Below are 72,089 nucleotides of genomic sequence, written 5' to 3'. Positions count from 1 at the left end.
GAGGATTGATCATCAGATCTACTATTCAGGAAGTGTTTACATTCTATTTCTTTAGGCAGAGTCTGTAATTGGGCTAGGTAGCCTCTGGATTCATCCTTCCTTTGGAAGGTGGGATATCCGGTGAAATCCCATACAGTCAATCTCTGTACGAGAAATATTGTGTTCTCACGAATCTTAGATAGGAAGTGGTTGAGTTGGTAGCTGTGGAATTCGAATTTGCAGCAGTGTTGTTGAAATGTCTTTCAACGGATTGCGAATGTTATTCCAAAGCAAGAGCGACCTGGCACTGAAGGATAAACTTAGTAACAATAAGTATGAGAATGGATCTTCATCAAAGGTATCTGATGAAGAGAATTACGCTTTGGCTGCCAAAGCAAAGAAGGGGAAGAACAAGAAAGCTTCTCAGTCTGGTGCGAAAGGCAAGAAGCAGGATATGTCCAAGGTGAAGTGTTTTCACTGTCACTAGCACGGACACTATGCCACTAATTGTCCGCAGAAGAAGAAGAACAAGCAGGCTGCTGGATCTTCAGCAGGAGAGGCTCTAGCCTCACAGTTTGAGCTTGATTTTTCATTGATCGCATGCTTGGTTTCAAGTGTGATGGGATCAGTGTGGTTCTTGGACAGTGGTGCGTCTTTTCACATGACGGGAGATAGAGATTTGTTCTCTTATCTGGAGGACAAAGATCTTGGTGTGCACATCGAGATGGGCGATGATGGTAGATACAGTGCGACCGGTATCGGTACCATTTCCTTTGAGAGGGAGTCTGGTAAACCCTTTGTATTGAAGGAAGTCATGCATGTTCCAAGATTGATGAAGAATCTCATCTCAGTGCCGATGTTAGAAGACAAGGGGTATGATGTTGTTTTCAGCGAGGGAAAGGCTTTCCTGTGCAACAAGACAACTGGTGAGACCCGCAAGATAGGGGTTCAAGTGAGGAACCTTTATCAGTTGCATGTAGATGGATGTGCAGCAATGGCGGGCAAGGCAGAAGGATTGGTGAGCCGGGATGATGGCGAGTTGTGGCACAGGAGATTGGGTCACCTTCACCATGGAGCCTTGAAGATACTGCAACAGATCACTACAGGGCTTCCTAAAGGCACACTTGCGCAGTCAGATCAGTGCAAGGGGTGTACTTTGGGGAAGTTTGTGAAAGCCACCTTTCACGAGAAGGATAGCCGCGCCACGACGATCCTTGAGAGAATTCACATAGACATGTGTGGACCTTTCTCAGTTGCTTCGACAACAAAACACAAGTATTATGTGATTTTTGTTGATGATTTCTCTAGTAAGTGCTGGATCTTCTTCATGTAGAAGAAGAGCGAGACATATTCAAAGTTCTATGAATTCAAAGCACTGGTCGAGAAGGAGTCGGGGAAGAAGGTGAAGGCTCTTAGGAGTGACAATGGTGGTGAATACATCTCGGATGAGTTCAAGGATTTCTGCAAGGTAGAAGGGATTCGTAGAGAGCTCATAGCTCCCCATAACCCATAGCAGAACGGGGTAGCTGAGCGGAAGAACAGAACGATTGTGGGTGATTCACGGGCAATGTTCCATGATCAGGGCCTACCCCTTCACTTGTGGGTCGAAGCATGAAATGCAACAGTTCACGTGCAGAACCGTTGTCCTCATAGGATACTTGGCATGAGTACACCTGAGGAGACTTATTCTGGTAAGAAGCCTAATCTTTCTCATTTGAGGATTTTTGGTGCTAACGTTTACATGCATGTGATGAAGGATGCCAGGAAGAAGTTGGAGCCGACCGTAGAGGTTGGGATATTTTTGGAGTACACTAATACGCCCCACAACTATCGTGTGTATTTGCCAGACAGTGGTAAAACTGTTGTGCGACGGGATATAAAATTCTAGGAGGAGAAAGCCATGAAGTGTTCGCTTGAGAGGGAGCTACACTTGCATGCAGATGAGGAGCTATTAGTTCCTAAGGATGAGCTTCAGGACGTGGATCAGCCACAGGACGAGGTTCATTGAGTGGAAGAGACCACTCATGCAGCGCCAACCATCAGAGGGCGAAAGCGCTTGACAGAAGCTGAGCGACTGGCTGAAGATGCAGAGAAAGTTGTAGGACCACCTACAGCCCAACGCAAGTAGAGACAGTCACCTGATCGGTACACTGGATACATGGCACTTATGAGCAAGTGTGTTGTGACTAAGCCATCCTCTTTCGAGGAAGCTGTGGAGGATCCCGTATGGGTAGACGCAATGGTGGAAGAGTATGATTCTATTGTTAGAAACAGTGCATGGGAGATTGTTCCTAGACTGGAAGGGAAATCAGTGGTGGGTTCGAGATGGATCTACAAGGTCAAGCAGGCAGCTGGCGAGAGTGTGGAGAAGTACAAGGCAAGATTTGTTGCCCGAGGCTTTTCACAGATAGAGGGGATCGATTATGAGGAGACCTTTGCACCTGTCGCAAGGTATTCTTCCATACGGACGATTCTTGCTCTCTCAGCACAGATGGGATTTCACATTCATCAGATGGATGTGAAGACTGTATTCCTCAATGGAGTCATTGAGGAGGAGGTGTACATTGAGCAGCCCGAAGGCTTTGAGGTCTTCAACAGCGAGTCGCATGCGTGCAGGCTCAAGAGAGCGCTGTATGGGTTGAAGCAAGTACCACGTGCTTGGTACACATGGATAGACATCTATTTCACAGGACTTGGATTCTCCAAGAGCGAGGCAGATCCTAACCTATACCCGATTGTGGTGGAGGGTAAGTTGCTTATCATTGTACTGTATGTTGATGATTTGATTCTAACAGGTGATGAGCTGTTGATACTGTCATGCAAGAAGGATCTTGCTACAGAGTTTGAGATGAAGCACTTGGGCCTCCTTCACTATTTTCTAGGACTGGAAATATGGCAGCGCAGTGGTGGACTGTTTGTTTCTCAGGGGAAGTATGCTCGGGAGATACTGGAGAAGTTCAACATGCATGGCTGCAAGCCTGTTGATACTCCTCTTCCTGGAGGTTGGAGGAAGGAGGATGCCACTTCGGGAGAAGAAGTAGATGCCACTGTTTATCGACAGTTGGTGGGGTCGCTGATGTATTTGGTCAATACATGACCTGATATATGCTATGCAGTTAACTAGCTTTCACAAGCTATGGTTAAGCCTACCAAGCTCTTCTGGAACGCGGGCAAGCATGTATTGCGTTACTTGAGAGGCACATTGGGATATGGTTTGTGGTACAGACAGGAGGATGAGGTGAAGCTATGTGGCTTCACGGATGCAGATTAGGCAGGGAGCCTAACGGACAGAAAGAACACATCAGGAGATGTCTTCAGTATTGGATTGACAATAGTTTCTTGGTACAGCAGGAAGCAAAGATCCGTGGCACTTAGTTCAGCGGAGGCCGAGTATATGGCAGCAAGTTTGGCTGCATGCGAGGCTATATCGATGAGGAAGATCTTGGTTGGTTTGTTCAGTTCTCATTTGGATCCTACTGTGATTTACTGTGATAACCAGAGTTGCATTAAACTCTCGGCTAATCCTGTATTTCATGATAGATCTAAGCATATTGACATCAGGTACCATCATATCAGAGATTGTGTGCAGCAGAGGATCACATTGCTTTCATACATTCCAACGGAGGATCAAGATGCTGATATTCTGACGAAGCCTCTCACTAGGAGCAAATTCGAGTACCACCGAGGCAGGATAGGGGTTGTTGATAATCCATATCTTGTCGAGAGGGAGTGTTGAGATTGCAACAAGATGATGGAGCTTAGTGAAAAGAGTCACCTTCACTAAGTGGGCCCGCAGGCAAATTATGGCGCAAGTTCTATTTTTGATCACAGTGTGGATGATCACAGTGTGGGTGACCACAGTGTGAGTGATCACAATGTGGGTGACCAAAGTGTGGGTGACCACAGTGTGGGTGATCAAAGTCTATTTTTAGACTGGCTGTCAAAAATAGAAAAGTCAAATATTATTGTCTCATAATAATATTGGGACTATAAACTTGATCTTATTCTCTTGGAGCACTTCAGTTTGAGCTGCAGATGTGGCCCATGCAAGTGTCAGAAGGAAATACGATTTTCTTATGAGTCAGTTGAGTTGTTGCATGCATGACTTCAGTTAGAACTCAATCAGTTGATTTTGGTGGAGTTGATTGTGGAGTTGATGGAGTTGTGTTCAGTTTGACTTGGTTAAACTAGTTGTAGTTAGTCTAACTACAAATAGACTAATGATGAGTTGTTAAAATAATTATTAACTCATAATACAACTATAGAATACATCAGTTAACTCAGTTGCATGTCAGTGCATGTTCAGATCAGCAGGGACAGGTGTTAGAGAATCAGATTGCTATCAGTTGTGACTATAGTGGTGCATCAGATCTTGCACAATCAAGGGATTGAGTATGCCAATGAGTTTTCTCATGTATTTTCCCAGTTTGTAGCTTCTGCTCACGTATTACACATTGTGAGTGATTCTTTGGAGGTGAAATACGAGTTTGGTAGACCATTCTCATTCATTCTTGAGCAGATATTGAGCAGTGGAGGCAGGCAAGCAGTGGAATAGATTTGGAGATCAGATCTTAGCTGTATTGTGTGTAACAGGTGGAGTTGATACTAGATTGCTTGTGATAAGCATTGTACTTTGTAATGTTACATGGTCTCAATCATTAATATACAGATAGTGTGGGGTTTTTAGCGAGATGCTTTCCTCGGGTTACATAATGTGTTAATGTGTGAATGCTCTTGATGTTTTATTGTTATTGATGCTCTATATTGATGATCAACGTAGAGGAGCTTATTTATTGTGTATGTATTCCGCAATAGTACATGATTAGGATAATCTTTGTTGAATATGTGTTAAATTATTCAAAATTTCTACACATTTTCAGTTTTTAAAAATAAAACAATAAATTCAATTGTGTTTTAATTGTAAACAATTACATTATGCTTATGAGTAAAGAACTTTTATGGTTTAAAACTCTATAATTTGTTTGATTCTAAAATTTGGAAAACAAAAATGTTTTATTAATATAATGTCTAGAAACAATTAAAACGAAAAATGCTGAATCATTCAATTGTATTCCATTCCAAAAAAATGAGAACTTAAGATTATTTATCAATGTGTACAATATGAAGAGATATATGAAAAAGCAAGATACCACAAATTATTTCTCTTCAACTATAAAAAGATAATAATCAACTATAAAAAGATAATAATAGTTACAAATTTGTATTAAGTAAAGTTTCTAGAATCATATTTAAAGATGTCTACAAATTATTTCTCTTCAACTATTGAAATATAATTATTTACAAAATCTAATAATATTTACAAATTTTTATTAAATGAAATTTAATAATCTGAAATCATATTTAGTAATATCTACGCAAGTACGAAATCACAAACAATATTTATATTTATACTATTTATTACTTTTCTCATTAACTTTTTTTAATTATTTTGATTTTTTTATTAAATAAAATTTTAATAAAACTTATATAAATAAAAATCACAAATAATATTTTCATCTTTATTATTTTTTTCCTCCAATATAATCTAAACATATTTGCAAGCTTTTATGAATGAAATTTAACAATCTAGGTATAAACCAGAAATCACCTATGGGAATTTTATCATTTATCCTCATCTAATCATATTTACAAATTTTATTCAATGAGATTTAATGAGTAATGAGTCTAATCATATTTACAAATTTTAGTCATTGAGATTTAATGAGTAATGAGTTTATTCAATTAGATAAATTAGTTAGTTATTAACTAAAACATCATCTTATTGGATTTTTGTTTTTTCTTCTTTTTTTTCTTTTAATACTTTAATAATATTATTTTAAATTATTTTAAAAACTGAAAATTTATAAACTATATTATCAACATTTTAAAAATTTGAAATATAAACAATATAAATATAAAATACATACATATAACAGATTATACATAAATAAATTTTAATTTTAATTTAAAATATTTATTTAAAATAACAATTATTTTAAAAATCTAGATACTTTCAACAACAAAAACTCAGCAAGGATGGAGCGCAAGGTTAGAAGGCCCAGCAAGGGTTTAGGGTAAAAACCCTAGTTTTTACTGTAGCACATCTTTCACCAACAGGAGACCCCTGGATGACCGACAGTATTCCGTTTCTCTGTTTCCTTCGCAATTGTCTCCATCTGTCGGCGGTTATCAGCATCCAGCATGGGCGATGTCATGGAGATTGAAGAGCTTGATTACTCCGAGGAACCATTTCCCGACTGGGTAATTTTTGGAAACCCTAACCTAATTTCTCAAATGTCAGGTTCACCTATCTTGTCCGTTTCTACTCTGTCATGCATTGTGCTGGTGGTCTCTTTCCCCGGACACAGTACATCCTTGCTAGTCTTTGGGTCACTATCTATTGATTCTCCCACCCTCGATTGCCCTCCATTATCTCTGGGAACCCTTCACATTCTCATTGCTATTACTTCGCCATTGGCCTCTTTCGAGCCTAACCCACCATAAACCACCTCCATCCATCTAGCTTGACCCTATATTCAACACTGCCTAAGGATAGTTCGACATCTTATGGTCAAAACCCTCCCATCTTTGCAAATTCTTTGTCGGGTTGTTTTGAAACTCCTGCGGTGAAGGTCAAATTAGCGACCCATCTTCCTCAGGAGGGCACTATCACACCAGACCCGTTGTTGGATCATCCATCAGTGCCGCGAATAGGGAAGTGGAAGACCAAGTGCGTGAAAGCAAGCTCAAAGGACATCACCATCCGATTCGTTAAAGGAACTGCTATTGGGGAGGCAGCTTAGATTGCTAGTACAATACTGGTTGGACATGTTCGAGGCAGAAAAAACTCAGCGTATAGACTTACCTTATGGGTACAAGAAATTTGGGGGAGCATGCTCAAAGATCTGCCAGAGGTGCAGGTACTGCCTAGGGGCTGGTTCACTCTTCATTTTGCCAAAGAAAATTATATAGACCTAGTCCTTGCTAGGTATTGGCATATTGAGATGGCTCTAGTCCTCCTCAAGAGATGGAGCCCCCTTTTTGACCTGGAGCGGGAGCAGATTGGGGCGGGACCTCTATGGGTTCACTTGCCAGGGCTTCCACTACAGTACTGGTGCGAGGAGGTCTTCATCAGAATTGGAAATGCCCTTGGCACTTACCTGGACCATGATAGAACATTCGTTCAATCAAAGAATCGAACCCTAGCTCGCATTCTGGTCCACCTGGACACGCGAGAAGGATTGGAAGAAAAAATCACTCTATAATGGGGGAAATACACTCGGGTGCAGATCCTGGACTATGAAGGAGTCCCATTTCGATGTAGAAGATGTCATAAAGTGGGGCACATCTTCAAGGATTTCCCACTTATCAAAAAACCAGAGGATTCTCCTAGGGCACCTCCTTCATCCATGGGACCTGATGCACCTACACAGAATCGCTCTCCTAGTTCGGCTCCACAGGCGCTGGCTAGCAACAGCACCTCGTAGACAGATGCAGGAAAGTACAGAATGCCAACGCCCCCCTTTACAAGAGCTCGTGCAGCTGCTGAGGCTGCAAAAATTTTGGGTATTACTCTGACCTCTTTCCCTTTATCATTTATTTACAGCACTTCACTTGACTCATCTATCATTAACACTTCTGTGGTTCACTGTACACTGGCTCCTTCACTTCCCACCATTGCTACCACTGCTTCATCGTTACCTCCATTTTCATCCACTTCTACCTCCCCATCTTCTGACGGGAGGATTTCATCCCATAACTACAACCTCCGCTCTCATTCACACATTGATGGTCACCCGACTTATCTCTCAGGATTGGGAATTTCCAAACCTGGATTGGTCATCCTTTCAACCCACGGGAGAAAATCTAACCTCACTAAATCTATTCAAAGGGCTGGGGCAGTGGTCGCCTCACACTGAATACCCCGGGTAGGTTTCCCGCATGAAGTGCCTCTCATTTAATTGTAGAGGCATGGCTAGTGCCTCCAAGAAACTAGCCTTGTGCCAACTATTTGAAGTTGAGCCTACTGATATCATCATGCTGCAAGAAGCACTAGGTAAGGCCAAAATTATCGCTAGCACTTTAGCCTCCCTACTTCCTGGATGGAAATTTTTTGCCATAGATGCTACAGGTTGATAGGGGGGTTTAGCCATAGGGCTCAATCCTTGCACCATCAGAGTGTCAGCATCCCGGCGAAGACCTGTATTTATCATTTTTGATTTTTTCTCAGCAGAGTCTAGCCTTAACCTAAGGGTCATCAATATATATGGCACATGCCATTAGAGAGAGAACTTCTGACAACATCTTCTCAATATTTTGATCATATCCCCTAATCACATTATCCTTGGAGGTGATCTCAATTTCTCCATTGGTTTTGGGGAATCATGGGGATCACAAGCTTAAGTGGACTCTATTACAGGCTTCATGACGAACCTTTTGGAACAACACAACCTTGTGGATATTCCCATGAATAAGCCACTCCCTACTTGGCAAAACAGAAGGGTGGGGGAAGCTGCACTAGCCAAAAGGTTAGATCGATTTTTAAGAAAGGTTCCCCTTATGAATCAGTTGCATCATTACAAACAATGGGTGGGTTCTGGGGGTGTCTCGGATCACTCTCCCATCTATCTTGAAGTCTTTGGTCCCCATCCCAAACCCAAAGCTCCCTTCAAATTTAACCATGTCTAGCTACAGGACCCTGGTTTCATCAACCTGGTCTCGGATTTTTGGAAAGCCAACCCTACTGAAAGACATGAATCTTTAGCAAAGGGTTATTGCCACAACCTGTCCCAACTCAAGCATCTTTCCATCAAATGGGCCAAAGAGAAAAATCAGAGGGAGGATCACTCTTTAACTCAAATCGAGTCTGAATTGTGTGCATTATTGGATGACCGGAACCTGGGGTTTATTTATGCTGTTGACAAAGCTCACCTGATCGAGCTTGAAAACCAAAAGGCAAGGATTCTGAAGGAGAGAAAGGAATATTGGCGACTCAGGAGTAGGGCTATATGGTTGCAGGCGGGAGATCACAACACAAGATGTTTCGAGAACTATGCAAAAGGTAGAAAAGTTTCTAACACAATTTTGAACTTACCCCTACCTGATGGAGGAGTAGTAGACACCTTCAACAAACTCTCCCATCTAGGTACCTCTCATTTCAAGAAACTCTTTCAAACCCCACCTGGAAATAATCTTGCTGATATTATCAATGTTGCTGGACATTTCCCTCATTTTGTAAACAAAGATGAGGCAGAAGAGCTAAAATCTGTTGTTACTTCTCGTGAATTGGATGGGACATTGAAATGGTTCAAAAAAGAAAAAAGTCCCGGTCCGGATGATGGACGATTGAATTTTATCTTTGCTTTCTATGAACTCCTGGGGAATGATTTGTTAAAAGTTGTGGAAGAGTGTAGAACCTCTAGTTCCATTTACAATGCTGTCAATGCAACTTTCATTGCCCTTTTTCCGAAATCTGACTCCCCCTGCTCTTTCAATGACTTTAGGCCCATCTCTTTATGCAATTGTTTGTATAAGGTTATTTCAAAAGTCATAGCAAATCGTATTCATCCCATTCTCTCTCGGCACATTTCCCCCGAATAGTTTACTTTCCTTGAGCATCAACAGATCCACGAAGCCATTGGCACAACCCAAGAGGCCATTCATTCCATTTGGACCAAAAATATAAAAGGCATCATCTTAAAGATTGACCTGGCAAAAGCTTTTCATCGAGTCAGTTGGCTCTACATCAAGATGCGCCTTATCCACCTTGTCTTTCCACATGCTTTCGTCACCTAGATTATGGTATGCATCTCCACTCCAAATTTCTATGCACTCATCAATGAATTTGCCTCCCACTTTTTTCATGCTGAGCGAGGCCTCAGACAAGGCTGCCCCCTCTCTCCCTTACTCTTTCTGATTGTCATGGATGGGCTCAGTAGATTACTTGCCAAAGCTAAAAGAGATGACAATTTGTGTGGCCTCAAGATAAATGATTTCTGCTATCTTACAAATCTCTTATTTGTGGATGATGTTCTAATTTTCCTTGATGGGAGCATTCAATACTCTCTTACATTCTCAAAAATCCTTTCCCTATTCTCGAAAGCTATTGGCATGCAGGGTAATCAAGGGAAATCCACTATCACCTTAGCCCTCACTTCCATCCAGGAGTCTCGATTTGCTCAGCACCACTTTCCTTATTGTATCATCCCCTTTGACCGCGGTTTCAAATATCTGGGATTTTAGATTAAGCCCCTCAGTCAAAAAATAGTAGACTGGGCCTGGCTAGTAACCAAGCTGGAAAAAAAGCTTTCAAACTGGTGTCGTAGATACTTATCGAGAGCAGGCATATTGGTTCTCATCAAATCTGTTCTTGAGGCCATCCCTGTTTTCTGGATGGCATTGGTTTGGATTCCCAGGAATATTCTGGCCTGTCTTCAATAACTTTGTAGCAGATATCTCTGGAATGGTCAAGAAGATAAAAATATTTTCACCTGGGTCACCTAGACCAAGATTGTTTTTCCCAAAAAATGGGGAGGATGGGGACTTAAAGACCTAGCTCTATTTGCACAAGCCCTGGTTGCAAAAATGCGCTGGATATTATTGACCAGGAAGAACCTATGGACCACTGTCTCCTATTAAAAGTACATTTGGCCTCACCAAATCATGGATTGGGTTCACATGCGTGGCTATCCAATAACAGGTATATCTTTTGTCTGGAAGGCTCTACTGCATTCCTTGCCTAACATTAGGAACAATCTAGTTTGGAGAATAAATGATGGATCTAAAGCCCGCATAGGACTAGATCCTCGATCTGGGGGAGGAGGAAGATTCTAGCTACCTAGAGATCTCATCCAATACCTTAATTCACATAATATAAAGGTATTTTCACACATAGCAGATCCGATGAATACCACCCTTTTCTGTCAAGGATGGAAATCTGCCCAACAACTTGATATTCCTCCTCATTGGCACTGGGAATGGCAAGATTATTTAAATGCTTTGGGTGAATCACACATTAGGATTAAGGAAGGACCAAATGAACTTGTTTGGTGCCTAGCTGAGAATGGCATTTATACCCCAAATGTTGGCTATCTCAACCTTATATCACACAAACAACCTGAGCAGACATCAGTATGGTGGAATAGCATCTGGAAGCTTTGTTCGCCCCTGAGAACAAGATTGTTCTTTTGGTGTTTCCTTAGGAAAAAAAGTCCCCACAGGGGAATCACTATCACATCGCTCTTTCCATGGCCCTCACTAGTGTGTTTTATGCAAAAAATTAACTGAATCGACTGATCACTTATTCCTACAATGTGAAACTCTGAGCTATCTCTGGTAGATTGTCTCCTTTGCGATTCACTTATCTGGGAAATGGGAGGGTGATAATATCTATTGAGCCTAGGAAAATTGGTGCAGTCTACATTATGGCATAAAACAATTATGCCTTCCCCTTATCATATGCTGGCATCTCTGGCTAGTCCGGAATCAAATAATTTTTTAGGACAGAGCTGCTAGCTAGCCTCATATATCAACCTAGATTATATCCGCTTTTCATGATCTACTTCAGCCCAACAGACCCTGGCCTCGAAGTCCGCATGCCCCTGCTCCTATAGATAAAACTCTCCTCCGACTTTTTTCGATGGTGCTGCACAACACCAAGGATGTGGCAGAGGATTCTTATTATATCTCACTCAGCAACACTATTATAAGGGCAAGATGGGGCTTGGCGATGGAACGAATAATTTTGTAGAACTTATTACACTCCGTCATCTGCTGCATTTTTCACTTGGTCATAATTGCAAGGATCTAAACATTTATGGAGACTCAAAAATCATAGTAAATTGGTTCAATAATATTACTAATTTTCACTCACACACTCTCAGTAATATTCTGGATGAAGTGAACTTGTTCAAAGCACAGTTTGATTCTATTTCATGTCAACATATTTAAAGGGAACATAACTGCAGTGCTAATGGGATTTCCAAGGAGGCCACGGTACTTCCTCGAGGAGAGTGGATGATTGAGGAACAAAGAGGCTCAAATGAGTACCGCTACTATCACAGTCCTTGCAATGATCAGACTTATCACAGGGCAAATAGTCCCTAATTTTTGATTTTTTGGTTTTTTCTGATGGATAAGCACAAACTTATCTATTGTATATATTTTCACTGTTTTTTTCTTGTTTATATATCCAGACCATACAGAAAGGACATCACCCTATGTGGTGTATGTGAATTATTGTAGATCGCAACCATGTTTATAGTTTTATATTAGCCAGTAACCGAGCACCCTGTGTGGTGATGGATGATATATGCATCATATTTTGTACAAACTGAACACCATTTTTTATTATGGCCACATAGATGGCAAAGGGCCAAACACGACATATGCTGAAAAGCATCTACAACATGTAAATTTTCAATCATAATAAAAGATTATGATTTTTCCAGTGAAAAAACAATTATTTTAAATATAAACTACATAAATATAACAAATTATACATAAATAAATTTTAATTTAAAATTCAAATATTTATTAAATATATTATCAATGTTTTAAAAATTTCAAATATAAACAACATTAATATAAATTCAAATATAAAATACATACATCTAACAGATTATACATAAATAAATTTTAATCTTAAATTAAAACATCTATTTAAGATAACAATTATTTTAAATATAAACTACATAAATATAACAATTATTTTAATTTAGGATAACAATTCTTTTAAATATAAAAACATAAATATAAAAAATATACATAAATAAATTTTAATTTAAAATTAAAATATTTTTTTAAGATAACCATTATTTAGTAGTTGTAAAAAATTTCTATTATCAACTTCTATTATAACTTATTTAAAAATAAAATAAAATTAGTTAATAACTTTTTAATTAAAAAAAATGCAATATTATTTCACACTCTAACACTAAACTTTACTTTATTTCATGAAACTTTACATGATTTCGTGGATGACACGAAAATTTTACATGTTATGTAGCACTCAACTCAATATGGTGCATGTTAACACTAATTTAAAATCAACTTTGGTGGTTAAGATTTTTTATCTAATTTAATTTAATAAAATTGAAGATTTTTTTTTTCTTTTAAATAAATTTAAAAAATAAAATTCTTTATCTCGACTATTATGGGAGTGATTTATATTTTTTTGTTTAATTAAAATATTTTATTTTTTCTAAAAGAATTCGTCAGGTTATATCTATATATATATAATTAGTCAACTTAAATATGGTTTATTCAGGTTGTTTCAATTTACTTAGGGTGAAACAAAATATTTTTAACAACATACCAATTAAGTAATTTTTGAAAATGTTAACAATTTTAACAACTTTCTCTGAATTATTGTAAAACAAAAAAACTCCAACTTAACATTTCAAATGATCAAGAGTTTGAGGAGGTGATGATTGTTGGGTCTTTGGAACTGGAGCCTAGAGGAGCGAAAGGATTAGGGTCACATTGGAGATGGAACTCTATATGAGCTAGCCTTGCATCCACTCTTACCAAGCACACCCGCAGGTTTTTTGGGCATGTATGATGTCTTCCAAACCTATAAAGATATTATGTCTTTCTTGATCTTTGTCTTTCAAGACTCTACCCAATAAGGTCTTGACCTACTAGTAAAGGGATATGGTTTTTAAGTATTTTTCCCTTCTTCCCCTAGTATGAATAGAGTTAGGAACCTAGTTGGAGACTTCCTCCTCGATATTTTAGTCATAGAAAGATTATGTATCTTTAGCAGCAAGGGATTCCAATTAGCAGATCTCATTACGAGTTTCAAGAGGGATGGATAGATGATAGGTCTCAACAACTTCTTGTGCTTGTTGTTGGGCATGGTTTCTTCCTTCGGGGTTGCGGCCTCCCCCTCCATGTTGATTTCACATTCTTTGTCTTTGCATGTTAAATAAAACGAGCTAACACTAAGGGTTCACACAGGATTTTCTAATGGCAGGGGTATGGAAACAAAAGTGAGCAAAGGCTAGAGTTAGTTGCAAGATAGGGAACTGAGAGTAGAGAGAAGCCAAAGCCTGACAGAGGAGATGGTACAATAGGTAGTCATCTAAGAACTTACTTCGATTAAGGAGATAAATAGTTAGCTAGATAGACTGTTGACCACACATAAGAAGAAACTACAAACCGGTGATTTTGAGTAACTGATGATGATGTCATAAATGCATTGGACCACCCACATTAAAATACCAAAAAATAGTTGAATTACTAATACAAACATTAAAAGAGCCTACAAAGAAGTTAAGAATTACCAAGACGGGATAACCATTCTAAAGCTTGTTATCGAATATTGAATGATTGGAGTAAATTCCCATGCCAAATATTTGGAGGACCAAACAAATGAAAACATTATTCTACCACTAAAAGCCACCACTTTCTACTACCCCAAAGTTCCTAATTCTCCTTCGCAAGAAAATTAACATTAAAGCTGAGCTAAGAGCAACTTCCATAGAATTTTCACCAAGAATGGAAAAAGAAAAATTCAGCTAGATTATCATCAAACTTACATGATTAGACTCACATATCTCACAATTTCCTTAAGCCATCCCTCCTACAGTAGGGAACTAGGCCTTTTTTCCCCATCTCGTTGTTTCAACTGGATAGCCAAGCCCAAGTTGAAATGTTGAGGGTCATATTCCATGGGCACCTTCATAACTGAGATTCTCATGCTTTTGCATGCAGGGGATTGGCCACACCACCATTTACATTTATTATTCTCTTGTTGGTTGGGTAGTGACCTCGTCCACCAACCCCACCAATGTCCCTAGTATTCACCCCATTAGGGATACTCAATCATAATTTTTATATTCATTTCCCATTTCCTTTTTTTCTCTCCTCTTATTTTTTGTTTTCCTTTTTCTTTTAGATTTCTTCTCTTAAGGTCTCATCATCATGGAGACTAATTTTTCAACTTCTGGAAGGAATGACCATGAAAAGTAACCCATTCCCCTTTCCCTTTTTTTCATTTCTTCCTCTTTTACCTTGTTTTTCATTTATTTAATTTTCAATGTTTTTGTTGTTGTTTTGTTGTGACTGGTTTAGAGTTTCATACATTGGGGATAATGTTTCATAAAGAAATCACCATAATGAAGATAATGGCTTCTCCTTTACCTTCTCCTCTTTCTTTCCTATTCCCTTTACTTTTTTTCTTTGTTATTATTTATTATGTTTTGGTTGTTGCATGTTTAAAGTTTTATGCATGAAGGCTAAGATTATGTAAAGAAGCTCAGATTAAGAACATAATTCTTTCCTGTAATAGTATCCTACTCTGTATACATTATCCACTCTTTTATAGGCCAAGATTAGGTTGATTTGATTTCATATATGTATTTAAATTTTATAGATTCTTTTCAAATGATTTTCTTTAATGTAATTAAATTAGAGCTATTTCCTCTCCGGAAGTAATATGAGTTCAAATCTATCTTTTTTATTTTTAATTATTTTTGGTTTAAGTTTATCTTAACTAGGTTAATCTGATTTTAGTTTAGATAGTACTTCTAATAATATATTTTCAATAAAATCTAAATCAAGTAAATTTCCTACTTTTAAGAAAATCATCTAACACAAATATGAAAAAATCATGAAACTAAAATCTAATATTTTATTGTTATTTTTCATTTTCATATATATATATATGTTAAATCTAAAATTAAACTCAATATTAAACTTTTAACTAAATACAAAAATAATTTCATATCAATGTTGAGGCAAACTCAATACTTCGAAAAAATGTATTGTAAGACGATATATTTTGTCATAGTGATTTATTTAAACTAGTTTTTAATTTATTAAATTAAAAAATATATATAAATAATGTAGTTTATTTTGATATTTTATTTTTATAAACAAAAATAATTAATAATAAATTTATAAATTTTATTTATTTTATAAATATATTTAAATCGAAATTTAATCTATTTTTTGGGTAGCTTAATTAGTAATGGTTGTGGAAATGGAGTTTCACTAAACCAGAAGTTTTGGGTTCAAATCTTGTACTATCCCCAATTGAAATAAAAAATTAAACATGATAAAAATATAGTCGTACCAAACTAAAAAAGAATAAAAAAATTAATATAAATAATATTAAACATTAAATTATAATTTTAAATATTTAAAATACTTATTATATTATAATTTTTGAAATATTTAAAATGATAATATTTTAATACTGGTAATATTTAAATTATTTGCTTTACTGGACCAGTAACAACAGTACTGTGCTCACTGGTTCTGAGTTAAGATGGAAATAGTATGTACACATGGTCTAAAAGAACGATTTAAAAAATAAACTGCAATCGAAAATGATGATGCAATGCAATCACAATATATGAGCTATTTTTCTTTTAATTGTCAATTTACAATTTTTTTTGGAATGGTATGGATGCTAAAACGATAAAAAATTGAACACTTTCTTGCTTCGGGAATTCACAATGAAATATTTAATAATAATAGATAGGATGAGTTTTATATATAAAGGTTATAAGTTTATTAAAATAATAATTAGTTTTAAGATTATGAAATTTTGATATTAAATTCGTGTATTAAATTTGAGGGTTTAGAAAGAGACATATGTTTTATATAATATTTTGATTATTATAATTTACAGAATTGTAAATACTCTATTCTTTTTAAGTTTAAAACATAAATTGCTTATCAATATTAATTTTCATCTTACCCACACTATTTTTATTTGAATATTTAATAATAATAAAATTTAATATTAAACTTATGAAAATTAGATATTAAATGGATGTATGCAAATTGATTAGTGAATAAAATATTTATCTCCTACATTATAATTTGATTGTTATATTATAATTTACAGAAACCATGGAAATTACTTATCAATACTACATGTCATCTTACTTAAACCCACATCACCTCACCCCCCTCCACTACATTTCATCTTACTTAAACCCACACCATCCCGTGACCCTCCCCCCACAAATGCTTTGTATGTTACAAAAGCTATCCACTTATACCACCTCCTAGTAAACCCCATATAAAAATAAATAGGATTAGAATTTTTTTATGGACCCTACATTATAATTTGATTGTTATATTATAATTTACAGAAACCATGGAAATTACTTATCAATACTACATGTCATCTTACTTAAACCCACATCACCTCACCCCCCTCCACTACATTTCATCTTACTTAAACCCACACCATCCCGTGACCCTCCCCCCACAAATGCTTTGTATGTTACAAAAGCTATCCACTTATACCACCTCCTAGTAAACCCCATATAAAAATAAATAGGATTAGAATTTTTTTATGGACTTTACTTAGCAAGTAATATTCCCAATCACTTATTCCATGTTTCCTGATTGACCATTAGATGAAATCATCATCATTACATAAGTAAAAAATGGAATAAAAAGTTACATAATGTAACAACCTTTGATGCAACGTATAAACATAAATATTCCTATTGTACCTTAACATTGTTCATTTAATTTGCTAGTTAATCATGTATTGATAATGTAAGTTCCAATGTCATACAAGGAAGCAACATTATTAAAATGACATAATGCAAAAACATATTAATGGACATCAATATACCTTGGAAATCCCAAAACGAAAAACCAACAGACATTTATTTTATTAAATGTTTTGTAAGGGTGTTTACCCCTCTTTCAATGATTTATAAGGGACTCCATCCCTTGGCCATTGTTAAAAATATTACAAAGAAATATCATCTTTAATTCAACATAACCAACTAGAAGTAACTACATTAATCATGACATCATTTAACCAACAATTCCTCGAACAATTTGTCTTTGTGGCTTGTTTGTTCCTTGTAGTAGATTACCTTGCTTTTGAAAATCCCCCAATATGCATGGACCATTAGTTCATTGCCTTCCATAATGTTAAAAATAATCCATCCTTCATATAAGACACAATCCTTTTCTGCAATTATTGTTCTAGTAAGTCTGACATCATGATTATAATATAGTTATCAAACCCGAATAATAAGTCTTTACTAGTTATATCTCAAACATCCTTTTATGTGCATAATTAAAATATATACAAAGGATTGAGACAAACAACTTTATTAACATAAGACATGCATTAATTAAAAGTAAATAAATACCAAAACATGTCTATTTATCTTTACACATGTATGGTTATGACACATGTGAGTTCATCCATAAGTCACATGCATATGGTAAAATACATAAAGATTACCAAGGCATGTTCAAGTGTCCCTACTACACATGTATCATGAGAAAGAGAAATAACTACATTCTATTTTTATCCACAAGAACACGGTAGTAATTAAAAGAATCTTCATGATTATCACCATTTCTTCGCACAAGAAGAGATATTTTTTTGAAAGATAAACAACACATTAACTATTATTATTTTCTTTGCATAAGAACATATTCTTTTCTAGAAAAAAATTTCCACAACTATCCAAATTATTATAAAGGAAAACTAACATAGTATTTTATTATCTTAGTGCATAAATACATATTCTTTTCCAAGGGAAGCAAACACAATAGTTACTTTTGTGTATACAATATTATTCTCAAGAAAATTAGTACAATAGCTATTACTTCTATGTATATAACATTTGTTCTTTTTCAAGAACACTAACACAATAATTAGTATTTTATATGTTAAACACATATTCTCTTAAAAATAAGTAACACAATACCTATTGTTTTCATACATGCAAATGCACATTTCGATTCCAAGAAGCCAAATTTCGTAGTAATTCTTTCCATGCAAGCAAATATATATTTCCTTTTCAAGAAATCGAAATATTTCTTGAAAGTAAAAGTAAAAATGGAATAACACCTTACATAATGTAATAACCTTTGATACAACATATAAAGTTAAAGCTCCGTATTGTACCTTACATCAATATCATTGTTCATTTAATTAGGCTAGTTAATCATGTATTGATAATGTAAGTGTCAATGTCATACAAGGAAGCAACATCATTAAAATGACATAATACAAAAACATATTAATGGACCTCAATATACCTTGGAAATCCCAAAATGAAAAACCAACAAAAAATTATTTTATTAAATATTTCATGAGGGTGTTCACTCCTCAATGATTTGTAAGGGATCTCATCCGTTGGCCATTATTAAAAATATTACAAAGAAATATCATCTCTAATTCAACATAACCAATTAGAGGTTATTACATTAAACATGATATCATTTAGCTAATAGTTCCTTGAACAATTTGTCTTTGTGGCTTGGTTGTTCCCTCTAGTAGATTACCTTTCTTTTGACAATCCCTCAATTTGCATGGACCATTAGTTCATTGCCTTCCACAATGTTAAAAATAATCCATACTTCACATAAGTCACAATCCTTTCCCGCAATTATTGTCGTAGCAGGCATGACATCATGATTATAAAATATTTATCAAACCCAAATATTAAGTCTTTACTAGTTATTTCTCAAACATCTTTTTATGTGCATAATTGAAATATATAAAAAGTATTGAGAAAAACATATTTATTAACACGACACATGCATTAATTAAAAGTACATAACTACCAAAACATGTCTATTTATCCTTACACAAGTATGGTTATGACACGTGTCAGTCCATCCATAACTCACATGCATACGGTAAAATACATAAATATTACCAAGGCATGTTCACTTGTCCCTACTTCACATGTGTCATGATAAAGGGAGATAGTTATATCCTATTTCTATCTGCAAAAACACAGTGATAATTAAAAGAATGTTCATGATTATCACCATTTCTTCGCACAAGAAGAGGGATTTGTTTCAAAGATAAACACCACATTAACTATTATTATTTTCTTTGCATAAGAACATATTCTTTTCCACAAAAAAAATTCCACAACAACCCAAATTATTATAAAGGAAAGCTAACATAGTAGTTTATTATTTTAGTGCATAAATACATATTCTTTTCCAAGGGAAGCAAACATAATATCTCCTTTTGTGTATAAAAAGACATATTCTTCTCAAGAAAATTAGTACAATAGCTATTACTTCTATGTATATAACACTTGTTCTTTTTCAACAACACTAACACAATAATTAATCTTTTATATATTAAGCACATATTCTCTTAAAAAAAACTAACACAATACCTATTGTTTTTTTACATGCAAATGAACATTTATTTTCCAAGAAACCTAATACCATAGTTATTCTTTCCACGCTTGCAAATATATATTTCCTTTCCAAGAAATCGAAATATTTCTTGAAAGTAAAAGTAAAAATGGAATAACAAGTTACATAATGTAATAACCTTTGATGCAACATATGAACATAAATCTTCCTATTGTACCTTACATCAGTATCACTGTTCATTTAATTAGGATAGTTAATCATGTATTGATAATGTAACTATCAATTTCATATAAGGAAGCAACCTCAATAAAATGACATATTAATGGACATCGATATACCTTGGAAATCCCAAAATGAAAATCTAGCAAACATTTATTTTTTTAAATGTTTCGTGAGGGTGTTCACTCCTCACTCAATGATTTGTAAGGGAGTCTATCCCTTGACCATTATTAAAAATATTACAAATAAATGTCATATTTAATTCAACATAACCAACTAGAAGTTATTACATTAATCATGATATCATTTAACAAATAGTTCCTCGAACAATTTGTCTCTGTGGCTTGGTTGTTCCCTGTAATATATTACCGTGCTTTTGACAATCCCTCAATCTTCATGTACCATTAGTTCATTTCCTTCACATAAGACACAATCCTTTCCTACAATTATTTTCATAGCATGTGTGACATCATTATTATAAAATATTTATCAAACCCAAATAATAAGTCTTTACTAGTTATGCCTCAAAAATATTTTTATGTGCATAATTAAAATACATACAAAGTATTGACACACACATCTATATTAACACTGTACATGCGTTAATTTAAAGTACATAACTACCAAAATATGTCTATTTTTCTCTACACATGTATGGTTATGACATATGTGGGTCCATCCATAACTCACATGCATAAGCTAAAATACATAAAGATTACCAAGACATGCCCACTTATCCCTACTTCACATGTATCATGACAAAGGAAAATTGTTATATTCTATTTCTATCCATAATAACATGGTAGTATTAAATGAATCTTCATGATTATCGCCATTTCTTCGCAAAATAAGAGGGATTTTTTTCAAATATAAACACCACCTTAAGTATTATTATTTTCTTTGCATAAGAACATATTCTTTTCCACAACTACCCAAATTCTTATAAATGACAACTAACATAGTAGTTTATTATCTTAGTGGATAAATACATATTATTTTCCAAGGGAAAAAAACACAAAAGCTACTTTTTTGTATATAAACACATATTCTTCTCAAGAAAATTAGTACAATAGCTATTAATTCTATGTATATAACACTTGTTCTTTTGCAACAACACCAACAAAATAATTAATCTTTTATATATTAAACACATATTCTTTTCAAAAAAAAAAACTAACACAATACCTATTGTTTTTATATATTCAAATGCACATTTCTTTTCCAAGAAACCTAATACCGTAGTTATTCTTTCCATGCATACAAATACATATTTCCTTTTCAAGAAATCAAAATATTTCTTGAATGTATAAGTAAAAATGGAATAACAAGTTACATTGAATGTAATAATCTTTGATGCAATGAATAAACATAAAGCTTCCTATTGTACCTTACATCAATATTATTGTTTGTTTAATTAGGCTAGTTAATCATGTATTGATAATGTAACTATCAATGTCATACAAGGAAGAAACATCATTAAAATGACATAATACAAAAACATATTAATGGACATCGATATACCTTGGAAAGCCCGAAATGAAAAACCAAAAAACATTTATTTTATTAAATTTTTCATGAGGGTGTTCACCCCTCACTCAATTATTTGTAAGGGAGTCCATCCCTTGACCATTATTAAAAATATTACAAAGAATATCATCTTTAATTCAACATAACCAACTAGAAGTTATTAAATTAATCATAATATCATTTAACCAACAGTTCCTCGAACAATCTGTCTTTGTGTCTTGGTTGTTCCATGTAGTAGATTACCATGCTTTTGACAATCCCTCAATCTGCATGGATCATTAGTTCATTTCCTTCCACAATGTTAAACGACAATGTTAAACATAATTCATTATTCACATAAAACACAATCCTTTTCTACAATTATTGTTGTAGAAAGTCTGACATCATGATTATAAAAGATTTATCAAACCCAAATAATAAGTCTTTACTAGTTATGCCTCAAACATCTTTCTATGTGCATAATTAAAATACATACAAAGTATTGAGACAAACATATGTATTAACACTGCACATGCATTAATTAAAAGTACATAACTACCAAAGTCTGTCTATTTATCTTTACACATGTATGATTATGACACATGTCAGTCTATCCATAACTCACATGGATAAGGTAAAATACATAAATATTACCAAGGCATGTTCACTTGGTCCTACTTCACATGTATCATGACAAAGGGAAATAGTTCTACTCTATTTCTATCCAAAAGAACATGGTAATAATTAAAAGAATCTTCATGATTATCACCATTTCTTTGCGCAAGAAGAGAGAATTTTTTCAAAGATAAACACCACATTAGCTATTATTATTTTGTTTACATTAGAACATATTCTTTTCCACAAAAAAATTCCATATCTACCCAAATTCTTATAAAGGAAAACTAACATAGTAGTTTATTATCTTAGTGCATAAATACATATTCTTTTCCAAGGGAAGCAAATACAATAGATAATTTTGTGTATACAAACACATATTCTTCTTAAGAAAATTATTACAATAATTATTACTTCTATGTATATACCATTTTTTCTTTTTCAAGGACACTAACATAATAATTAATCTTTTATATATTAAAAATATATTCCCTTAAAAAAAACTAACATAATACCTATTGTTTTTGTAGATGAAAATGCACATTTACTTTCCAAGAAACCTAATATCGGGGTTATTCTTTCCATGCATGCAAATATTTATTTCCTTTTCAAAAAATCTGATGCATACAATAGTACACAATGACTAATTATTTACTAAAAAACAACTAAAATTTACATATAAACGACCATTTTTTAGTCGTTGACAAATAGTATCTAATTTACAGTATCTTATAACGCGACCAAGTTTTAGTCATTTTTATCTTAGTCATTACTTTGTTTCCTCAATTTTACCATCTAGTAGTATATTAAGTCATAAATTTGGTCGTTAATTTTTCATTGGTTTAGTCATTAATTGTTGTAGTTAATGACCAAATATACAATAAAATATATTACTATACGAATCCCGGAGAAAACCAATTAATGACCAAAATGTTGGTCATGTCATAAGATACTATAAATTAGCTACTAATAGTCATATATATGAAATTTTTAGTCATTATTTGAAACCAATTAATGACCAAAGAAATATGACTAAATTTTAGTCGTGTCATAAGATATTGTAAATTAGCTACTAATTGTTGTATATATGTAAAATTTAGTCATTATTTTATAAATATATAATTTGTAGTAGTCATTTATGTTTTTTTGGTATTGTCATATTCATTATATAAATCACTGATTTAGTAGTTTCTATTCATTTCATTTTATTTCCTTCATAACCATTATAAACGACTAATTTAGTTATATATTCATTTTATTTGTGTTCTTCATTAATTAATATAAAATAATAATTTATTAGTTTTAGATTGATTTTGTGTTCATTATTAAACAACATAAATTAATTAGTATGATTTTATGACTAAATTTTAAAAAATTGTCATACAATGTGCATGCTTATCTAATATGATAATGAAAAGTTGCATATGTTAATTACAAGGCTAAATAATATCAATTGCAAATAAAAATAATTTCAACGATATAAATTTTATTATATAAAATATCAAGTATTACCATATGAGTTTCCAACATAACATTGGTTGGACTACAATTTACACGCGAAATATTGTTTCATCATTTCAAAACATTATCATTGTGTTGCCAAAGCATTGCAAGTGAATTCACCAACTCTAAAGGCTTGACCATCAGTCTCTATGAGTGTGCCTTATGCAAGATATTGGCTCTAACAGTATCAATAGACATACTCTCTTTTCTCTCTCATTTTTGCATTTATTGCTCCATTGCTATTGTTCTTCTCTTTCTTCAATTGTTGCTTCTTACCATCAATATTGAGTTCCTCTTCTGAAAATGAAAGACGATGAATACTTGAATATAAAATGAATTAGACTACAAAATATTTATACGACATATACCTTAACATTCGATAGTGGCCACTCTGCGGCTATATGACTTGTATAAAGAAAGAAAATAAAATGTCACCATAGAAAATAACACCTCTGGAAATTAGTATTCAACCTTAAACAAAACCTTAGGCACAATGATACCAACTAAGTTACATGTTAAAAACATCAGGTAATAGATAACTTGTGAAAAGAAATGGAAAATAAAGGATCAATGTAAAAAATATCCTTATTTCTTGTTATAAAAGAGTCATGTTCCTTAAATTTGGATATTCTTTTGCCCACAGTAAAACTTCCTCGCTATTATGACCTATGCTTTTAGGATCATGAGATTGATCCAACGTCATATTGGATTGTGGAGACAAATTGATTCAATTTTCCAAGATGAGTACCTCACTTGGTTGAATGAAGGTGCTAGCTATGAGTAGTGTCAAAACCTTAGGGAAGCATAACACTAAAGCCTAAGAAAATATATCACCACTTGTCCATTGAAAGAAAAAATTTGAATCCCACAATGGCCTCTGTGGGTAAATTTCGTTGGATGGATATGACACTCTAAGAGATGATTGTCTAATACAATTAGAAGTGTACATACATTGTCACAATGGCTCTCACAGTCAGATCCTATAGTTGTGTCCTATAATATTAATCATATTATACTATTTAATTATAAATTATGGCAATCAAATAATTATCAGTTTGAATAATTAGTTTGAAATTGCGTTTTTAGTATTTCTGTATACATGAAAATATTCAGAAAATAAGGTACTCATTGCGACTAGTTAATTTTGAGTGAATCTAAATACACAAGAAATTATGGTGCCTCAGTGTTTCTCTAGTGGTTATCTGCTCATTGTACCAATTGCTCCAATGTCCTCTATTGCTTTTGGTGAATTTCTCTTTGATGATGCCCAATGCCAATGCAATTGACATTTATCCTTAATGTTTTTTCTGAGCAAAAGGGAAGCTCCACAAGTAACAACCAAAAATTAGCCTCAAATATATTATTGGGGGCTAAAATGTAGTAATTATATGGAATAACAAGAAACACTGCACGTTAATTATCTTTCCTTTAATATTCAATAATAATTTCTTTTCATGATCATGTAATACTAAAATGTCAAGTAGGGACATTTAAAGTTAGTCATCGATCAATACCACTTTTGAGAGTGCTTAGTAGTTAATACTTCTATTACACACACAGTAGATCACTGACTTCAAGGATAGAAATATAAACACAACAAAAATGAAATTAAAAGAAATGCTAGGAAGTCAAATGCGACTAATCTTGAGTCAAGAAAATACCAAGACTTCACATTAGAAAGGGATGCTTAAGCAATAAAATAGAAAATCCTTCCATTGCATCGTTTTCACCTTTTCTTTAATTTCTTTAAAAAATCCATTGCAAAAGGTCTCAAAATCCTAACAAATGCTCAACTTATTATCGTATCAATTAAACAGAAAAGTAATCGTTTGATATGATTTTAACTTGCAGAATATATTGAAGAATATGAAGCTTTCTCATCCCTTGTGCCTAATCAAATTATAATCCATGGGTTCCAATCAAGTAATAAATTTCCCTCCAAGATAGTTAAGAGATCACTTTGGAGGACTTCTAGAAGCATTGGGATAGTAGAAATGGAATTAACTAGGATGAAAATGATGCACTTTAGTGGGTGCTCCAAAATATTCGAATGCAACTGAAAATGATTTTATACTCCCTCCGTACATTTTAAAATAGAAACCATTCAACTGCATCTAATTTATTTTCCACCTTTCTATAATATGTAATTCTTTGAACAAGAATAGGGAATTAATAAATATTTCCATGAAAGAGGACTCTTCATAATCCTAATAAGTTGGGCTCTAACAAATAAACAATTTCATGTAGTGAATAAATATTACATGGTATATTTCAGTGATTAAAATGATAACTTTATTCTTAATCTTATTACAACAAAAGCAAATTCGACCATAACTGGTTAGGATCTAACAAATCAAGAATTTCATGTAGTAAAGTAAAATTACATGGTAGATCCCAATTATTTTCAATGAAAACTTTATTCTTGATATTATTACAACATAGACAAATTCAAGAATACATACATATTTCCAGGGAAAATTTTAAGAACCACCCTAAATTTATATGTATAATAAATGGGCGAATCCCAATAATACATAGGAAAAATGGAAGGTGATATTATCACTAATATAATATATATATATATATATATATATATATATATATATATATATATATATATATGTATATATATATAGCAAATCTCTCACCAGATTATATTATCTTGTAAATTCATGGCGAATCTTTCATTGAATTATAAAATATTGTAAGATATTGGAAAATCTTTCACTAAATAATAAAACATTATGAAGTCTTGGAGAATGTTTTGTTAAAGTATGAAATCATATATGATAATACTAAAGCATATTCATTAAACAATAATATACTAACATACATGTTTGGAAAAAATAAACATAATTTTCACTTCCTACAAACAATGTTGCAAGTTTGAGTGGCCATGTTTGTCATGGTAGGAGAGATTACTGTTTTCTCTACCACTTTTGTCAAGCTACCACTTTGCCAAGCTATCAAATTTCTTTCTTATTCCATAGATACCAACTGCGAGATAAAAAAAAAAAAAAAAAAAAAAACAAAACAAAACACATCAAGTTTGTTTACCTCAACACTCCAACAAGTAGCGAGCCCCAACTATATAATGTAATGAAGTAGCAGGTATCCCAAAGGCCTAAAGGGGATATAATGGGAAGAAGTGACTGTTGTCAAAAGCCTTCCAATCAATATATAAATGTAGATTTATTATTATTTTAACTAGAAATCTTCAATTAAATAATAAAATTTAATTACATCTCTGCCAATCTAAATTTCTTATTAGCATAATTCACTACCTTCATACCATTTTTAACAGTGTTGTAACATGTGGATTAATTTCCTTTTTGGTGCACGATCTCCACTTTTTTGGACAATATGCTGCAGTGACCCAACCCCTACAGATCATTACGACAAACTAAGAATAGTAGAGAAGATGAAAGGTTGTACAAACCAACATATTTTTCAAACAACTAATCCAAGATCAGTACCTTAACATTTTCATGAAGATATCATATTAAGAATGTTTGAAAAATGGTGGAAAATATGAGCAGCAACTATCTCTCTTCTGTGAGAGTGATGCGGAAAGAGTTAAGATTTCATTGTTTTGAATTTTTTTGTTAAATCAAAAAAACAAATATTAAGGGAGATATCGGTATTTTTTACTAAATTTTGTGAAGTGACTAAATGTAGCTTTAACCATTCACCTTAAGATTTTTTATTACAATATCATTTCTTAAGTCTATTTAATATCTTCATTATCATAAAAACCAACCTATATCCATCTTAACTCCACATCTACCACTCCTAGAGGGATGAAATCTATTTATCCCTTCTAGCACTTGGTAGACCTGGAATTAAGATGGATTTAAGCTGATAGAATTTCCCCTTTAAATAGTCTATGCTCACATGAATACCATGGTATTACCATGGGTTATCATAAACCTGGAGCTTAAAAACCACTATTAGTAATTTATAAAAATTAATAAAATTAATAATTGATATATATATATATATATATATATATATATATATATATATATATATATATATATATATATATATATATATATATATATATATATATATATCTATATCTATATATAGATATATATATATATATATATATATATATATATATATATATATATATATATATATATATATATATATATATATATATATTTATTTATTTTTTATTTTAACCAAGTTAAAATGTTTAAGTGACATTGAATTACAAGATCCATTTTTACTCTTGATCTACCAAGCCCTAAGAGGGATCAAATATTTTTTCACTCTATGTTAGTTTGCATATCACGATATTTGATCCAGAGTAAATATTGATCTACGCTAGTTTAATTCCCCCCCTTAAATAGGCTGCATTCCATGTGAATACCATGGGTTAATACCATGTGCCATCTTTATTTTTATTAATACCAATATTAGGTTTAATAATGTTTTTTTGCATGGTATTAATAGTAATTTGGCCCATGGTATTTGGCCCACACACTTCACTTAAATATAACAGATTTTTTGAGTGTTCGTAAATATAAGGTGGTTTATGGAGTAAATATAAAAAATGTTTTATTTATTTACCATTCCTTTCGTTTATTTATATTTTTATTAATTTACCATACCTCTTTTATAAATATGGTATTTGGCCCATAGGATTCAATTAAATAAAACCTCTTTTTTGAGCCTTCTTAAATAGAAAGAGGGTTATGGACTAAATATAGAAAGAGGTTTTATTTATTTACCATACCTTTGAAGTATAAAAAGAGGTTTTATTTATTTACCATACCTCCACTTTATTTATATTTTTATTTATTTATAGGCTTGCGTGTTCATAAATATAAGGTGACATATGGAGTAAATATAAAAAAATGTTTTATCTATTTTTTTTTTCTCAGTAAAAACTAATTCTATTAAGAGGAAGTATGGTACAATAAGAAGATATAGCCAAGAGAGGCAAGAACACAGGCTGCCGGAAAGGATAGGCTATCCACCTCGGCCCCTAAAAAGGAAAACAGAAGAGAGCTATGCTGAGCACTAAGAAACAAGGAGAACAGATGGGCCAGAGCCGAACAGAGGGTTCTACTCAACATGTGTAGAATCATTTATACGACATGTTTTCCCTTTTTTTTACCAACTTTGACCCACTCAAGAGGACTTTGCTGAACCGGTATGATTTGCACACTGAGCTGAGCTGACTGGGAGGGTTCCTTGTCTGAGTCTAAGGTGGAGGACTCATGATTTCTTTTCTGTGAGAATGGAGGGATAGACGAAACCTCAGGACCGGTCAAGGGCGGATCCTATGCCGGTGTAGCTTCCATTCCTTCCTCAACCTCTTCCTCTTCATCTGAGCTGAAATTGAAGTCATCCATGGGGGGAGGATCATGAGGCTTCTAGCTTTTGGATTTATGCTTGGCACTGACTTTCTTCTTTTGGGCAGGCATCGTGGGACAAGAGCCCTTAAGGTGCCCTGTGTGATGGCAGTTACGGCAACGAAACGCTGTGTTCTCATAGTCCACGGTTTGAGTCCAATGAAAGTCTCCAATTTTTAGATTGATCTGGTCAGGAAGACCTTTGCTCATGTCTATCTCTGCACAGATTCTGGCAAAGGTATATATTCCTTTTTCCCCTCTTGATACGTCTGTGTCTAGAAAGAGGCCTAGAGAATTTCCGATCCCTTGGAATACTGCAAAATGCCATAGGTGCGCTGGGAGATTTGGAAGTCTTACCCAGATGGGGAGCTTGGTGATGACTGCTGTGGAGGGATCGAAATCTGGGAACCAAGGGGTGAGGAATAAACCTGCTGAGCCTGAGAACCACGAGCCTACTGTTAAAGCTTTCTGGTAGTCCTCATCTAGAACAAACACTACAATGAAGAAGCCCTTTGAGCATAACAGCACCTTGCAATTGTTGGTCCAGGTAGAATGAATCCATTGGTAGAGGTCTGCTGTGCGCGGCCATAGCCCATTGAACCTGCAAATGATGGCTTGTTCTTCAAACGTTTGGGTTTTCTCATCCAGCGATGGATGCATGATTTCAATGGAGGGGGTTTCCTCCAATTTGTCCACCAGAAAAGGCTTGGGTGCCTGAACTGGTGGAGCAATGTTCTTAGGCATCTGAGCATGGACAACGTCTTTGTATGAAAACTTCTTCGCTGAGGATGATTGTCCAACATCTCCCCCTCTCAAGCGAAGGGAAAGAGTATTGGTTGCATTTCTTTTAATGCTGTAAAAAGACACGGGAGAGGATGCTCAAGTTGTTTACCTTCATGGAGAAGTCGTTGAGCTGTAGAGGGTATCCCCAGCTTGAGATCCAGAGCATGCTTGAGGTCCTGCACCAGGTTCGACGAGCTCACCCAAAGTATCAGAGTTTTTCTAGAGATAAGCCTGATTCGTATCTGGAACTCAACAGAAAGATCAGGGTTCTGCTTTCCTTTGCATATCCCAGGCGAGAGAAGGCTGAAGCTTTGAAGGGTCTTCTCCTCCTGAACTTGCCGTAGGGGGATATGAGGAGAAGTGGAAAGGGCCCAAAGAATATTGAATATGTTAATGCGTTCTGCCCAGAAGGGTTTCCAGAAGATCCGTTCAAGCCGAACCAAGAAATTTGAAAAATTCTGAAGATCTGGAACAGAGTATGGGCTGTTCTGGGGTGACAGAGAAGGCACTGAAATGAGAGAGCAGCCTTCTAGAACATAGTAATACCTCCTGGGAGCCGCCGCTTGAGGAGAAACAAGAGAAAAATCTGCGTCTTCTTCCTCAGCCGCCGCATCTGCATTTTGAAGGAGGCGGCTAGCACGAGATGTGGCAGTAGATGTCCCAGATCTAGCATCTTCAGGGCCGAAGGCGAAGCAGAGGAGGGGAAGGGATTCTTTCGGAATGTAATGGAGACCCAGCGTATCAGTAATGCAATGGAGCAGAGGTCCTTGAATAAATCGCACTTCTCCTGCATCAACAGAGCCGTCCAGAGGCCAGACGACGGCCGAAGGCGAGGAGGCGGCGACTCTGCAGGTAGGGTTCATCTTCGGCGCAATAAAAAATGTTTTATCTATTTACATACCTCTCATTTATTTATATTTTTATTAATTTACCATACCTCTTTTACAAATATGGTATTTGGCCCATAGGATTCACTTAAATGAAACATCGTTTTTGAGCCTTCTTAAATAGAAAGAGGGTTATGGACTAAATATAAAAAGAGGTTTTATTTATTTACCATACCTCTAGTTTATTTGTATTTTTATTTATTTACCATACCTTTGGAGTAAGTATAAAAAGAGCTTTTATCTATTTACCATACCTCCACTGTATTTATATTTATATTTATACCTATCATAAATACATTTTTCTTGAAAATGAGGGAAAATGGAAGATTGTAACTCCTAATTTCAAGGGCTAAATTTACTTTTTCTACCCTCTCCCTTAAAATAAGGTGGGCTAACCTCCATACCTAATTCTTTTATAAAATAAATTTGAGGCAATTTGTAACAATGTACTATGATACAAAATATTAACCCAACAAAAATATAAAACCCCTTAATTTAGCCCAAGGGAGAAAATTCACCCCTAAAATTTTCCATGCATATTTCCTTATCTGAGACAAAATTTGAAGACATTTAGAGATTTCACAGAAATATAATGATACGATTTACTTGTAGCACATGATAAAGCTATCTACATCTAGCACCCGTCACTAGACAATAGCGTTATTGAGACACCATCTCATGGCGTTAGAATCATGTCGATAGGTAGTGTATAGAGATACCTTTCAACGCCTATTCAACACTACCTTCAAAATTCAAATTCATCAATTTATTTACTTTAAGCCCCACTATTTCGCCATGGCCTTAATACTCCATGTATATCTGATGTTTTTGACACCCGACATCTGAATTATGATCATGATCGTATAGGCACCATATTAGGAAATATGTCTTCAGGATGCCAATATGGTACTATTTATCCAGACTATTCTATTAGTCTCTTAGATATTCATTTAAAAGACTGTTGGAAATTATTAGTCAGGGTCCAAGGCCTTGAAATGGTAGAAGATAGTGAATATCTTTCTATGCTAGTCCAAGCATCTTTCCAGCTTACAAATATTGTCCATCCTAAGCTAAAGCAACCCATTCTCAAAGATTGTGTCACAGTTGGAATTAGTAATGCTTAGGTAGAAGGAGTTCCATATGATACCGAATCTCTTCCTAATGACTGGTATATTCAATACAAATCTCTGGCATCAAAAAACACTCCAAGAAACAAAATGAGAAGAATGTCTATAAGTGATGGTCATGTCTAAATCTTGCGTGATAGATCATTAGTACCTAGACCTATTTTTATGCCTAAAAAACATGTTTTACCAGCCATCTCTAAAACTGAGCAACCAATAACCAACGGTTGTAAATCTATTTCAAAAAATGTATATAGCCATCCATTTATAGAGTCCATTCTACCTACTTCATCAGACTAGTTGTACATTCTAGAAGAAAAGCCATTCCTTGCCATTAATAAGATGTTTAGAACATATGTATCTAATTTCTCTCCTGTTGAAGAAGTTCAATATGAAAATCATAGATATGTCAAAGGTGGAAAGTGGCCACCAAAGGAAAAATTTTGTACTTCTTCCTCTCAGTCTAGACAACCACCAACTTGAGCTAAATGTGCACCATTACTTGAACGTAACTCTCAAATCCCCACTGATCTTGATGAAGTCCACCAAATAGGAAACTATCTTACAACCTATTGTGCACACGCAGAAGATGTCCTTGATGATTTGGGTAGGCAATTAGAACTGATTAATGCAAATATTAAACTACTCTATGAAGAACAACATTCTGAGAAATCTACAAAAAAGGAAAGAAGAAGAAGAAGACAAAATAAAAAGGCACAAGAAATTCCAAAGTTTACTTTTGATATGATAACTCCAAATTATTGGGATAGAGAAGAAGAGGATGAAGATACCGAAGGAGTCTTTATAGCCACTAGTGCAGAGGGGTCAACTTCAAAACCTTCAAGTAAGTTGGCTAGTGTAAAAGGGGAAGCCTATAAAGTTGATATGCAATTTTCCTCAAAGAAAGAAATCATGACTCTAGATCAGGTAGCCTCTAAGTTTCCTTCTTTTATTCTCCCTTCGATAAACAATCAAAATAAAGCTCATGTCCTGAAAGAAGTTCCAAAATACCCATGTATTGAAGAATATTTATATGCTACAAACACTAGTGGGTATATTCTTGATTTAGATAACTCTTCAAATCTTGAAGAATCAATTAGGATATGGATTAGTGCTCTGTATCAGATGCAGGTCACCACCAAATTAGATAATGTTTCTATCATGGTCCTAGCAGAGAAAAGAATGGTCGGCATTGTATATGATTGGTGGATAGGATCATCTGATGAAGAACGAAGAGTTGTCATGGAAGCAGAACTTGCCGCTCTAGAGCTCTTACTAAAGACACAATTTGTCCCTGAGCCAGTAGATGAGAAAAAAAAATTGCTTACAGACTTAAGCTGTATGGAATTAAAAGATTTGAAATATCTTGATCAATTTGGTAAAATTTTTATGGCAAAAGTCTTTAAAGCAAATCTTTCCAATGACATAGCTCAAAAAGTTGCATTTTTGTCGAAGCTTCCCGGAAATTTAGGAGATCTAATTATGAAAGATCTTGATGTTCAGAATAAAAGGATAGATCAAATCTATTGGGTTGATCTTCTCTTTAGATGTACCGAAAAGGTTAAATATCTGTGCTAGCAGAAGAAAGCACATGATATCACACCTAGTTCCGAGGTCTGCAAAATAATGCTGCCCTGGACACCATTTAGAAAGAAGAAGAAATCAAAGAGATATGGAAAATTTAGACCCAAAAGAGTCTCCAATCCCTGGAAGCCTTTCCAAAATTTAAGTTTTTGAAAAAGAGAAAAAACCCAAGAAACAAAAATTGTTGTTTCATTTGCAAGCAAGAAGGCCACTTTGCTAGAAAATGTCCTAACAATTCCTCCTCCAAGCTAAAAGCTTGTGTTGATATAGAGGAATTTCAAGATGACTGGTCTTTAGTTGCGTCAGATGATGAAGTTTTTGATGTATATATCTGAACAAAAGCTTCAGATGAAGAAGACAATAGTTTGCCTTTTGTACAGAAAATGAATATTTGCCCTTCTTGTATAGATAGTGATTTTTCTGATGAACTGCATTATAGTGATCAGACTAACAGCAGTGAAACTAAAGAAATAGAAGAGACTACAGATGTTTCTGCAGACGACTCTCATGAAGCAACTATTACTGAAAGCATAAAGAAAATAGGTAAGCAGCCAACACAGAAACTGCCTGAACTTAATTCTTTTTGTCCATATAAAAAGAATACTGCTACTTCTACTAGTTTCCCGGTCCCAACGTTTAACAGAGTCGAAGAAAAAACTCTCTTAAAAAAGATCATCAAAACCAATAGTCTGATCTACATTCCAGTCCAAGTCCAAGTTCGTAATGAATGGATAAATGTAGATGATTTTATTGATACTAGTGCATCTAATAATTTGGCTCGACCCTCTCTATTTAAATCTCCTTGGAAGCCACTACAAAACATTCTAGTATCTGAAACCATTGGAGGATCTATTCAGTTAACACACTATGTGGATAATATTCCTTTAAAAGTTTGGGGGAGTATTGTAAAAATTTCTGCTATTTAGCATTTTGATCCATCTCAAAGTTTAATGCTTGGCATGCCTTTTATCAATTCTGTATTACCAGTTACTATCAGTAAAGATAAACTGATAATTAATTTAAAAAAGAAGGCTGTTGTTGTGCTTAGACTTTCTATAGCGAATTTTGAGGCAAGAAATGAGAATAGTCAAAAGAAATTAGGCGCATGAAAACCCATCAAAGACTCCAACAATTGGCAAGAGGTTCTACAATTATATGAGAAACGGGTGGAGTCAAAACAAAAGGCTTGCATTGACCCAAAATGGTCCGAAGAGCAGATTGATATACATAAAAGACTGATGGAAATATGTTCAAATAATCCTTAGTAGTTTTGGACCATTGAAAGTACAAAACAAGAAATAGTGACTCTACACGACAATGGAGTCAAAGGAAAATTGATCCCATGCACCCCTGCAGATGAACAAGAAATTAGAAAACAAATAAGTGAGCTGCTCAGTATGAATCTTATTGAGCCAAGTATGTCTCATTATTCTTGTTCAGCGTTTCTCGTTAGGAATCACTCAGAGATAGTTAGAGGTAAGACAAGAATAGTAATTAATTATAAACCTCTAAATGCCATAACTCAAGGCTTTCATTATCCTGTAGCAAGACCAGAAACAATTATGTAGAAGATTCAACATAGAAGAGTATTCAGTAAGTTCGATATGAAATCTGGATACTACCAAATATAGATCCAGAAGAGGATAGACTCAAAACTTCCTTTACATGTCCTGCAGGTTTTTATGAGTGGAAGGTGGTTCCATTTGGTCTAAAATGCTCCTGCATTCTTTCAGAGACGTATGGATTTGATTTTTTGGAAGTATGATTTTATTGTAACATATATTGATGATATTCTTGTACATAGTCTAGATTTAGAGACCCATGTAAAGCATTTAGAAATTTTTATCGCTGAAGCTCAAAGGCATGGTATAGTCCTGTTTGAGAAAAAGATGGTTTTATTCCAAGACAGTATAGATTTCTTGGGGATTAATGTGGTTAATGGACAAATTTAGATGCAGCCCCATATTCTTACAAAACTGTCTCAGTTTCTAGATGAATTAAAAGACACTAAAACTATTCAAAGATTCTTAGGTGTCTTTAATTATGTGCATAGATACATTCCCAGATTTTCAGAAAAAACAAACCCAATCCGAAAGCATTTTCGAGAAGGATTGTCAGCAGAAGCCATTGTAGTAGTTAAGGAACTCAAATCAGAATGTCAAAATCTTCCCAAGCTTCAACCACCAGGTAATGGCCTTCTGATTCTAAAAACAAATGCTTCTGATGAATTCTAGGTAGCTATTCTTTTTTAGCGAAGGAAGAATGAAGATAGAAAGGAAGGATAAATACTCTATGCATATGCATCAGGTGAATTCTCTCCTAGCCAAAAGAATTATTATATTGCTAAAAAGGAAACTTTAGCAATATTTAATGGAATACAAAAATTTGAATTACATCTGGCACCGGTGAAGTTTCTCATAAGGACTGATTCTATGAATTTTAAATACTTTTTATCTACCAAAATTTCAAGACAACTTGCTAGAGGAAGGTTACTCTCTTGGCAGATTTGGTTCCAGCAATTTGATTTTGATGTCGAGTGGATACCTGGCAATTCCAATTTTTTAGCAGACTCTCTAACTAGAGACATGAATAAAGCCTTTGTTTCAGCTCTGCAAAGTCATTTTATTTTACCTGGAAAGGTGCCTCAGGATGACAATTTTAGCACATTTGTTGAGAGGTTCAGAATTCTGGAAAATCATGCAAGCCATTTGATACAAGAAATTAAGAAAGTGGTAGGTCTGCGACTGAGAAGAAATCGGTGGATTAGAAGATGTCAAGCATGGACTTCAAAAATTTTTGGCATATCTTTGGGATTAGATATTGATTTGGTTAATATATATCCTTTGCCCAATATGCAGGTGAGGATTTATTTTAAACATTTGACTGATATGTGGTCATCCCAATTCACTGAAAATATGATCTGGATTTTAAAGGCATTAAAATGTTATCAGTTGATTGGAGGGGTGGACTTTGCTTTAAGCATATATACATGATCTCAAATGCTAGATTTAGAATCCATCCCAATCAAACCAGACTTAGAAAGATATCTTCTGTTGCTAAGGATTCCTGATATCTTTGAAGAACTAAAAGCATCCTTTTTACGGTGAAATGATGAAAATTATGCCCCCAATGATACTTTCCCTCAATATGAAATTTTTGAAAATTTTCCTAATTGGGAAATCAAAGGAGGATTTTGTCGAAAAAAGCCATCGATAAGAACATCCCAATGTGTTCAACGAACTCTACAATACCTAAGGACTTTCTCATCTCCTTGGGACTATCAGAGTTTATGGTTTCGAGAACAACTTTACCCAAATCCATTTTCCCAGGTTTTCTGTCAAGAAACTATAGGAGAAATAAAGACCAATAATAATATTGAGAGAATTAAACAACTGGCTCTTTGGTTTAAATATTTTGGGATGTTAAAACTGACAGAGAAAATATAGGTGTTGCAACGATTAGATGAACTTCAAGGGGAACCCAAGGTTTTACGCTTTATGATTAACCGCACTGCGTTAATCACGGTCAGCATTATTTCTGGAAACTGGAATACTAATGTCGTTCATCTAATCAGTTTGTTGATTTCAAATAAAATTTGTACTTCAGTAATTTTTGAACTCGGATGGCAATCTAAAGCATTCATGAATGAAAACCGTAAATCTTGGGTGCAACATTCAGTGGAATCGGTTACTAATAGGTGTCAAATATTCAAATAGGAGCTTCTAGATGGTGTTGAGTTGGCAGTTTAGCCTTCTCCGACATTCCGAAAAGTTTTTAAAGATTCCTTTTTGGATATTGATATCAATCTATTACCCTTTCTTAACAAGTGGGAGAAGCAAGACGTAGTGTTTACTCCACAACAGAAAAACCTCCACAAAATTAAAGTAAATTGAGACCAAGGACAAACATCTAAAGCTAAAGTAGATACGAAAGGTAAAGGAAAAATTGAAGAATCTACTTTTCAGGCTTTCCAAGACAGCTATCCAGATGCACAGGATCCGAATGATTTCAGCTGGGACAAAGAATATGAAAAGATGGTGGAATACAACTATCTCGCAAATCTTGAAAAGAAAGAATTTGAAAGACAATTGTCCTCTAGTGATGATGAGTTTGATGACTACGATTATGACCAGAGTTTGAAAGTAGACTGGTAGATATTTGTACAATTAGCTAGCAATGTGATAATGTGGTCACATGTTGTAGCTAAATTATTGTACTGGAAAGGTTGAGTAGACACCGTCGATGAAAGAAATACCGACAGGACCCTCAATCATTTCCACTTTTGCGTCATGTATTAGGTAGATTTAGATTCCTTAGAGAGTTATAAAAGAAGGATGAATGAAAACAGAGAGGCATCGGATGGAGTGTTCCTCAATCTATTATTGTAATATTGTAAGCTCTATAAGTTTTTCTTTTGAATTAATATCGGAGCCTATTGGGCTGCCTATCTGAGGACAATTTCTGTTATTCGAAAGAACATTGAACTGTAAGGCGAAGGCATTTCAAAGACCCGAGGAGAGAGGTTGTAGTGCTCGCATGTTTGGTTGAGGAGAAGAAAACTCGTGTTTCAGACCTGCTGTTCCATAATCTTCATATTGATTTTGAAGTAAGCAGAGTAGGACTTACTTCAAAATCAATATGAAGATTATGGAACAACAGGTCTGAAACACGAGTTTTCTTCTCCTCAACCGAACATGCGAGCACTACGACCTCTAGTAGAAAATTCTAGTGGGATTTCATTAAATACAACCTGACAAAATCGATTTATGATAGTTATCGTTACCTTCTCTGGATCTATCCCCCTATGGAAATAGAATAACTGATATTCTCCAATTTTTGAGGTACTTGCTTCATGTTCAAAATGGGCTAGTGGGTTCTTCATGTGGAAAAGGTTGCAAATATTAGATATATAATGGAAACAAGCATGCAATTCAAGGTTGCTCCTAAAGTCTCTTGGGTGAATTATAAAACACCATCTACTTAAAACATGATATATGGTAGTTAAAAAAACCTACCCAAGATCCCACTTAAGAATTCAAAATGTTGAAAATAGGAGATGTCTTAAACAATATCAACTATTTAATTGCATAATCACACTAAAATAGAAAAATATTTAAAATCTTGAAAAGTGTGAAAAAAATGGAGTTGGAATATTATAGTTATGTCACTGTAGATATAGCTATGTAAACTGTAACTTCTATCTAAAACACATAAATGGATCTTTTATAGCTACATGAAATGTAACTTCTATATAATAAAATGGAGTTTGAATATTATAGTTACGTGAGGGTAGAAACATGTAACTGTAACTTTTATAGCTACATGAAATGTAACTTCTATATAAAAAAATGGAGTTATAATATTATAGTTACGTCAGGGTAGATATAGTTACGTGAAATGTAATTTCTATATAACATTCTAAATATCCTTTTTCAGTCATTTAAGAGACTAACATTTTTTTTATCTTCAGTTATTAAGTTAATACTCCACCAAAATTAGCATTGAATTGGTTCTTCACCAACCAAGGGGGATTTTAAACCATTGTGAAAATGCTTACTCATTCCCCTGCCATATTTCTAATATTTTATTTGTGTGTGGATTTAAGCTAGTGTAATGTAACTTCTACATATTTGACAATTTAAATGTAAAAAATTACCCAGATTGAAGTTATACAATTAACATATGCACAATAAGATACAATATGCATGAGTTATAATTGATATGATGTTTATATGTTATATCAAGACAATTTTTTTCTCATCTCATTAGCTCTTATCTTATAGTTGGTGATGGATATAGCCTTTAAAATTATGAGCCATCCTTCTCATATCTTATATTTAATGATGGATATAGCTTTTAAAAGCATCAATCTTGTTTGTTATTTTATGTACAGTCAATTTAAATGGAAGTGCTCAGGACTTTATTCAATATTATATTGTACAACTGGAAATAAAATGATGTGGGGGTGGTGTTTCTAGTGATTTTCAAACTTGTTTTAGCTACCTAAATTTAGCCTATTTAAAACAAACAGGGGTAGTATTTCTAGTGATTTTCAAATTTGTTTTAATTACCTAAATTTAGCCTATTTAGAGTAAATAGTTGTATTGACCATCTTATCTTCAAGTCAGTAACTTTTCTTGAGGGCATCTTCATGACATCCACCATCTCTTAAAATTATGAAATTTTAGTAGTATCTTGCACTAAATAGAAAATCTTGGCATAAAATATTTTATTGTGTTTTTTATTCTGTGTCACAAATTTATTGATATTTTATGATTCTTGGTTTCAATTTCCATGCTAAGACCAGATTCATCATGCCTGTTAGGATTTTTAGTTGTGCACCCATCATATTGCTCTCTTCTAATTGTATAAAAAACAGAGAGTATGCACAAAGACATGCAGTGACATGTTGGTGCCTATTTTACTCAATGATATGCTTGATTTTTTAACCCATTCCAATCCTACCACAATGAAATTAAGAGACACGAGGACACAAGAAGGACTATCAATAAATGCAATTAGAGACTTTAGAATGCAACTCAAATTGTACCTGAATGTAATGATAAGTATTTGCAGCTGCCTAGTCATAGATGAACATCGAATGACACTGTGAAAATTTCCTTGCATTATACGAATCTGGTTGCACCTGAACTAATCCTCTGTAGTAGTTCCTTAGCTTGCCTATAGCTATAATTTTGGAAACAATCCAACTCCTGCAATTCTTCCCTATATGGATCATCTTTGTCCCCCCTATTGATAGTTATTTTTCAAGGCAACATAATAGAACACTTCAATTGAATTATCACCTTTCGAAACAACACATGAGTATCTCTAGGTGATTGTTGAACCAGTCTCTACTAAGGTCCATGAAATCATTGATTTGTCTCCATCATACAAACCTCTTTTTGTAATAAAATTATAAATCCCACATTTGCATTCCTCCTCCCCAGCATACCAATTCTTTACAGTCGATTAATTTATCATTGCTCCCTCGGTGCAGTAGAGATCCACTTCTGTGGCATGGAGATGATTGGTGTCATAAAATGGTGCAATGCATCCTTCAATATATGTCAAAAAATTCCTCTCACCTCATAGAAAGCCTCGCATCTACAACAGTGAGAGCCCTCTCAAACTGCTTGGTCTCCATCTCATTCATCCTGAAATAAGTGGATATTTCCATCGGTGTTAAAGTGTGCTTGGGGAATTAATAGAAGGATCTATCACTAAAAAAAACAAAATATAATGCAACATAATAGTTATCAACATGAGAAACAAACCTACCAAGCTACTTCCTAACTAGATCAAGATACTCTTGAATTACCTCTTATAATGAACAAAATATAATGTCAACTACCTATAAAGTCTACCTATGCATGGTAGAAATGAAAAAACTGTCAGAAATATTTATAACATTGTTGGTCAATCTCTTCTTCTAGTCAAGGGCATACCAAACTTTCGAAAAGTATCAAGGAGGTCAGGGTCCACCTCATCCAAGCTCCTCTTCTTCTTATACTCTCTCTGTTTAGGTTTAGAATAATAGCAAAGGTCTTGAAAATTGATGGGTGGGTAAAAGTTATCAAACCATTTATGTTCTTCCATTTTTAATCACTGTCTGTAATCATTGAGTCTACATTGTAAAAGCCATTCAAGTTCCTTCTTTTTAGGCGAAATTGACCTAAGATTTGGAGAGTTGTAAGGCTTAATGGATCTAAGTATATTCTACTTAAAATATAGTAACATGGTTTAAAACTATAGGCATTGGGATCAGAATCTAAGGTTGAAACATAACAATTTTATCTTCATGATTACAAGAAACTTTAATTTCATGTAACAAAGTTTGAGGAAGTTGTAGTATTTGCATCCTACTAGAAAATTTTCTTGCATCACTTGAGCCCTTTGAATTTGGGCATGGTGGAGTTCGTTACACAAACAATCAACCACTAAAAAAATGTGAAAAGAAAAAATAAACTTTCATGCATTCTGACCCTAGAAAAGTTAGGGAGGAGCGAACTGATCTGTACAATAAGGACATGCAAAATGCTTACTTGTCCATTGTCTTTTGATGAATTGTTGGCTGCAATCAATATCTGCATTATCATAATCATTAAACCCTTTGTACAATGAGGACATGCAAAATGCTTACTTGTTCATTGTCTTTTGATGAATTATTGGCCGTAATCAAGATCTTCATTATCATAATCATTAAACCCTCAACTCTAGATGAAATTTATGATTTGAACATATAAACCCTTGAAATTGTTTACCCTTAAGAAAAAAAATCATCTTCAGTAAAAAGGAAGAACTCTCTAGACTCCAAAGTCATACCCATGTACAAATGGCCAAAATATCCACGCCCAATGACCTTTCCCTTCCACCATCTAATCGTTGATGCTCTCCTAAGGTGTTTCACATGAAAACTCTATCTGAGGTTTGAATCACATGAAATCCATAGATCAAGTTGATGGTTTCCCTTCTTTTGGCATTTCCATGCAGATATCAACATGAAAAATAAAAATGCAGTGCTACAATGTGATGTTGTAATCTGTGAATATTTTATTTGAACCCAATGCTAAACTGGAAATGAAAAAGAAAAGAAATATTTATAATGGAAAAAATAAAAGAAATATTTATAATATAAAATAAAATATATAAACTGCAATTGGGTTAAATGCTTTATTTTTAATAATAATTTGTTATTTTTGTACACGCTAAATTAAAAAGAAGAAGAAGAAGTCAAAAATGATATTGCGATGAGTGTAAATATTTAAATAGGGCCTCAATTAATAATAAAAAGTTAAGTTAATAAAAATAATTAAATCCAATTTGTTATATTGTGATTTTGTTATTAACTTGTGAATAGGCTTTGTTACAATACCATGGGCCAATACCATGGCTTATCAATACTACAAGTCCAAAAGCCATAACTTATTTCACAACCAAAATCTTTTATAACAATACGACAAGATTCTTAACCATGGATATTCATCCCCACATTATGGTAGATATTATTAACTTGTAAAAAATAGCCTTTGTTATAATACCATGTGTCAATACCATGGATTATCAATACCACATGCCCAAAAACATAAATTATTTCACAATCAAAATATTTTATAACAATATGACAAGACTGTTAACCATGGATATTCACCCCTCACTTTACCATGAATATTAACTTGTAAATCGGATTTGCTACAATACCATGGGCCAATATCATGGCTTGTCAATACCACATGCCAAAATACCGTAACTTATTTCATAGTAAAAATATTTTATTTTATTTTAATTTTACAACATTTTTTTAATTGAATCTAAAAGGGAAAATGTTACAATTTGAGATAGATCTAAACCTTCTATCCTCACGACTACTAAAAATATTCCCATAGAAATTAAATTAAGGTTTTAATAAAATTAAGCTAAGATGGATCTATGCTGGCTATATATATATATATATATATATATATATATATATATATATATATATATATATATATATATATATATATATATATATAGATATATATATATATATATAACTAGCATAGATCCATCTTAGCTAAGGATCCAGGGGATGAGAGCAAGCAAATTGACTAATTATAATATATTAAATATAATGCATGATTTTTTAAAGTTTTTCATTATTTTATTTTCTTTGACATGATTGATTCAAAATATAGGTTTAATATTTTACAACCAATTAAGTTTTTTAAAAATTTAGATAATTTCTTAAACATAATACAATGTGATCAAACTTAAGAGAGTGTTGGGGAGAGGGTGGAGAGAGGGAGGGAGAAAGTGAAAAAGTTGGAGGGCAGAGAGAGAGAAAGAGAGAGTGATGGGGGGGAGAGAGGGAGCAAGAGGAAGGAATGAAGAGAGAGAGAGAGAGAGAGAGAGAGACAGAGAGACAGAGAGGTGGAGTGGGAGAGAGAGGGAGGAAAGAACAAAGACATATAGAGATAGAGGTGGCAAGAGAGAGGAGTGAGAAGGGAGAGATGGAGAGAGAGTGAGGGAGAGAGGAGAGGAGGGAAGAGAAAGAAAAGGAGAGGATAGAGATATGGAGAGAGATGGAGACATATAGGTGGAGAAGTATGGGGGGATATAGTAATAGAGTTGGAAAGAAGAGAGAGAGATGAAATTGGAGGGGGCAGGAGAGAGAGGGAACACGAAAAACATAGAGGGAGAAAGGTGGAGAGAGAGGGAACAAGAAAAGCATAGAGGGAGAAAATTGGAGAGAGAGGGGGGTGACAAGGAAGTCATGGAGAGAGAGTGAGGGAGAGAGGAGAGCTGGAGGGAGTAGAGAGAAGGATATAGATAGAGAGGGAGAGAAGGAGAAGAGAGAGATAGACTGATAAGGGGAGGAGAGGGAGAGAGAGTGTGTGTATGTTTGGGGGGTGAGATAGAGAGAGGGAATAACAAAGAGACACAAATATAAATATAGATATTATATAACCAACCTAGATCCATGTTATCCCTATAACTATCAAGTGCCGAGAAGGATCCAAGCTCTCGAGGTGCAAACATTTCCTCAAGTTTTGCAATAGAAAAAAAGTTTGCACTTTGAGAAATTGGATCCCTCTCTGCGCTTGATAGATTTGGGGTTAAGATGGGTCTAAGTTAGTTAATATGAAATTAAAGTAGTCTTTATTTGATATTATAGTCTTAAAAATTAAAATTTCTCTTCAAATTAATTTCAAATTGGAACTAGGTCCAATTAGATTTGATGAATAGATTTTTCAAAATTACATAAAACAAATTTTTTTATTAAAAAATATATTTCTAAAATTACAAATTATTAGAGATAAATAATGCAAAGTTGGCTGTTATACACCATGTGAGGATGAATTTTTTTTAAGGAAGGATAATTTTTCAACCAATCTTTAACAACCTTTCAATGTCCTATCACTTGTAATTTTATATTGCTTGACACAATTAAGATGACTAACATAAAAAAATGATTTGACATATTTTTGTAGTAGTTGATAGGTAGTTGTATTTTTGTTCTTAGACAAAATTAGTCATTCATGTAGTCGTTTTTAGTTTTATTACTTATTATCTAGTCACAAATTTTAACCCGCGGCTAAATTAGTGATTTATGGTAGTCATTTTTAGTTCAGTTACTTAAGATTGCTCATTTTTGGTAGTATTTCACTTGGAAAAGTTGTGGTGACTAACTTTTTTACTCACCTAGTCGCTAATTTCTCATTTTCTACTAGTGATAGTAGTCATTCTTTCATACATCCAAACATATTTTTCAAGAAATCAAATGCATAATAACTATTCTTTCATGCATGCAAACATATATTTCTTTTTCAAGAAATCAATCCCAAATAGATATCCTTTTTGTGAATTTAAACACATTTTTTACCTATGTTTTCTACACACAAGAACACACCAAAACTTCTTGAAATATTTTCGATAAAACATTATTGGTCTCTACGCACCAAAAATTATTGAGACCTTTCCAAAAAAACATTACTAGTCTCTACACACAAAAATGTTTTGAGATATTTTCAATAAAACACTACTAGTATCTACACACCAAAATACTTTCAATTTTTCTCCAACGAAATTAACAAATATAATTATCTTTCTCTGCATACATATTGCCATGATCTCCTTCTCCATTTGTGTAGCATCCATAGCCATTGTGTACATTGCTGCATTGGGTGAAGTCCTCCTTCTGCATCAAACCTTTCTCAAATACCAGGCATACACATATTATTCCTTGAATTTCTTAAATTTTTCGATAACAATCATTAACCCTCAGACTCCTTCGAATGGTTTCTAACACGTAAGATCCTACCATATCTGAGGTGATCTTTGCCATTATTTTCCATGTCCATCTCAAAGACATGATACCAAAATTAAATAAAGCCTTAAGGTCTCTGAATTTAATAATAATCACATCACTGAATTAGTGCTCCTCGATTTTTCCATGGAAACTGCAATGGGTAAAATATCTATTTGGTCAAGCAATAATGCTAACATGCACAAAAACAAAACCTTTGTGAAGTTAAGTAAAAATAATGGTTATTAGTGATGCAAAATATTTTCACTGTTAAAACAAACGACCAACTGTACCCTCCAAAATGGTTTCCCGTTCTCCTTTCATAGTGTTTGTGCTTCTTTTTAGTACTTCCCAATATTAAGGATTTTTCTTACCCATATGATAGTTTTAACTGTTAGGAACCCTAACCGATTCTTAATGGGCTCAGGTAAATAATATTTTTAGTAATGAGAGTTTACAGGTAGGTATATAATATTTTCATTAATGTGTTTTTAAGGGTAGGGATATTACACCACTAGTTTTTGAAAATTACATATTTTTTCCTTTGGTAGAGAGCCATTGTCGAATCAGAGGAGTTTTCCATTTTTGGTTTTCTTTTTATTTCACTATTTATTATTTTTTATCATCCAACGATTTCTCGATGCAATGAAAACCTGAGAAAAAGGTATCCATGTGAAATAAATTGAGAGTTATAGTTCATTAATTAGGTTGTTGGTATCTGATTATGTTCCTTCGCAACTCCAAAATTTCCTGTCACTCTGTTACTTTCCATCCATCAACTATGTCGTTTCCCTTTATTTCTGAATTGTGTGGTTCATTTGCAACTTAAAAATGGGAGAGTACATCTAATTGTGCGTTTTGAATAATAAGCAATTACATGTTGTTGCCGAGTGATAACTTTTCTGCTTTAAAGTTTTCTTAAACCACCATGTATTTGCCTGATTTTAAGATATATAAAACAAAATGGATTTATTAATATCACGACTGGATAAAATTACAATGAAAAACCAAACAATCATTCAATTGCATTCCATTCCAAAAATGGCAGTGTAAGATTGTTTATCGATGTCTACAAATATGAAGAGATATAAGAAAAACATAGGAAATCAAGAAATTACAAATACTCTTGAATTTTTATTATTTATTATATTTCATCATAATTCAGGTTTAATAATATCTACATATTCTTTAGGGAAGTTTAGTAATATTTACATAAGTGGAAATCAGAAATACTATTTGAATTTTTATCATTATTTTTAATATAGATCTATGTTAATCCAAAAGTTATCAAGAGCGAAGTGAAATTATGTAAACTTTTTTAAAGTACAAAAGTACTCTAAAAGATTTAATCACTCTTTAAAGTTCATAAATTTGAGGTTATTATCTATTTATATTGGTTACACACACCATGCTTGAAATCTATGTTAAGTTACAAATTCATTGAGTTCTATCAAGGGATGAGAGATGAAATTTTGTTTTCAAACTTTGCACTCTAAAAGAGGTTCTTACTTCAAAAAATATCATCCCTATCTATTCATGCTATATTTGTTATTAAGATGGATCTATATCGGTATATTTTTTCCGTTAATATTTTTAATATGACACGTGCCAACTCCACATTGAGAATTGAATCAATTACACAATAAATAAAATGAATATAATAAAATGAAAAATGAATATATATATATATATATATATATATATATATATATATATATATATATATATATATAAAATAAAAATAAAAAATATTTTATATCTCTATGCGAAGTTGATATAATATTTTTTGGTAAGTTAAAATAGCATTGGTGAGGCTACATCATTGTCATGTTTAAAAATAACACCTAAATAGGGCAGGGAATTGAACCAATGACTTGACATCTAGGAGTGCCTTAACATCATACCTAATCGGCATCTATCCAACACTTAGTGGAGAATATAAAATTGTTACTTAATATGGGTATTGAAATATTTTATTTATGGTAAACATTAACATACCTTTTTAATAAATACATATATGTTATGTCTCAACTCCTTAATGAGTAACAAAATAATTACACATAGAAAACAATTATAGATGAATCCAGTATATCATCAAGTCAAATAATGATTCTGGAATGTAAATATTACTACTCTATAAAGGCCTGTTAATATCAACTAGAATAAATAATATCAGGAAAAAATGTTCTAAAAATTAATTTCATTAGTCAAAGATGTTCAATTGTAATCATATTAGACATTTCACTTCAAATCATACCAAATGTCAATTGGGAAAAAAATAAACTCTGTGTATCTAAAAGCATTTTAAAATCCTTATAGTTTTCTTTAAGTCTTTAGACATTAAATACTATTGAACACCACAATTACAAATAACAAAGGTTGTAATGTTCTTTAATTCCTCCTAGTTTCCATTTGTTTTCTTATTTCTTTCCACTTGTTTTGGAAAAAAAATCACATAATTGCTACATAAAACAATAACATTATTCCATAATTCAAAAAATCATTAAAAAAATTAACTTGCAATCTAGCCACAAGTAACATGTAATTTAATACCAAATTAATGGACAACAATAAAGTTCATTTAAAATTTCTAAAATTCTATCAAGTTTTAGATATTTCTCCATCTAAATAAAGGTATTGAACACTTTAAAATTTCGAGAAAATTCAAAATTGAACAAATGTCTAGAACACCCTAAACACTACAATCCCATACCTATATAATAAAAAGCACATAAAGAAACAAATATTTCTGAGCTAAAATGGAAATTATTCGATCAAATCTTAAAAATACACATTTCAAAGGTCCATCGTAAATATTATGAAGGAATTAAACCAACGGATGATCTATAGACATAAAAAACCTAGAAAGAATAATGTATATTAGCAATTTGTATCCACAACTCCAAAAATGTATTGCTCAAAACATTTTTATTTTATTTTTTATTTTTTTGACCAATAACATCAGTTCATTGAATATCAACAAATGCATCATGACTTACAAAAATCTTTGATAAAATAATAACATGTTTCTAACGATAAATCACTTTAATTCATATAGAAACCATCCACAATTGTAAGTAGAACCAATAAAACTTAAGAATTTAGCCACTTACAACAATTAAAAATAATTAGGACCCAAAAAAATAAAAATAAAAAAAAATAAACAAAGAATAACATGCTCAAAAAACAAAGTAAAAAAGATCTTGATATAAAATGTACTATAGAACAAAATTTAAATATACTGCAAAATTGTATTTTAAATATAAATTGATGAAAGTGTATTTTATATATATATATTACAATCCGTTTTCTAAAATTTTATTTTAAATAAATAATTTCCAAACTTAAAACAAAATTGATTTAGAATGCTTCCATGCAGTATTGTAAATGGAGTCGATTTGGTCGGGGACTGCCAATAGTAGGGAGAGTCTAAAGAGACCGTTAAAATGATAAATCTGACTTTTGACCTCATAGACGGACCATCTTTCCATTTTATTTTAATAGGGACCACAAAAAATGTACATATAGTTGGGCATGTTTACAAGGAGGCCAATTGGTCACGTAATGTCATAGCACCATCCAAAACAAAATACTTACCTTCGATGTCATAGTCAACCCGACCACCAACTTTCTTGTGGAAGGACCCATAAAAGAAAAATATATCTATAATTGGCTTCTTTATAATTTATCATTTTGTATTATTTGATGAAATTGATTTAAACAAATTTATCATCTTTACAAATAAAAATATAAATTGAATAAATTATACATATAAGATAAAATGTTTAAAAGATATGAAGTCGTTATCCCATTCTCTAAAGAAAGAAAATGAAATATTGAAGATGGAGCCGAATTGGTGGAGAAGTATCAGTAGTTGGCAGTGTCTAGATAGACCATTCAAACCACAATGTCGACCTCTGATCTCATAGTTAGGACCGAAATCTGACATTCTTTTAGTACAAGCCACAAAAGAAATATGTGCATATTTTTATCTGTAACCTCATAGTTAGCATGAGGTTACATGTCTATAATTTATTATTTTATTTTTCCAGATAACGTATTATTTAAATATAAATTAATAAAACTGTATTATATATCTATATATATATATATATATATATATATATATATATATATATATATATATATATATATATATATATATATATAATATTTCAGAATCCATTCTCTAAAATTGTAATTTAAACAAATAATTTTCAAATTTAAAACAATATTGACTTAGAATGCTTCGATGCAGTATTGTAGATAAAGCCAATTTGGTTGGGGAGTGTCAAAAGACGGGAGTTTCCAGAGAGACCATTCAAACCACAAGTCTAACTTCTGGCCTCATAATCAGACTCGTCTTTCGGCTTTCTTTTAGTGGGGACCACAAAGGGAATATGCACACATAATTGGGCATGTTTACAAGTAGGCCAATTGGTGGCAGAATATCATAGCACCATCCAAAACACAATGCCGACCTTCGATCTCATAGCCAGCCCAACCATCAAATTTCTTCTAGAAGGGTCCACAAAAGAAACATATATGTATAATTGGTCTCTTTATAATTTCATATTTTGTTTTCTTCATATTATATATTATTTGATAAAATTGATGTAAAACAATTTTTTGTATGAATAAAAATATAAATTGAATAAATTATACTTATAAAATATAATGTTTAAAAGATAAGAACCAGTCATCCCATTCTCTAAAGAAAAAAATGAAATATTGAAGCTGGAATTGAATTGGCAAGCTAGTAGTTGAGAGTGTTTGGAGAGACCATTCAAACCATAATGTCAACCTCCGATCTCATAGTCGGGGCTGATCACCGAGTTTCTTTCAGTAGGAGCCACAAAAGAAATATGTGCATATAGTTATGAGTAATCTCATAGTCAGCCTACCCTCCGACTTGCTTCTACAAAGGCACAAAAAACAAACATACGTGTCTATAGTTTATTATTTTCTTTGTTCACATAACATATTATTTAATAAATGTAATTTAAAATAATTTGTTCTTTTATCAATAAAGAAACAAATTCAAAAAATTATTTTTATAAGACATTTAACATTTAATTTATAACATATCAACTCATGATAAACTTCATCATAGACCTCATTTAAGTTGTTTATAATAAATAATAATAACAACAACAGTGAACCAAGATTCTAAGTTGAATTGGTTGGGGAGTGTCAATAGCCAGGAGTGTATAGATAGACCATTCAAATGACAATGCCAACCTCCAACTTGATTTCAGTAGGAGATACAAAAGAAATATATGCATATAGTTATGCGTGTTTACAACAACCACCTCCAACCTCATACTCATCATGACCTTCGACTTGCTTCTGCGAAGCCCCATAAAACTAACATATGTGTCTATAATTTATTATTTTGTTTTTTACATAAAACTTATTTAATAAATGTAATTTAAAATACCTTATTCTTCTATCAACAAAGAAACAATTTTTTTTTTTATAAGACATTTATTTAAAGCAATTTTACAGAAAGATTATCATTCTTCCTATCTAAAAGTTTAAGATGATAAATCCAAAAAATACCTACAAATTAAAAGAAAATTAGGATTAAAATGCTTAAAATATATGAATCCTCCAACCCTCATCTAAAGAATAAAACAATCTGAATATGGTTCATAAATTATAGAAAAAAAAAAACAAATTGTTAGGTCCTTATACTACTAGTGTAACCCCTTACTGTTATTAGTGCAACCCCCTTATTATATTGTTGTACCCATGTAGTTCCCATATTGTTATTATTGTGCCCCATAGAAGCCCACTATTGTTATTATTGTGCCCTTATATTATTATTGTTATGTCAGCTCTGATTATATTATGAACCCTTAGACTCTTATATATAGAAAGGAGGTCTTGTCATTTGTATCATCTAAGAATTGTTCATTTGTGTAATGTAAAGGAGGTTTGCCCCTCAAAGAGGCTTATTTCTAAGGTGTTGATCTATCTTTTCTATCTTTTTGTGAGCTGGTTTCATAACATTTGGTATCAGAGCTTTGGATTCTAGGGTTTCGCTGCTCCAAACAGGTCATCGTGGCATATTCTCTAGATAACTTTTTCACTACAAAGTTTCAGAAGCTTAAAAAAAAAACCCATTTGAGACTAATCACATTGATCCCAGGGTTCGAATTTAAGATCTTACCTCACTATATTTTCGGATATATGATCTGAGGAATTTAGGTTTTTTTCTGAGATCTAGAATTTCAACTAAAATAGGTCATCGTTGGATTTTTGCTATAATGCTTTCATGATGAAGTTTCAGAAGCTAAAACAAAAACCCATTTTAGACGAAATCAGTCTAAACCTTGGCTCCAAATTGCAGATCCGGTCTCGCTATATTTTCAGAGATATAATCTGAGGAAGTTAGGGTTTTTGCAGACCCCCGAATTACATTCCAAACAGGTCACCTTGGGAAAATCATCATAACTTTCTCTTTGAGCATCAGATTGGAATTCCGTAAGAATTTTCAGAAATAGGAGTCCCTGTAGTTTTCTATATATCAGTTTCAAGTACTAAGGTCGAGATAGTGAGACGTGATGTGTCGTACAAGTTCACTCTATTGAACTAGTCTATAATCAAATCACCGTGGGAGATTTGGCATAACTCCTTATTGGATAATCAAACTCATCAGACCTGTGGGGTTAGAAATAGAACTTAGAGAGCTACTGTAGGAACAAATTTCAGAACTTGGAGATTTGAAATTACAGAGTTACAGTTGTTTCAAGATCGAGCTCCTAAAGTCAAGAATAATCGAGATGAGGAAGTTTGATGGCAAGGATCCGGTAAATTGGATACTACAGATGGAGAAATATTTTGATCTACATGGTGTACCACTATTACAAAAGGTATGTATTGCATCTTCATACTTAGAACAAGATCAAATTTTATGTCATAAAGGGCTTTGTTCTCGTAAACCACTTGTTACATGATCAGCTTTCACGAAGGACATTATAGCACATTATGAGAATACAAAGAACAACACCTTCTTTAGAGCAACACCACAACAATTGGAAGAAAAAAGAGAAAAAGGGCTTTGTTACAAAGTGGAAAGAAAAATTATGGCAACAAGGAAGTCTACCCGTCACAACTATAAAGATGGAATTGTTGTTTCTCCTAGCCTTCCACAACCTACAAGGGTTACACCACAACAATTGGAAGAAAAAAGAGAAAAAGGGCTTTGTTAAAATTGTGATAAAAAATACATTAAAGGTCATAAGTGTGCTGAGAAGAAATTATTTTACATTGATTGTGTAGAGGAGGAAGAAAAGGATCAAGAAACGTCAAAAGAAGAGTATATACACTGGGAACCAACCCCGGAGAAAGAAGAAATGAATCCGACCACATCTTGTAAAGAATTGGAATAATTACTACTCCTAAAACTCTTAAGATAGAAGGACATATCAAGAAGAAAAATGTTCAAGAAGTGAAAGACCACATCAAGAAATAAGAAATGAATCTAACCATATCTTGTAATGCAATGGCTGGAATTACCACTCCTCAAACTATCAAGATAGAAGGACATATCAAGAAGAAAAATGTTCAAGAAGTGAAAGATCACATAGAGCATCAAGAAATGAATTTGACCATATCTTGTAATGCACTAGAAGAAATTACCACTCCTCAAACTCTAAATATAGAAGGACATATCAAGAAGAAAAAGAATCAAGCAATGAAAGATCACATCAAGCATCAACAACAAGTTCTCCAACTTTTAAAGGATAACACCATTTTGGTGCAGAATCGAATGAATCAACAGGCAGATCAACATTGCAATGAAAGAAGTTTTTATGTAGGTGATTGGGTATTTTTATCGTTACATACATACAAACAAATTTCCCTCAAGAAAGATATTTATGAGAAGGAAATGTTGGCAATACTACACGCACTTAAGAAATGGTGACCTTACCTAATGGGAAGACACTTCAAGGTAAAAACGGATCATGATAGTATTACATACCTTTTAGAACAAAAATTATCCTCTTAAGAGCGACACAAATGGGTCAGAAATATGTTGGGTTATGACTTTGAAATCATCTACAAAAAATGGATGCAAAATGTTGTGGCAGATGCACTCTCAAGAAAGGATGAGGATGTGGAAGCATTGTTGTGTGTCATTTCTATTATCCAACTAGATTGGATAAACGAAACAAGGTATGAATTGAAAGAGGATGAGGAAGTGTGGCCACTCATTCAAAAGTTGCAGAAGATCCCAGTTCAACCAATATTGCCAAAACTTTACGAGGAAGGAAAAATAATAATGGAGCCTGGAGCAGTCACAAAACTGAGAAATCAAAAGCTACATTAGATCAATTTCAAAGTATCTCATCAAGTTGAAGAACTTACCTGTTAAATATTCCACATGGGAGGACAAGAATTTATATAAAAGCATCAAGAACTACTCAGGCATTGAGGACAAAACTTTTTGAAGGAGAGGGGCATGTTAGGTCCCTATACTACTAGTGTAACCCCTTATTGTTATTAGTACAACCCCCTTATTATATTGTTGTGCCCATGTAGTCCCCATATTGTTATTATTGTGCCCCATAGAAGCCCACTATTGTTATTATTGTGCCCTAACATTATTATTTTTATGTCAGATCTGATTATATTATGAACCCTTAGACTCCTATATATAGAAAGGAGGTCTTATCATTTGAATCATCTAAGAATTGTTCATTTGTGTAATGTAAAGGAGGTTGCCCCCTTGAAGAGGCTTATTTCTAAGGAATTGACCTATCTTTTCTATCTTTTTGTGAGCTGGTTTCATAACACTAACCTAAACGTCAGTGACAACATCAAGTCTGCTCGAACCTCGGCCTTTCCCAAGATGACTCAGAGCTCACCCTTTTCTTATGATTCTTCTCCAAAGAGACACCGATTTCTTGACCACGAAATCAATCTTGACCTCAACTATAGGTTTCCTCTTACTCCAAAGAAAACAAAAAAACTGAAATGAAGATAGATACCCCTATAAAAACTTGAATACATGATATTGGAACGTAAAAATAATATAAAAAACTCACATACATGAGTATGCTAAAACGTAAACATGCATCAACTTTCATCATCAGAAAGTTTCATGCCCAACTGAGGTCACACTTCCTCCTAAGCTAGTTATTTATGCCAATAGAACTCCAAGCCCCATGTCTATCTAAAACAACACAATGTGCAATTGGAGCTGCCACCTTGTTGACAAGCCTTCTGAAAATGCAAAGATCCCTATACTCTCGACTTCACACATTTCCGAGTAAATTTCAAGAAATATTTACCATAAATGCTATAGAAAATAATGGATTCATGGTCAGTAGACATTTTAAAACCAAAACATATGGAAACAGCTTCGACACTTTACCCATAGGACTTTCGAAAATGAAAAGATAGGATGACCTACAACCTAGCTTTGGTTAGTCAATACTGGTTTATTCCAACAACATTTCATCCAAACCATCGAAACTCTAGCTGATAATGTATTTAACACTTCTAACCCATTAAACTAGATTTTCCTGATAAAGAGAACTAAAAAACTTATGAGGTTTCCACCGCTAGAATCCAACAATCCTCTTACTCGAACAAATCTTATGCTCTAAATTCTAAAGCCTCAGCTGCAAATTATGTTAAACAACGAACCATTAGAATTCCAAATTATGCACCACAACCATTAAAATAGAAGATAATGTTGATCCATTCACCTGTCAAATCATCATCGAGGAAGTTGGCAAACTTGTGTCTTGCTACATAGGAAAACAACTTCAACATTTTGAACAAAATTCTTACTAGTCATATCCACTGAAGTGAAAAAAAAACTCACCTGGTAATAAGGAAAACCTCACAACAAGATGTAAAACAAGAAACAATAAATCCAGCCTTAATGAACGCCACAAGACCAAGAAAAAAAATAGAACAACCACTTTGAACAACAAAAGTAGATAAATTCGCTTAAATTGGATGATCCATCAACCATAATAATAAATTATCCACCAACACTCTTAAAACGAAATTAAAACCACCAAAGCTCAAAGCAACCCAGGTTAATTCCTATTTGTATGAAGGATAGCCCTTCCATGTACCTACACTATCAAATACAATCTACCTTGCGTGGTAGGATGATGTTGACCCTCGAATTCTAGAGCCACAGATGTGGTGACATGCTGACATCACACAAAAAATTCAGCTAAAAGCCTAATATTAACTATGGAGATTTGAAAATTTACACTAGTACTAACAAACTAATAACTTCGAACTAATCATAGATGTCACTGCATAAGCAATGACATAATAATTCATCTTAATCTTACTCATATTTATCAGATTTTAAAATATTTTCAAAATGTAGAATCAAGTTAAGATTTGTATATTCCCATAAAAGATAAACATAACATTATCATCACCACTCATAAATCAACCATTATAATTTCTTATCATGTGGAGCAAACTTTTCTAAAAATACCATATCTAACTCTCTTGGATAAAAATAATAATAATTTACATTCATCCCATTTTATAATATTACTTCAATCAATTAAATTCTCTAAATCTCCATCCCACTTAGCATAACACTATCATTGCTGCTAAAAAAAACGTTATTTCTTCTCAAGCCAAGCAAAATTTTATGGATAAGTCTCCGATCAAACTCAAGAAAGATAATGACCACTAGGAATTGAGGCTTATTTCATCTCAAGTCGAGCAAACGTTCATGGATAAGTCTCAGATCAAACTCAAGGAAGATAATTCTAGCTCGGAATTGAGGTTTAAAATGGCATAAAATCAACAGAAATCCTAGAGATAGTGGCTCACCATAATGGCATTGTCTAGGACCCACAATTTTATTTGGATAAGGAAATTTTTATTAGAATTTTGTGAAGAAGATTTCAAGAAATTTAATTTTGAGAGTGTTTAAATGGTTATTTTTGGAAATATACTCATCACCATAAAGAAAAAAACCCTAAGCACCTAAAACCTTTAAACTTTAGCTATAACCAAAATTCCAAAAAATTCCATTATTTTCCAAGAAAAATTGTGACAATCATAATACCCGTGACTGAAAATACATTGTTCACAAGATGCATGAGTCTGTACTCCCTATCTTTTTCCCATGGATACAAATTTAGCTTTCCATTATCTAATCAATCACTATATAGATGGGCCTGTCTGTCTTGATGATTGTTGGCGTATAATGAAAGGTCTCTGATCATTGTTGGAATGTAATCAAGCAAGGGAACATGGTTGTCTGTGTGAAAATGGAAAGAAATAACATTGTTTTCAGAGCATCTGCGTCATTCACTCGTATTCGAAAGGGATTGGATTGATTAAAAATAATATTATATTCCACTCTCAAAGGTTACAACAACTATGTTCACTAGTTTTGAAATCATGGCCTCAAAATGGGAGAAATATATAATCATATATTTCATAGGATATTTCCTAAAACATACCAAATAAGACGTGATAAAATATTTTATAGGATATTTCATAAAGCATATCAAATAAGATTAGTTTTTTTTGTTCCATTTAGCATTATCTCTTGAGTGGATTAGAGGTTATCATCTTTTTAAATTTTGGTTAGTGATACATAAGTGATATCTGTCAAAAATATAATGAATCAACTTTATTAAACAACTAAGCAACTTACATGTGTAAAACACCACCTGTAAGACTACCTCTGCAGTGCACGCACTATATTTAGTTCATTACATGAGGAATATATATAACAAGCACACATTTAGGGAAGTTAAATTGAATCCTATAAAACAGGAACAAAATCCTAATCTAGGGTTCGGTTTGAACTATTTTTACATTAATCTCAACACTCCCCCTTAATGGAGAAATGGATTCAAAGATATGCCTAACACTTCTCTAAAAAACTCAAATTTGATTCTACCAAGAGGTTTGGTAAAAATATCACCAACATTGTCACAACTATTACAATACTCAATATGGATTCTTTTAACTGAACTTTCTCCTTGACAAATGAAATTGTGTATCGATATGCATTGTGCTCTTATGAAATACTGGATTATTTGCAAGTTTGATGGAGCTCTGGTTGTTGCATTTTATCACTATTGCAACCTTCTGTTCTTCTCCACCATCAAGGAGAAGTCTCCTGTTGGGCATGGAATCCCCCCAAGGTATGTTTTGGGGCTTAACGCCCAAGTTTTGACCAAATCCTTTTTTAAAAGCTCCATGAATTGTGGGCGTGGAGTTCAAAATCATAATAGAATCAGAGGGTTGTTTGCCCTAGATTTTGTAATGTAATGTTAGTTAGATAGACCTACCCATGGTTCGCGGACCGTGGGATTGTATAAATAGAGCAGGGCTCTAAGTGGAGAGAAAAATGAATGGGGGAATTATAAGTCTAAGTGATTTAGTCAAAGTGTAAAGTGTGTTTTTGGGTCATAGAGTAGGAGAAGGCTCTACAGCTGAGTGCGCAAAGGCCTAGTACTCCTCAGTTGAGTGCACAGACCCCTGCAGCTGAGTGCGTAGGGAAGTTCGAGTCTGTAACCATTGAAAGAACCAATAAAGAGAAGTTTACCATATTCCTGTGTATATTTTACTATTTCAATGTATGATTGGGTATAAATTGCAAGTATATTGTTTATCTGCTGCGTGAACTCATATGAATGTTTTGTATAAATAAATATAACGTAAGACATCCAAGTACGTGAAGGTAATTAACTGGTATAGGAAGATAAGTAAAATCCTAGGTAATAGCATAGAGCACTGCTCTAGCAACGCAGAAGCTCCATGGCCCCTGGTCAGGTCTGTGCAAAGGTAGTGTATCAGGGCATGATGAACACGGAAGTGCGTGAAGTAACCTACGTGTAGGGATGAATAGTTGGACCGGTCGAACCTCTCAGACATCTCAAGGGTGTGGAAACCTAGTTCCATTACTATCCCATACTACTTTGGGTGAGACCTCAGTCTGTGCCCCATCGACTGTTGCTGAAAGGGATAATAGTACATGAATTTATTTGGATAATTAACACCGAACGTAGGTCAGGCCCCTATAAGCCAACAAATGGTTTCGTTGCCTCAGAGGGTAGCTGCAGGAGTTGCAGGTGCACACTCCTTAGGCTGTTACCCTTTCTACCAGCCTTGCAGTCAGAGCAATAGCATTACAATAGATGTTGCACACTTGGGTGACAAATACCATAGTGCTACCGGAAGGGGCACTAGTGACAAAAAATGAGGTTGATAGGCCTATGGTTAGTGCATTGAAGGGTGTCAGAATCAACATGGTTGCACTCCCGTGGGAGACCTTATACGTTCTGTAAGACAAGATTACTGCAAAACTGTGGGTTATGGAGAGTTGCGCACTGCAAGTCCTCAATGAGTAGAAAATCAACATGGAACAGTTGAGCTTGTAGCACGATGAAGTGGTGTCGCAAAATAGACAACTGGTACAAGTACTAAATGAATCTTGTCAAAGCGTCCCTGAGCTGGCCATCCCAGTAGACACACCAGTGGAGGCACGCATCCATAGGCTAGCAACAGGGGTGTGTGAGGCATGGGAGGAAATGACAAAGGTTCAACTGGATCTGAACCTTCAGATCGTTGAGTTTCAGTTAAAGGCACAACCATCCACACCTCTGGAAGTCAGAGAATAATGCATTGGCACTATTATAGTGGGACTGGGTGAGATCGACAGTGTAGTACAAGACTGCACGAGCATGTTGGAAGAGTCATTTGAGGTCCTCACAAATCTGCAGGAGGACCTTAACATCCAGTGCTTAGAGACAGAGGCAAAAGAACTCCAACAGCAGTATGACGATGTCAAAGGAACTGTGCAGACAGTGGCCCTCACTCAGAGGCTCGTGCGGATGCAATAGCCCAAAGCACTGAAAGAACAAGTGGACACGACACAACATAAGGAAGTAGTCTTGAAGGTGCACGTTCAGCCTTGGATCGAAGAGGCCTTCACCATCACAACAGAAATTGAAGGAAAGTTTGTACAAATGCAAGGGATATAGGCACAAATCTAGAGAAGCAGTTCTGACACCGCGGTCTCAGAGTAACGTGTACATTCAATCCAATAGGCAGCAGCTCAGTGCACTGCCGACCTTGCAATAGTTCTAGTAGAGTTGGAAGGACTTCACGCAAAGATCTTCGCACCGACAGAGTGACTCAAGGGCGAGTCACGATGTTTGTGTTGGGGGCATGTTGGGCATGGAATCCCCCCAAGGCATATTTTGGGCCTTAAAGTCCAAGTTTTGACTAAATCATTTTGTAAAAGCTCCGCGAATGGTAGGCACAGTGTGTGAAATCATAATAGAGTCACAGGGTTGTCGACCCTAGTTTTTGTAATGTAATGTTGGCTAGATAGACCTACCCATGGTTCGTGGACCATGGGATTGTATAAATAGAGTGAGGCTCTAAGTGGAGAGAAAAAGGAATGGGGAATTATAAATGTAAGTGATCGATTCGAAGTGTAAAGTGTGTTTTTGGGTCGTAGAGTAGGAGAAGGCTCTACGGCTAAGTGCGCAGAGGCCTAGTAGTCCGTAGCTAAGTGCGGAAACCCCTGCAGCTAAGTGCACATGGCAGGTTGAGTCTATAACCGTTGAAAGAATCAATAAAGAGAAGTATTTCATATTCCCGTGTATCTTTTCCTATTTTAATGTATGATTGAGTATAAATTGCAAGTATACTGCTTATTTGTTGTGCGAACTCATATAAATGTTTTTTATAAACAAATATAATGTAAGACATCCAAGTATGTGAAGGTAATTAACTCGTATAGGAAGATAAGTAAGATCTCGGGTAATAGTGCAGAGCGCTGCTCTAGCAGCGCAAGAGCTCCACAGCCCCTGGTTAGGGCTGCGCGAAGGTAGTGTATCAGAGTGTGAGGAACAAGGAAGTGCGCAAATTGACCTGCACATAGGGATGAATAATTGGACCAGTTGAATCTCTCAGACATCTCAAGGGTGCGGAAACCTGGTTCGAGCAACCTCCCATACTACTTCGGGTGAGACCTCAGTCTGCGCCCCGCATATTTTTACCGAAAGGGCCAGTAGTATAGGGATTTTTTTGGCTAATTAACTCCAAACTCGGGTCAAGCCCCAACAAGCCAACGTCTCCTCAACCAAATTGCTTCACATGTTGCTACACACATAGCTTGATATTCAGCTTCTGCAGAAGACAAGGATATTTTGTTCTGCTTTTTGCTACTCCATGTAATGACCCTAGATCCAATGTTGAAAGCATATCCTATTATGGATCGTCTGTCATCTACATTTCCAGCCCAATCAGAGTTTGAAAAACCTATCAATCTAACATCACACAAATGAGTATAAACAATATCAAACTCTAAGGTTCCCTGGAGATACCTTAAAACACCTTTACTTACAACCCAATGGCTCTCAAGGGGATTTGACATAAATTGGCTCAATGCACTGACTGCATAAAACAAATCAGGCCTAGTTGTAGTCAAGTAGATTAGAATCTCAACCAACTGTCTAGACAATGTTGCATATGCTTCATTAGATCCATTATCATTCTAAAGTTTTAAGTTTTGTTGTAAAGGTACTACTACAGCTTTGCATTGATCCATTCTGAACGTTTCTAGTAAGCTCCTTACATACTTACTTTGTGACATAAAATTTTGTCCAGAATCCCTCCAGACTTCCAAACCCAAACAATAGTGTAGCTCTCCAAGGTCTTTCATCTCAAAAACTTGTGACATCTGCTCTTTGATTTCTTTAATGAGATCATCAACATTCCCTGTAATGATTAGATCATCTACATATAAAGAAATCAAAACAATCCTTCCCTCTTTATCAAACATGGTATAAAGATTAGGGTCATTTTTTCTCCTTTTATAACCATGCTGCAAGAAAAATGAATCAATTTTGTCATACCATGATCTGAGTCCTTGTCTTAATCCATACAATGGTTTCTTCAACATGCAAACTAAATGTTCTTCGCCATGTTTGACAAACCCCCCAGGTTGCACTAAGTAGAATTATTCTTTTAAGTCCCCATTTAAAAATGTAGAGTTAACATCTAGCTGGTGAATCATCCAATGGTGTTTAGTAGCTAAAGAAATTATCATTTTGATTGTGTTTAATTTAGCTCCATGGGAAAATGTTTCATCATAATCTATGCATTATTCCTGCGAATAACCCTTTGAAACCAGCATAGCTTTATACTTATCTATGATCCCATCTACTTTAAATTTGGGCTTATACAACTATTTTCATCCTATGGGTTATTTTCCTTTAGGTAGTTTAACTAGGTCCCAAGTTTTGTTTTTGAGAATTGATTCATATTCCTCTTCTATAGCAGCCCTCCATTCACTATATTGACTGACTTCTTTATAACTAGAGGGTTCAACAACATTCATCATACTAGTTATAAAATAATTTTCCCTATATCTTGCTGGAAATTGAGCTTTCCTACCTGATCTCCTGAGTGGTGGGGTAGCTTCAAACCTTGTCTGATCATCATTTTCTGGACTTGGCTTGACAGCTACATCATCTTCTTTCCTTTCCTACTACTACTTCTACTACTACTTATTGTTGTCACTTGATTCATCACTTCCTTCTTCCACCAACAAGGGCACGTGCCATTCTTCATTAGCACTCTCATGGCTTCCATCATTAACCTACTCATGAAACACTACATCTCTGCTCGCAAACACTTTATGAGTAACGGGATTAAACGATTTGTAAGCCTTAAATTCTGTACAATACCCAACAAAAATACATTTGATGGCCTTTGAGTCAAGTTTATTTCTATCTTCCTTTGGTGTTGGCTTGTTGGGGCCTGACCTAGGTTCAAAGGTGATTTAGCCAAACAAATCCCGGTACTACTGGCCCTTTCGGCAACAGTCTATGGAGCGTGGACTGAGGTCTCACCCGAAGTAGTATGGGAGGGTGTCAGAACCAGGTTTTCACACCCTAGAGATGTCTGATGAGTTCAAGTGGTCTACAGTTTGACCCTACACGCATCTCGCTACGCACACTTACTCATACATCGCAGCCTGATATGTTGCCTTCGTGCAACCCTACTTAGGGGCCGAACACTGTTATTACCCAAATCCTTACTAGTATTCCACCGTTAGTTGATTAACTTAGCTTACTTGCATGTGTAAAGTATACTTAGCAATATAAATGATTCATATAAGTGCATGCAGTAAATAAATAGTATATTTGCAATTGATATCAAACATGTAATAACTCAAGAATAGATACACCGAATTTGGATAAAACTTCTTTTATTATTCTCTTCTCTGGTTACAGACTCGACTCTGCCCTGCACACTTAGATGTAGGGGTCTGCGCACTCAGCTGTGAACAACTAGGCCTCTACGCACTCAACTACAGAGCCTTCTCCTACTCTACGACCCAAAGACACACTTATACACTTCGACTTAATCTCTAAGACCTTCCATGTCCATTCTCTATTAGATGTCTTTATATCTTAGAGCCTTGCTCTATTTATACAATTCCATGGTTCGCAGACCATGGGTAAGCTAATACTACATCCAAAACTAGGGTAGACAACCCTATGACTCTAACATACTTCCACACCTGAAATTCGTGGGGCTTTACAACATTGTTTAGTAAAAACTTGGGCTTTGAGCCCCAAAACTGCTTCGGGGGGGATTCCATGCCCAACAGGCCCCCAACACAAACATCGTGACTCGCCCTCGAGTCACTCTGTCGGCGTGGTGATCTTGGCACAGAGTCCCTCCAACTGTTCTCGAATGGTACTGATGTCTGTAGCGCATTGAGCTGCTGCTTGTTGAACCTGCTGCATCCGCTCTTCTAAGACCTTTATGTCTCGCATGCTTCCTTACATTTGTTCGTGCATCCCATGTATGTGTACGAGATTTCCTTTGATATTTTCCATGATTGTGAAGGCCTCGTCAATCCAGAGCTGAACGTGTGCTTTGAGAACTACTTCCTTATGTCGTGCCATGTCCACTTGCTCCTTCAGTGCCTTAGCTTGTTGCATCCGCTGAGTGAGGAATATTGTCTGCGCAGTTCCTCAGAAACTTTCATATTGCTACTGGAGTTCTCACGCCTCTGTCTGTAGGCGCTGGATGTTGGGGTCATCCCACAAAGTTGTGAGGACCTCAATTGCTTGTTCCAACATGCTAGTACAGTCTCGCACTGCACCCCTAATTTCTTCCAACCCTACTGTGATAGTGCTAGCGTGTCATTCTTTGACTTCTCAGGGAGTGGAAGGCCACGCTTTCAACCGTAGCTCGGTGATTTCAAGATGCAGCTCCAGCTGAGCCTTTGACATTTCTTCATTGGCCTCGTGGACTCCGGTTGCCAATCTATGGATATACACCTCTACCAGTAGATCTGCTGAGATGGCTAGCTTCGAGACGTGTCGGCAAGTGTCATCTACCATCTGCTCCAAGTGTTGATTTTGCAACACCAATTCATTGCACTGCAATGTGAGTTGTTCCATGTTTATCTTCTGTTCACTAAGAACTTGGATTGCGTGGCTCTCCCTGGCCCATAGCTCTGCCATTTTCCCATCCTGTAGCACATACAGTGTCTCTCATATAAGGGCAGCCAAATTAAGGCTAAGGCCTTTCAACATGTTAACTGAAAATCTATTGGTCACACTTGCTGTGACTAGGGCCCCTTTCGGCAACACTACCATGTTTTCCATCCGTACATGCAACATCTATTCTGCTGTCGAGGATCCTGCTGCAAGGTGGGTAGAAAGGGTACCCACTAGAGGGAGACGCACATGTAACTCCTGCAACTGCACCTTGAGGGTCCCCAACACAGTGTGGTGCTCCTGCATAAAATCCTGAAGTGCTTCATTGGTGACATCAGAGACCGTCTCATCGATGTCATGGAGATCACCTTTGGTTAAGGTGATTAGGTCAATGGCCAACTTCGAGGCCTTGACCTTCTTCCTTGGTCTTGCTCTCTCTGTGATGCGTGGGCACGTTAACTGTGTGGATGCAGCCCCTCAATCCATGCTCCCTTCTGCTGTTTCTGCTTCCTCTTCCTCTTGCCCCTGTGAGGACGTTACTTGGTCCTCATCTGCCTTCACTATGCTTCCTCTTTTCCCTGTTCCGCTACTGCTACTTCTAGAACCTTTTTCTGCTCTGTGGTTCTCTGTGTTGCTTCTTGCACTACCTTTTCCTTAGCTGCCACTGTTTCCTGCCGCCTTTTTTCGGCCAATTGTGTGACGTGCAGTTTGGCATCATCCTTCTTCTTTTGCGATACCGCCTTCTCTAATTCTACCGGGTCTGGAGCACACCATTCCAGAGGCCATGTCTCCAAGACAGTGAATATGGCGTCGTCAGTGGTTATAAATGGGAGCTTCATCCACAGCTTCATTGAATCCTTGTGTGCCCTGACGTATACATTATGCATGTCAGCTTTGAATTTTGCAAAACTCTATAGACTATTGTATACCATAGGTGACAGGCATAGCCTCTGATTGATCCACATCCAGATGCTCATCTCCATGTGCACCCAGAAGATTTTGGTGTCACGTATCCATTTCGCATCCTTTGTGGCCCAAAGTGAAGCATACCTTGTGGCCTCCGGTAATTCTCTATCAATGCTGGGGAATCAGCTGTCCTCCAGTAGTTTCCCGCTACGAGCATTATTCCATAGCAGCCCTCCATTCACTATATTGATTGGCTTCTTTATAACTAGAGGGTTCAACAACATTCATCATACTAGTTGTTATCACTATAAAAGTTTTAACAATTTTGGATAGCCCACATGGTTCCAATGTTTTTATGTTAAACATGGTCAAGTCATTTTTAATGTTTTTAGAAGTATAAAACATAGAGTGGAGTCTTGTTTCCATTATCAAATAAGTTCAACAATCTTGTTTTACTTACCATTGATCCCACATTGATTCAAAGGTGTCATGTGTTAAGGTTGTTTCAAAATTGGCATGCGCTACGAAATCACCTAGGAGTTTTCGTAGCACAAAACTAAAAAAAAACACTATGTCTACTACAAAATCAGGGATTCATAGTTAGGATTTTTCATAGTGAAAAACCCAGAATTTGCACTGGATGCGCTACAAAATCGTTGAGGCGGCCTTCTTCAGCAGAAAAACTATTTTAAGTAGTCAACTTCGAGGAGGTCTATTGAGCAACTGAAAGCATATTTTGGAAAATTTAAAGAGTTTTTTATTTCTAACATACTGAACTACAAAAACCTTTTTCTGTTTCTTCAAATTCATTATGAGCTGGGATAAGTTGATGACTCAAATTGCGCTATGAAACTGCTGTAGGAGCAATTTTTCATAAATCACAATTTCCAGTTTACACCTGATATTCAAATACAGTTTCTAGGTAGTAGGAAAGGTATTGAAAAAAAAGAGAGGTTTTTGTTCAACACAGAGTGGTCTACAAAAGCCTCCTTTAGTTTTTCAAAACACATTTTTGATGAGGAGAACAAAGCTCTGTCCTAACACGTATTTTTCAGCTAGAACAAAGCAGGGGACAGTTTCCTAGTTTTTAGGGTAGATGAAGGAGAAGCTATTGGAGGCTAGCTAGGGGGTTATGGACATCACCAAGTTCAAAAATGAAGAGGGAAAGATGTCAAAGAATGAGTTTGTTTTCATAGCTAAGGTTGTTGCCAACATAGATAAGGAGTTACACTCCTAGTCAAATTAGGTCTCTAAGGTTGTTAGTTTACAGTCAGTTGTAATTAATAGTTTGTTTAAAGTTCAATAGGTGTAAGGTCTAGAGAAATTCGAATTCCCCTCTTGCTGGAGGAAGGATTTCAAGCTTGTAAGGAAACTCGATATATGAAAAGAGTTGTAATGCACCAGGGGTTTGAATTTTTCAGAGAAAACACTCATACTGTCTCATTGTAGAAGATTATGTTTTTATGAATACAGACTTTGGCTTTACTTCTCAAGATTTAGAAAGAGTTCAATGGTGCCTTGTTTTATGTTTGTCCTCACTTCCTTATTTGCATTAGTATGAATGTATTATACTTATACCTCATTGAAAATGCTCTAACTTCCTTCATGCATTTGTAGACTGTGTTTCCTACATGTTTCTATATGTTAACTGATATATTGAACTTTTGATGCCCTAACTTCCATGTTTAGCTAATGTTGTTTTCATACTAAGAATTTTCTGACTCCATAAACCCAATGGATGTTTATTGATTCTGTTTCAACCATTTACACTCCTTCATTTGTTTCATAGAGTTAGCCATCTAATCCATTATCAAAATCTTTAACCTAGTGAGAGAGCCCTCTCAGGTTGTGGAGGATAAGCCTTAGCCAAAAGTTGGTTTGAAACGGTTACTCAAGGTCTACCTGATCAGCAACTTGTCAGGGTTAGGTTTTGTGATAACAATTTGGTGCTTATGCTGGGAATTTGCAGATTATTCATTCCCGCAATCAAGAAGCTAAACTTCTGAAGGTAGTATGAGCACAAAAAGTTTTCGATGCTACAATATACCGTGGCAACTCCACACATCGAATAACAAATTGGAAGGCGACTCCACTACTAGAAGATCAATAGCTTGATGAAGTTTCAAGATGAGTGCCATTGCAAGAATGAATGCCAGGTATGCCCCTATGAATTGGTCTCATATACCTGGTGTTATAGACATTTTTGGGCACTGCAACCCCAATCATAAATGTCCATAAACCAAGGGCTCTTAAGTCCCTAAAGGTGTTGTTCCAACCCCTAAAGGAACAAGGTTAACTGATTATAGCATCTCCCAGAAGTTCTCCATGAAAAACTACTCAGAACTGGTCAAAACTGGACCAGTTCAACTGCTCCATGGTCAAAGTGTGTTGCATCCCACCTGCCTACACACAATAGGTGCGATGCATGTTGAAAAGCCCTTCTATGGGGTGCGATGGGCGAGAGTGGACAAATGGAAAGGTCAATCCACGAGGTGGAGGATCATGGAATCTTCCAGATACTTCTCCTTTGACACTTGCCTCTCTGCATTCGCCCAGGGATGAGTAAGAGATCATCATTCTCCAAGTGGAATCAAGAACTATCAGAGAGAGGACAATAATCAAATCTCAAAAGCTGACTCACCCCCGTTGCAAACATCTATATATGGATCCCTCATCCCAGAGATCCAGAGGCTGCAATTTTGTATCTTGTAAGGAAGTGCTGTTGGTTTCTTGGTGCAATATCATAGTGTTGGGTGATCCAAGCTTTTCATGAGGTGAAGAAGGGCTTTCTTGTTCAGAGGATGATGCTGGGTCAGAACAAATGGTTGTAATCCTCTTTTATCTTTCTTGATTATCAATAAAGCTATTCAAGTTTTCCTCCACATTTTTGTATGATTGATGTTATATGCATTTGTGTAGTCAATATATATCTGGTCCTATATTGTTTATGATAATAGATCTATGTTCTTGGATAGTGTTATGTTGCTTTGATTCTATAGGTGCTCTTTGAAGCTGTGTAGATGAGGAAGCGAGTGGCGAAGACCTATCACAAGGGAGAGGAATTGAGCAAGGAACCAAGCGCAAGACAGAGGTTGGTCTCCTTATTCCCCTCTTATCTATTTCTCATAAAGGAAAACAAAAGTAGTTTTAGTTTGTTTGTTTCTAAGGTAGCTACCAGCCTTAGTGGGAATAGCAGCTCTGCATAGACACTAGTTTTCCCGATAAAAAAATGGAAACTCCACTGGGGAGCGAATAAGTTGTTTGTTTATCTACAATTGTTTACTTTATAAACTTACAGAGGGAGCCTGAAGTCAAGCCAGCTAGCCTTTGAACTACATTTGCTATGCAAGTGCAAAGTAGATCAATGATGCTTCAGTCTATCTCTGGGTTTTGTTTATGAATTAAACAATTGATTTACAAGCTCTCTAATTGCCCTTGTGGTGGCTCTAGTAACCTCCTTAGATCTACCCCTGTGATTCATTTACTGATTACGACTTGCTCGGCCTAAATCCCTGAACTGAGCTGCAAACTGTGACCCGGAACCCAGTTAAAGTATCGTCCCTGGTCCATCGCACTGTCTCTTCTTTGAAACCTGAATGCATCGCATTTCCCGAGTGTAGTAGGTGCATTGCATTTCAGTTTCCCTGTGTTACAGGTGCGCTGATCAGACCTCCTCTGCTCTTAGATTTTGGTTTCTGTGTTCACTCTTTTCAGATCTATTCAGGAGTTTTGTTGTCTGTAGTCAGTACACCTCTGTTGGAAACCCGCTTCCTTGCCATTATTCCGCCTCCATTTGCAAAGAACTGTAAATGTTTTTATGTATTTTGGGCCATTTTCTGTTCTCTTTTACAAAGAAGTAGCATAATTGTATTGTCGTTTCTTGATTTGAAAGTGTCGCAATTGTCGTTTTCAGTCATAGAAGAGAATCTGATTGTTCTTGATAGTCGACTACACTGTTACTCTTGTATTTGATTTGATTTAGTAGTTTTTCAAGTGTCAAAAGCAAGTTTTCATTTCCAAGTCGTAAGTGTTGTCATTTGCCTCATTTTGTCTTGAAAAGAAACTTGTTAGTAATGTCGCTTTGAAAAATAATTTAGATTTGCGCTTAGCTTTCTTTTTATCATTCACACATTAAGAAGGCTGAAAACAAATACATGCACGCGCATTTGCATTTAGATTGTTTGTTGGTTTGATTTAGGACAATGCATATAGTGTGTGCTCTCTGCTCTTTGTTGAAAGAACACCATCTCTCTTTCCTTAGTAGCTAGGATTTTCATTGCAAAAAGAAGATTAAATGATTGTTTATCATCTTAGATTGCATTTTAGGAATTGTACATCTACATCACGTGGTGAACCTGAAAGGCAAATTTCTTAAGCAAGATCAACTGTAAAATACATTTAATGAATCTAAAAACGCTTTGGAACCTAACGCACAACATCTAGAAGTCTAGGCTAGAGACGTATTTCGGCGTCGTAAACCCTGCTAACTGTTGTTTTCACTGTTGGTTGGGTGATTCCTCCACTTTGAGACGATAAGTGCCAGTACGGACTTGTGCTCCCGTGTACCGTCAAGTATAGTTTGGGAGACCACAATAGGCTATATCCTTTATCCATAGGAAGCCATGTCTGCCACCCTATCGATCACAATGCACTGAACACAACATTCGGGAAGATTGACTGCCGTACCGTAAAAAGTATTCTGTAGTTTTGCGATTGGTTTGGTAATCCCTCTGTCTAGATTTATAGAGCAATCTCTTTCGTTCCTTTTCAGACTCCTTAAAGGAAAAGTTCCATCTGAGCACTTGTCACTTCAGGCTCATTAAAAATCGAAGGCGACTAGAGTCATCTTTCATTTTTTCTCCACTCTTTAAAATTGAAAAAACAAGTTGCGTCAAAGCGTCTAAAATTTATTTTAATCGGAATAATCATCACCTTTCCTACATTGGTCTTAGGTTGAGAAAAATGGATTCCACCAACCAAGGGGTTCCCCTTAGAGGAAATCCCAGTCCCTTCTCCTCTTGGAGAGATGTTGGTGCACCCCATATGGCCACATTGTCTCTTCCGTGATTGACAATTGGCTTGCCCGTATGGCTCTTCTTAACCTCTGTCGTTCAGAACACTGTGATTCCTCAACGTTTAAGTCAGCAACTAAACGATACCAGAGTTACCACCCAATCCTCTACTTCGTCCAATTCTTCCTCTCCTCCTTCTTGTTCACTTGATGAAGCTGGTAAAGCCAAAAATCAAGTAACTGAGAAGAAGAAGGAGAAGAAGAAGAAAGAGAAGAAGAAGAAGGAGCCAAAGGTGAAAAGGGGCAATGTTGGGTCCCTATAATACTAGTGATTACCCCATTACTATTGTAGTTATACCCCTTATTTATATTGTTGTGCCCCCATTGCCCCCATATTGTTATTAATGTGCCCATAGAATCCCTCTATTGTTATTTTTGTGGCTTTATATTATTATTGTTAGGTCGGCTGGATTATATTGTGACTGCTTAGACTCCTATATATAGAAAGGAGGTTTTGTCATTTGAATCATCGAAGAATTGTTCATTTATGTAATGTAAAGGAGGTTTCCCCCTCGAAGAGGCTGAATTCTAAGGCATTGATATATCTTTTCTATCTTTTCTTGAGCTGATTTCATAACATTTGGTATCAGAGCTTTGGATTCTAGGGTTTCGCTGCTCCAAACAGGTCATCGTGGCATTTTTTCTATAACTTTTTTTCTCTGACGTTTCAGAAGTCGCAAAAAAACCCATTTGAGAAGAAATCGCGCTGAACCTTGGGCCCAAATTTCAGAGCTTTTCGGGCAATATTTTCGGAGATATGATATGAGGAAGTTGGTCTTTTTGCAGACTCCTGAATTACACTCAAAAATCGTCATAACTTTCTTTCTAAGCATCGGATTGAAATTTCGTAAGAAGGTACAGAAAGAGGACAGAATGTAGTTTTCGTTTATATATTTTTCAGAGTTAAAGGTGGAAACAGTGACACGTGGCACTTCATACAAGTTTTCTCTACTGAACTAGTCTATAATCAGGTCACTGCGGGAGATTGTGCATAACTCTTTCTTGGAGAATCCAATTTGGATCAGACTAGTGGCATTGGAAAGAGGACGTAGAAGGCTACTACAGGTCACAATTTCAGAACTGGATGATTCGAAATTACAGAGATACATTAGATTCAATATCAGACTTCTACAAAGTAAAAAAAAGGTGTGTAGTTTTTTTTTAATTTTTGCATAAGCTTGGTTTGAAGGAATTCAAAGGGCATAGTAAAGCATTATTATCGGTAACTGATGCCCCGAGGAAAGAAAATGCAAACACCTAGTAAGGAACCTGAAAGCTCTAGCATGACTCATGAAGAAGAGGAAGAAATGCTACATGATATATCAAAATTACAAGAATAAGTGCAACAAATGACACGCTCACAAAAGCTAACAGATGCTAAGATAAATGGCGTGGAATCTAAGATAAAGGGCATGGAAGCTAAGATGGATGATCTGAAGACAGATTTGAGGACAGATTTGAAGACAAACATGGCAGATTTGAAGACAGATTTGACAAATTTTCTACAAGAAATACTTACTAATGGTGAAAAGGTTGTAAAGGAAACTCATGATGTGAACAAAGAAATGTTAATCATGATTCCATAGACTCTAATGTTGGATCGAAGACCCACCATATTCCAAAAATCGATATGAGGAAGTTTGATGGCAAGGATCCCACCACATGGATATTACAGATGGAGCAGTTCTTCGATCTCAATAATGTGCAAAACACACAAAAGGTACGTATGGCAACTTTATATTTGGAACCAAATCAGTTTGTATGGTATCAATGGCTTTGCTCTCGTAAACAATTTATCACTTGGGCAATTTTTACGGAAGAATTGATAGCACATTATGAGGATACAAAATGCAACACTTTTTTTAGCCAATTGATAAGTCTCAAACAAAAGGGTTCAATAATGGAGCACATTGAGGAGTTCCAAAAATTGAACATAAGGGTAAAAGATATTCTAGAGCAGCATAGGATTGATGTGTTCATAGGGTCTTTAAAGGATAATATCCAACATGATGTTCGACTTTGGGAACCTGATTCATTAGAGAAGGCATTCAGGTTAGCAAGAAAAATGGAAAGCAAAATTATGGCAACCAGGAAGCATACCACTCACAACTATAAAGATGGAAGTGCAGTTGCTCCTAGTCTTCCACAA

At 34.8% G+C, this 72,089-nt stretch overlaps 1 pseudogene; it reads right to left on the bottom strand.

Moving 5' to 3' along the window:
• Nucleotides 1-31,708: 31,708 nt before the first annotated feature.
• LOC149184447 (iron-sulfur cluster assembly SufBD family protein ABCI8, chloroplastic-like) lies at nt 31,709-63,291 on the bottom strand (annotated as a pseudogene).
• Between the last annotated feature and the right edge of the window lie 8,798 nt (nt 63,292-72,089).

The sequence above is a fragment of the Pinus tabuliformis genome, chromosome 3_2 (assembly GCF_031772625.1).
Source record: "Pinus tabuliformis cultivar Carrire ecotype Pingquan chromosome 3_2, CPIR1, whole genome shotgun sequence".
In the NCBI taxonomy this organism is placed as follows: Eukaryota; Viridiplantae; Streptophyta; class Pinopsida; order Pinales; family Pinaceae; genus Pinus; species Pinus tabuliformis.
The sequence above is the reverse complement of the archived record's forward strand: the minus strand, read 5'-3'. Positions and strand labels throughout refer to the sequence as shown.